This window comes from Nicotiana tomentosiformis, chromosome 7, assembly GCF_000390325.3.
Source record: "Nicotiana tomentosiformis chromosome 7, ASM39032v3, whole genome shotgun sequence".
Lineage (NCBI taxonomy): Eukaryota > Viridiplantae > Streptophyta > Magnoliopsida > Solanales > Solanaceae > Nicotiana > Nicotiana tomentosiformis.
In genome coordinates, this window is record NC_090818.1 from 119,211,137 (window position 1) to 119,283,225 (window position 72,089).

General features: G+C 38.7%; 4 protein-coding genes and 1 non-coding gene across 16 annotated transcripts; 2 read left to right on the plus strand and 3 right to left on the minus strand.

Annotated features, from left to right (window-relative positions):
• Window positions 1-982: 982 nt before the first annotated feature.
• On the minus strand, window positions 983-22,047 carry LOC104109367 (phosphoglycerate kinase, cytosolic-like). 10 transcript variants are annotated; one of them, XM_009618641.4, is made up of 14 exons: window positions 21,939-22,047; window positions 19,949-20,151; window positions 19,799-19,851; window positions 6,717-6,984; window positions 6,197-6,540; window positions 5,796-6,081; window positions 5,465-5,532; window positions 4,854-4,973; window positions 4,246-4,321; window positions 2,950-3,026; window positions 2,824-2,873; window positions 2,142-2,226; window positions 1,914-2,012; window positions 983-1,315 (listed from the first exon to the last, which is right to left on the minus strand). In XM_009618641.4, the coding sequence occupies exons 2-14, from the start codon at window positions 20,112-20,114 to the stop codon at window positions 1,082-1,084; spliced, it is 1,926 nt and encodes a 641-aa protein (XP_009616936.1). In that variant the 5' UTR covers window positions 20,115-20,151; window positions 21,939-22,047; the 3' UTR covers window positions 983-1,081. The 10 variants fall into 10 exon arrangements, with proteins under 10 accessions (XP_009616936.1, XP_009616934.1, XP_009616935.1 ...); XM_009618639.4 differs by having other exon boundaries at window positions 4,854-5,102; XM_009618640.4 differs by having other exon boundaries at window positions 5,790-6,081.
• Window positions 22,048-27,535: 5,488 nt separating this feature from the next.
• Window positions 27,536-33,509, plus strand: LOC104109368 (membrane magnesium transporter). 3 transcript variants are annotated; one of them, XM_070179708.1, is made up of 5 exons: window positions 27,551-27,789; window positions 27,868-27,920; window positions 28,027-28,127; window positions 28,211-28,285; window positions 33,062-33,509. In XM_070179708.1, exons 1-5 carry the CDS (start codon window positions 27,717-27,719, stop codon window positions 33,150-33,152), a joined length of 393 nt encoding a protein of 130 aa, XP_070035809.1. In that variant the 5' UTR covers window positions 27,551-27,716; the 3' UTR covers window positions 33,153-33,509. The 3 variants fall into 3 exon arrangements, with proteins under 3 accessions (XP_009616943.1, XP_070035809.1, XP_033515377.1); XM_033659486.2 differs by having other exon boundaries at window positions 27,572-27,789; window positions 28,211-28,384; XM_009618648.4 differs by lacking the exon at window positions 28,211-28,285 and having other exon boundaries at window positions 27,536-27,789.
• A 2,507-nt stretch (window positions 33,510-36,016) lies between these two features.
• Window positions 36,017-38,035, minus strand: LOC104109371 (transcription initiation factor TFIID subunit 8). The gene is made up of 2 exons (XM_009618649.4): window positions 37,930-38,035; window positions 36,017-37,553 (listed from the first exon to the last, which is right to left on the minus strand). Exon 2 carries the CDS (start codon window positions 37,362-37,364, stop codon window positions 36,240-36,242), a length of 1,125 nt encoding a protein of 374 aa, XP_009616944.1. The 5' UTR covers window positions 37,365-37,553; window positions 37,930-38,035; the 3' UTR covers window positions 36,017-36,239.
• Window positions 38,036-39,028: 993 nt separating this feature from the next.
• On the plus strand, window positions 39,029-49,080 carry LOC104109372 (uncharacterized). The gene is given in 4 exon segments (XM_018775301.3): window positions 39,029-39,221; window positions 48,745-48,805; window positions 48,807-48,824; window positions 48,980-49,080. Coding segments are annotated over 4 exon segments (300 nt in total). The 5' UTR covers window positions 39,029-39,069; the 3' UTR covers window positions 49,049-49,080.
• Window positions 49,081-58,851: 9,771 nt separating this feature from the next.
• On the minus strand, window positions 58,852-58,958 carry LOC117279863 (small nucleolar RNA R71). The gene has a single exon (XR_004510295.1). It is a non-coding gene; the product is annotated as a small nucleolar RNA R71 (small nucleolar RNA).
• Window positions 58,959-72,089: the final 13,131 nt, after the last annotated feature.

Consider the following 72,089-nt stretch of genomic DNA (forward strand, 5'->3'; position numbering starts at 1 on the left):
AGAGATAGGCATCTTCATCAAGGTATTGAATGAAAATTAAGAGCATAAGATTATCTTTCAATGCTAATTTAAGTACCTTATCTTTACTTCAGATGTTATTTTTACCTTGCTTGAGTATCACATTCACTCAAAAGGTAGGCATCTTTCAAAAGGGTCTATAGCTATGATCCTTCCATCCCAATTTAAGCACCTTATCCTGAGGTTATTTTTTCTTTCTTGAGTATCCCATTTATTTTAAATTATTCAGAGTCTGTTACAGTTATATAAGTTGTATAGCCCGTGTTACTACTATCTGGTATAAAAATCATCAGATATACCAAAAAACTACAGTACAACTGTACAAGTGAGTTAATTGCAACCTTAAAAGAACATTTTCATCACAAACAAAACTTAGGAGATATTAAATAGAGAAAAAGAGACATTGTCTACAAACACACGCATACACAAAATATCGACCAGATAGTTGTATATTTCTATTTGTAAAAGTACTAGAGGGTAAAGTATTTAGACAAGCTGAAAGAACGCAGAAAATAATAATGCTTCCAGTAGTCATTTGTACCCAGAAAAGAAATAGATAGTATAACATGACAACCAAAAGCACAAGGAAAACTACAATTTCTAAAAGACAAATGTGTTTTCAACAAATGTAGCTTAAATTGCATGATAGAAGAGATGTAAAGTAAGAAAATAATTACTGTCGCTGATAAACTGCAACTCTGCAAGATGGAATATGAGAAAATCAAAGATAGAATTCAGAGATAACACTTCTTGGCTCGAGATTGCATTTGGCAACGAGGAAAAGAATTAGATAGCTACAGTTTGGAGTCCAAAGAATAGTTTTCACGCAACATTATATCTCATGACTTAACCTTTACCAATCCAAAGTAATAATCTCATGACTTAATAGTTCCCCCGATTGCACAAGTATATTTGTTTCGGAGGATAATATACCAAGATATGAAAAAGTTGGCATGAAATATACCTCGGAGAGAGAAGAATAGCCACTCAACCACAGTTTGATCTGTAGACATCCTTTTAAGTATGATTTTGTTCATGAATGATCCACTGTGTTGCAACTATTTCAACCAGAAGGAGAAGATTTCAATAGCAGTAATCTGTACATAGGAGCTCCACGGTCTATAACATGTTGCTCCCAATCCGATCGAATGCCAAAGGGATTTTCCTTCAACCACCTATCTTGATGACTGGTGCTATCTTCCAAATCATGCACTACTGTGAGCTTACCCTTACCATATTTCATAAATTCTTCTTTCATTCTCACTGCAACTTCTTTTACATCGGATTGGAGAAATACCTGTGCTTAAGAGAACAGATCTGGATTAGCACCCTTGGCTCATGAAATAATTTGTGCCTGTCTCACTCAAAACATATTAGCTATCCAAGCCACACTTTGTGTATCTAATGATGAATATGAATATTTGCACCATAGATTAAACCATTAAAGGACAAAAAAGGGAGAAAAAAAAAAGGTGAATTCAGGGAGTCGTTATTGATCGATTGCACCACCCTTCAAGTTCATATTTGTTAAGAAATGTAAGAGAACTTCTCGTTGACTTGATTCCTTTTTAACAATGCATAACCGGAGATTGTTATATGGGAGTCTTAGACTATGTATAATATGGTAGGTAATCACCACCGGCAAATGTGGTGGAGTGGATGAGATCACTCCACCCTTAACCAGAAGTCTCTTATATAATCTTGAGCAATCTTCACCATATGAGCTAACTTTTGGAGTTGAGTAAACCATGGTCCATCTTCTTAAGAATATCTATCATTTCTGTTACTACTTGAACATGTCAAAATTTGTTGCTTTTTCAATCACAGTTAATCACAATTCAATTAGAGACCCAATTGCATATCAGAGACACAGCACTGGAGAGCTGCAGTTTTACCTTTCCATCAGAAGCCAGTAAGTCTGCTATTGCTTCAACTAATGATCTTCGCACCATCCTCCATCGGTATTCTGTTTTATTGAAATCTGGATTTGGACACTGCAGTTGCGAGGAAATTTGATTGTTCCTTGTTATTAACATACAACTGATTACATGGCCAGCCTTGACCATGGAATTTTAATATGTATCTTAGATTCTATTCAAAAGAAGCAACAAAACGCCACCTACCTGTATTGACACAAGAACCAGATCACCAGGGTAACTGGAAACAATGGACTGAAATGTTGATGTGGCATTTGTCGCTATGAAGTATCTAAAAAGAAAACATGAAAGAAGAAAAGAAAAAATCAGAGCACATATAATAGATGATTATCTGCTGCTATATACAAGGGCAATGGTTAGTGCACACTTTCGAGGCAGATACTGATAACACTACTGCACGATGAAGTGTGAGATCATTCTAAAGCAATTAGAATTTAAAAGAAATAAGGAATATTGGTTGCTAACTCAGTTTTTAAACACAACACCGAGCTGAAGATATTGGAGAATGCCACTCCCTTTAAAAACATAACAATTTCAAAAAATGTTTATGCAGTTTTAAGCCAGAAATCAGCAAACTTATTCCAACCTTTGGCACCGCTAAATCATACCTATCTCTTGTTTACATCCTTATAAGTCATGATAACATGTTTTACTGACAAACTTCAAAGTTATTTGTGGCCTTTATAGTTCACATGCTTATCACCAATTAATTGAGGTAGTATAGTTCACATGCTTATCCCAAATGTATATATTTTTTACCCTAGCCTTAAACTGGGAAGAATTAGTGACACAAATTTCAGCTCCTTGACAAAATTCTATTTATGTGCATATCTTATAAAGCAATTACAAAGGGGAGGAGAATACATACCCATTTGTCATGCCAGATTGAGAAACATGATCAAGACAACGGCTCACCAACTGGAAACAGGGCAAAGCCAAATTATTAAGCTTAGAACAGAAAGCAGCAGAATAAACATTCTGCAGAAGACTAAACCTTTTCATTATTTTCCATGCCAAGAAAATTCCAATCCTTCCTCATCTTTGCCATTCTGAACAGAAATAAGCCGTTGCCTGTAATTTGGTTTCAACTGTGAGAACTAAGAACTAATAATGTCCTTTGGTGCTGCACAACAACATGGGTAATTTTGATATGCAGGCTAAAGCTAAGGAAATGGAAATATAAAAACTAAAAGTTTATCTTAGTAACACAGGTAGCAGTCTCCCTCTTACTATAAGTTGGATTTTTTTACCATACAAAATTCAATCAACCAAGAAAGGACTATATCTCTTTAAGGGCTATATGTCTATAACAAGTTTCAACATATACTCTCTACATTTCTCAAATCTCTTGTATGGGGACACACTGCAAGACGAGTGTTGTAGAAATGCAGATTTAAAATAAGCGCGGTCATACAAGATCATAAATGATCCCATCCGACAGAAAGTTCAAGTAGCAAGCATAGAGGAGAACATGAGATAAGGTCGTTTGAGATAGTTCAGTCATGTCCTACATAGACCTCCAACTTCACCAACCCGTAGTTGTGAAACCATGATGATTGAATGTGTTAAAAAGGAACAAATCAGACCTAAAATCATAAGGAAAAAAAGTTTCCTCTAAGGACCTACAATTTCTCGAAATAAGGAGATTATGAAAAATAAAACAAAGGAAGAATAAGATCCATATAAGCGATATCAACTAGTTATGATTAAGGCTTTGTCATATTAGTACGCTTACATTAAGTGCAATATTTGTTAAGAGTCTTCTTAGAGTGCTTAGAGGTTTGTATGTCAGTAGAAAATGTTAAACTTCTAGTGACAGAGAAACTCAAATTAATCAGAAGTAGAATGAAACAGTTCCAAACGGAGTGAAATGACCATTGAGGATTCACATAGCCAACACCACCTAGCTTAGCGTAGTTGTTTTTATTGTTGAAAGTGTAGCAAAAGCATTGACATATATATATATATATATATATATATATATATATATGTACAACAGAGAAACTAGAGGCTCTAAGCTTCCTTCAAGAGTAAGAACTCTTTAACGGTATTATTCCAGGGATACAACCAATGTACGGGGAAACCTGTGGATTCATTGCTCACAAATATGAGGCTATAATAGTATTTGAAAGACTAAATTAGAGTCCCTCTAGACACTCCCTCAGTAAAAAATTTATGTTTCATTGTAAATATGGAGCTGTTACTGGTGTAATCAATGACTGCACACATTCAAACCCAAATAATACGATGGAATTAGAGAAAGATTGAGTCAGGGTAAAGAGAGATTTACCACTTCCTACGTCAACAACAAGAGGTAGTGTCGTATTGGCATATATAGCATCCCAGTTCAACTCAAATGGGTATGCCTGCACAGACGCCAAACACTCATTAGTTCTGAAGCTAATACACATCTATTTTTGTAAGCATACGTCATATATTAGTGGGCATGTTCAAAGTCAAGTTCCATGAGGAAAGGAGTCGGGGTGGGCGGCAAGTAGGTCTATAGTTCCTTCATGAGGAATTAAGGCTCTGATACCTTGCATTTACTACTCTAATAAATATTTCCGAACATATATGGTTCTGCGGCCCCAGCTAATATGCTCCACTTCACAGAAGAATAGTCATATTTTTTCAGTACATAACAATCATGTGGTCAGTGTTGCAAACGTTGGGCAAGAAGTGAATGGAAGGGGCTTTTGATGAGCTTGTTTATTCTTGTTTCATTTCCTATTGAGTGAAATCTTTGTCCTTATCCATGTATCTACCTTCTTTTCCCTATTAACACAATTTCAAAACCCTAAGACAAGAGGGATAGTTGTCAACAGATGAGATACACTAATGTGTTTCAGCTTTTTGCAATTTGTGTAACACAGCATGTTGAGTTAGAAAAAAGCATACTCTATCTAGTGCCAAGAGGCCGTGAAGCTTTCTCCCTTTCAGAAACTCCCAGACAATGGAAGCGTTTTCAATCAAATCGGCCATTACATAGCTTGATTTCCCAACAAATGTCTCACATGCCTGTTTGCCAACCACAATAAGATCACAGTTCTTTTGACTAAGATTATAAAGTATTGCAGCCAATTTGGACGTTCCAGCAGATTCTTGATTTGATGCGCCGAACTTTATAGCTCCAATCCACAAAATTTTCTGAAAAACAATGAAAGCATGCTTCTCTGGGCATATATTGTTTTCACAAATAGATTGTACAAAAATAAAATTATATTCTCATTGAGCAAGAGCAACCCTGAATAAATGCTCGAGTTATATCATCATAAGATCACAGAAATTCTGTTACAGCTCCAAGTACTGCTGCCGAAGCGGTTAGTTTAATTAGTTTTGATACCATTTTCGTAGATGCAAATCTAAGGTCAGACCTACCAATGCGATCATGCACAAGAGATATCCTATGAACTCTCATAGAACTAGTCAAAGAACACCAAATGGTGACCTCAAAATTGAGCAAGTACATTTACTTTTTGGCCTTCAGCAGAAGGAACTTCAGGGATTACCTTGCATCTTGAAAGCACGGAAATCATTTCCTCCAACGTGTTGGGTCCAACATCAACAGGTTTCCAGCCTAAGGAACATATTTGAAAGCCAAAAATATCTTAAAAACTATCATTCCCAGTGGAAAATACTAGAGGGACATATTCTCAAAATTTCAGAAACGAAATTAGCTTGAGCTCGAACAAATTGAGTTTCCAAAATAAATGAAGTTCATTTATACTATTTTCACTTTTTTAAAATTGTTCAGTTCTTTTGTCCATTAGGTCCTTAATCTAGCATATAAATCAGTGCAGACCAGGGGCTCGGTTATAGATTAAGAAACTCAACTTTTACCATCCATGATATGATTAGCAGGAAAGGTCTTCATCTGCAGTGGATAATGATCATTGACGCACCAAAAATCTTTTGGTAATACAATTTTTACTCCTCTTGCCTTTGCAGCCTCAAGTAGCATATCGGCTGCTTCTAGTGATTCTTGTTCCACCAATTCCATAGGCACAGGTAATCCAAAAGCATGCATGATTTGAAATGCAGCATCTCCAACAAAGATGAAACCATCACATCTAGATGCCAAAAATTGCAAGGCTGCTGCTTTCCCAGCGAGATTAGCTCCACCAATCTGCATTGCATCTCAAATTATCACTTGCATTTTGTGAACAAAAAGTTGTTTTTTCATTTGAAGCAAGAGCCTGAAAATGACTTCACGTTTAGGCAAAAGATTCTCAGATGCATACTATTGCATAATAGGGCCATTTGTTCATCTTGATTATCTTCTTCAGTTGAGACATTCCCTCGTCAAAGTGAAATCCGGCAATGGAGGAATAGCAGAAGCTGGTAATACCAACATTTGATGCAAGAATCTTATGTGATTGGAAAAATGCATCATTAACAAAGATATCGACCCCAGATGATAGGCGTCGTGCAAACTCTGAACAATTGGCTTGCTCCTGCTTAAACTGAGAAAGGTTCTCAAGCAGAAGGATGTCAGAATTATGTCCATCTTCCATCAGAGACTGCTCAAGTCCAGAACCAAGCTCCACTGGTATGACTTTTAGTTCAAGTTCTGACGATAGAAATTCTGAAGAACACATTATTCGGATCAATTGAACTCCATTTAAAACATGTTTAGTGAACATCAAATAAACACAGTTACTGTGTCCTGCATACAGTTTTTGATACTCTGGGAAGCTAAGCCTAAGTTCTCATATGGGGAGAAGCAGCATAAACAAAGTGAAAAGTAAGAAATTTGTAGACCTGCAACACGTTCCAATTTCAGAAGCTGTGAATCAGCTTTCGGACTCCAGCTACTTATTAGAACTAATTTTGCCCCAGCATTGTGTAGATACTTGATGGTTGAAATTACACGAGCTGCTGACGAATGCTTTTTCTTCTGCTCCCTTAGCAGGATGGTCAAATCCAATCTGACCATGACAACTTTTCCCATTAGTTCCTCCTCTGGGAAATTTCTAAGGGTTTGCACATGAGGTAAGATATCTGAATCTCTCCCGTCACAAGCTTCAGCCTAAAAGTGGATTCTTGTCTGGGTAAGAAGAACAAACAGCAGACTGAATAGCACATGAAAGAAACAATGTTGACTAGCTTGATTGTAGGAAACTTAATTTTAGGAGATTTGATTATGTTGACTAGCTTGATTGTACGAAACTTAATTTTAGGAGATTTGATTCTATTCTAGGAGATTTTATTCTAATTGATTTGTAAAATAACTTTAATTGATTTCCTTTCCTAAATTAGCCATAGGAACCTCTGTATAAATACTAGTGCTCATTGGATGTAAAAACATACTGAAATACAAGAAGTTTCATTCTTCTTCTTGAAATCTATATGGTATTAGAGTCAGGCCCATCTCAATTATTGTTACCGATGTTGGGCCCCCATTTATGTTGTCCACGCTTCAGTTTGCAGGCCTGGGCGTGAGGGGGGTGTTGAGTTGTCCCACATCGGTGGGATTTGAGGTCTTTGGTCTCCTTATATGGTCTTGGCTCACCTCATAAGCTAGCTTTTGGGGTTGAGTTAGGTACAAGGTCCATTATCATGGTATCAGAGCTATTGCTGCCTTTTTGAGGTGAGTTATCTCCTTCGCAACACTAGAGTTCCGTTTTATCAAAGAGGGTTGAGTTTTCTCTCTCTTGGTGGTTGTCTGCAACACAAACTCCTTATGAGTTCCCGTGTGGCAGCTACTTTTCCAACGAGATCTGCAGCTTTCCGGTGAGTTTTTCCGGCAAGATCAGGCAGATTCTATCTCTAAAAGGTTATTTTTGTATTTCTGATTATCCCTATTTGATTTTTGACATTAAGAATTATTACTTGTTCAAACTATGGGTGATACAAAAACAGATAATAATTCTATGTCTCAAATTAGTGCTGTTAAATTGGATGGGACTAGTACATGTCTTGCTTGGTCAAGATCTTGTCTACTTTTTATTAAGTCTAGAAAGTTGCTTGGTTATATTACTAGAGAAAAGAAAGCACTTGCGGTGACTGACCCTAAACTATAGTCAATGGGATTCTGATAATTCCCTTGTTATGAGATGGCTTTTGAACATTATGCACCCTCGAATCTCTAAGCAATATTTATTGCTTGATATTGCGGAAAAGATCTGGAATTCGGCTAGGCGCACTTACTATCATGGGCGGCTTTCCAGTCATGCCCCATTACCCTTTGGACGCGCCCCGAGGCGTCCTGGCAAGCTTCCCAACGCTCGTCGCCACGGTCGGCCTCGTGGTCTCGGCAGCTCCAAGTGACAAGCGCGCATGTGCCTCTGTCGCCCCACTAATAGCCATTGCCAGCACCCAGTCACAGGCAGATGCCAACAGCGCCCGCGCGCGCAGACCCCGATGCTAAAGACAAAGTTGCTGCCAACGGACTTGTTTCTGCTTTGTAGAAGACTAAGTCCTTTTCATTGTAAATATAGAGTAGTTTTACTGCATTTTCTTTAAGTGTGATTTTCCAGCTTTCATAGGTCTAGTCATGTAACTTTGGTTTTTTTTTTAAGCATTATTAAGGGGGACCAAGCAATCAAAACTTTCAAGCAAGCAAACAATTCTCTGTACTGGTGTCTCTCCCCCCCGACACCGTATTGTTTTTCTGTAATAGCTTTCATTCAATGCAATCAAGCTTTCTTTCATTCTCAGTTCTCTTTTCTGCTCTCTCTTTCAATTGATCACGATATTGGTTTTCCCGTACGGCACTGACAATTTAGTCTAGCGTACGGAGGGGACCTCAGTTGGCGGACAGCAATCGCACTGACATCGGTTGCTTAGTCTTACGTTACCCTTCCAAGGAACTTCAGGAAGGCGCCGCGTAACAGTTGGTATCAGCGCCTAGGCTCGACATCGGACGAGGGATTCCATTGCAATTACCACCATTTCTGACCATGGTGAATTATGGGGATCGCATCGCGATCCTTGAGGGAACGGTTGACGCATTACGGCCCATCGTGGAAATGGTGCCCGATCTAAAGACCAGCCTAGTGCAAAGGTTGGACGACCTGGACCGTAGACTGATCCAGACCGAAGTTGACATAGAAAACATCAGTCGCGACTCTGAAGGAGACCGGCAAACGGCAGCCACAGAGGCAGCCGAAATATTTGGTAAATTCGAGGTCCTCCAACAGGAGCGCGCCGAGGATTTAGCCAACAGGGCACAAGAGGCAGACAGGGTGACTGCCATACAACAAACTATAGACAACTTGACAGGCCAGCTCAATGTTGTCAATGCTGCTTTACAAGGCCTGCTTCGAGGAGGTGGAAACCAAATCGGGGGTATTGTCAACCTCACCCCTGTGGCCCAAAAACTGAAAATTCCTGAGCCAAAGCCATATAGTGGAGCTCGAAATGCCAAAGAAGTGAAAAACTTCATCTTCGACATCGAACAATACTTCGATGCCGTGGGGGGCCTAGAAGAAGCTAAGAAGGTAGCAATTGTTGCCATGTATCTTCAGGGTGATGCCAAACTCTGGTGGCGGGTGAAATACGAAGCCATCAAGGCTGGTGAAGATGCCCTCGAGACATGGGCAAAACTGAAGGCAGCCATACGCCTTCAGTTCTTCCCCGAAAATGTTGAGTACAATGCTAGGAGAAAGCTACGGGAGCTCCGCCAGACCAAATCAGTGTGGGATTACGTGCGGGAATTCTCTGCGCTCATGCTGAACATCCGCGACATGGGGGACAAAGACAAACTCTTCACCTTCCTGGAAGGGTTGAAACCTTATGCCCGCATGGAGTTGCAAAGACAAAGGGTAGATACGTTACCTAAGGCAATCCAAGCAGCAGAGTGCCTTGGGGATTATCAAGTGGAAGCCCGGAAGGACATGCCTCAACAGCCTGTCCGAGGAGGATACAAAGGAGGCCAGCCGAACACTGGTGGCCCTAGCAGAAGTGGAGGAGACCGGAGTGCAACCAAATCTAAGGCTCCCTCCTCAGGCAGTACTAGCGTTGCATCTAACAACAATGATCGGGGGAGGAAACCCCCCTCAGGATGTCGTCATTGCGGCGGACCACATTGGAATAATGAATGCCCACATGCACAGATGAACGCCCATCAAGCTTTTGAGGATGGGACGGATGACGATGCCGATGATGCGGACCAGACCGAACCAGTTGGTGCATTCAATGCCATTGTTAGCTCTATTTCTGAGCCCCTAACGGGAACCAGTGCTGGTATCCGTAAGAAGGACCCTTGTCTAATCGCCAAGAAAGGGAAAAAGAAGGCGAACGAGAGGACTCATCCTCATCAAGAGAGGACCTTAATGTTCGTTGACATGAAGGTAAATTGCAAGCCCATTCGGGCGATGATAGACACGGGTGCTACCCACAACTACTTAGCCTCGACTCAGGTGGAGTGCCTTGGCCTAGTTGTAGGAAAGGACAAAGGTCGTGTCAAGGCTATCAACTCACCACCTCAGCCAGTGGGTGGAATAGCCAAAGAAGTACCGGTGAAACTTGTCCCTTATGAAGGAAAGTTCAACTTACGCATGGTGATCATAGATGACTTTGAGTTGATAGTGGGGTTGGAATTCCTGAGACAGACCAATACCATGCCCGCACCGTATGCAGACTTGCTACTGATGATGGGAGAAAATGGAGCTAAGCCCTGCATTATTCCGTGCATTCCCATGAAGATGGCCGCCGAGAACATCTCGGCCTTGCAGTTGAAGAAGGGGGTAAAAAGATATGAACCCACGTTCCTGGCTACCCTCTGCATGGAAGATATAGAACGCTCATCGGGTCCCATTCCTGCACCCGTGAAGGAGTTGCTTCTGGAATTTGAAGACATCATGCCACAAGACATGCCAAAGCGTCTTCCGCCTAGGCGAACTGTGGACCACGAGATTGAGTTGGTGCCGGGTGCGAAGCCACCTGCCCGGGCGCCGTACAGAATGTCACAACCCGAACTCACCGAGCTTCGGAGACAATTGACGGAAATGCTAGACACAGGGATCATCGTGCCCTCCAAGTCCCCATACGGGTCCCCTGTGCTATTCCAAAAAAACATGATGGTAGTTTACGACTCTGCGTGGATTACCGGGCTCTAAACAAAATCACCGTGAAAAATATGTACCCTATTCCGCTAATGGCAAACTTGTTTGATAGACTGGGTGGTGCGACGGTATTCACCAAAATAGACCTGAGGACGGGTTATTGGCAAGTTCGGATTGCAGAGGGTGATGAGCACAAGACGACCTGTGTGACAAGATATGGGTCGTACGACTTCCTGGTTATGCCCTTTGGCTTGACTAACGCGCCAGCCACATTTTGCACCTTGATGAACCAAGTCTTCCGAGAATACATTGATGAATTCGTCGTAGTTTATTTGGATGACATTATGGTATATAGCCAGACACTGGAAGAACATCTGGAGCATTTGCGGAAGGTCCTAGCCCGATTGCGGGAGAACGAATATGCGAAGCTATCCAAGTGCTCCTTTGCTCAGAAACAAATTGACTTCCTCGGACATGTCATCGAGGAAGGGCGGATCAAGATGGACCAGCAGAAGATTCAGGCCATCACAGAATGGCCGCCTCCTAAGGATATCCACGCCTTGAGGTCGTTCCTTGGCCTATGCAACTTCTATCGGCGTTTTGTGAAAAGTTACTCCCTCATTGCAGTGTCGCTGACAGAACTTCTCAAGAAGGTCACACCGTGGGATTGGGGCCCCAAACGGGCAAAGGCCTTCGACGCATTGAAAATGGCTATGTCTAGTAACCCAGTCTTGCCCCTCCCTGACTTGGCCAAGCCATTCGAAGTGCAAACGGATGCCTCCGACTATGCACTTGGTGGAGTATTGCTACAGGAAGGGCATCCCGTAGCGTACGAGAGCCGGAAACTGAAGGATGCAGAGCGGCGCTATGCCGCCCATGAGAAAGAATTATTGGTTGTCGTTCATTGCTTACGCCTTTGGAGGCATTATCTACTGGGAGCCCCATTCGTGGTCAAGACAGGCAACACAGCCGTTAGCCATTTCATGACCCAGCCAAAGCTGAATGGTCGACAGGCTAGGTGGCAGGAACTCCTAGCAGAATTTCACTTCAATCTGGAGTACCGAAGTGGGAAGACCAATCATGTTGTTGATGCACTCAGTCGGAGAGTTGATCTAGCATCGGTGTGTGTACTCGCCGCCCTAAAGGGAAGCGAAGTAACCACCACCATAAAAGACCAGATACATGATCTACTCATCAAGGATCCTGCTGCACAGTATTTGGTTGATTTGGCAGGACAGGGCAAGACTCGCCAGTTCTACACCGAAGATGGTTTCCTGAAACTGAAAGGGAACCGACTTTATGTTCCTAAAGGAGGAGATCTGCGACGGACTCTTCTTGCAGAATGCCACGATACTTTGTGAGTCGGTCATCCCGGTGAGGAACGCACCATGGCATTGCTTCGCCGTGCATATTATTGGCCTCAAATGGTCGATGACGTCGCTCAATATGTGAAGACTTGTCTAGTATGCCATAAGGATAAGTCAGACCGCTTGACGCAGGCAGGGCTCTTGGAACCACTAGCTGTCCCAAAAGACCTTGGGAAAGCGTTTTCCTGGACTTCATCACCGGATTGCCCAAGGTCGGAGATCTCACAACTATCTTGGTTGTGGTGGATCGGTTTTCCAAGTATGCTACCTTTATAACAGCCCCACAATATATATCAGCAGAAGATACAGCTCGACTATTCTTCTCTCATGTCGTCAAATATTTGGGCCAACCTAAAGACATTGTTAGTGATCGCGACTCACGCTTCACTAGCAATTTTTGGACCCAACTCTTTAAGTGTCTCGGGTCAAAATTGAGTCATAGCTCAAGTTTTCATCCGCAATCTGATGGCCAGACGGAGCGATTCAATGGCATGCTAGAGGAATATCTCCGGCACTTTGTGACCGGATCGCAGAAGAACTGGGTGAAACTTCTGGATGCTGCTCAACTGTGTTTCAATTCACAAAAGAGCTCAAGTACCAACAAAAGCGCTTTTGAAATTGTTACCGGACAGCAACCGCTACTCCCACACACAGTGAACGCACGAAACATGTCAAAATCTCCTCGGGCTGCTAGCTTCTCAAAAGAATGGAAGCAAAATTTGAAGATAGTGAGGAGCTATCTTGTCAAAGCCCAAAAGCGAATGAAGAGGCATGCTGATCAGAATCGCCGCTTTGTTGAATACCAAGTGGGAGACAAAGTGATGGTCAAAATCCCAAAGCAGTACTTGTTTGCAGGGGTCTATGACCCTCGCCTATTGAAAAAATATATTGGACCCTTGTCCATTGAAAGGCGCATTGGGAAAGTTGCATACCGGATGGATACCCCAGCCTGGTGGAAAATCCATCATGTTTTCCATGTCAGTCTCCTGAAACCTTTTCGGGAAGATATGGAGGATCCTTCACGAAGCCAACTCACAATACCAAGTATTCGAGGTCCCATTTCAACCGGGAAAAGGCGTGCTGAAGCTATTCTTGATGATCGAGCGATTCACGCCTCAAGAAAAGATCAGTAGGAGTTCTTGGTGAAATGGCAGGGATGTGATGCGGAGGAGAATACTTGGGAGAGGGGAACAAACCTCAAAGCCTACAAGAGCTTGATTGATGATTACCTTGCAAGGAAGGCGCCGAGGACGTCGCCAACTCAGTTGGGGGAGAATGTCATGGGCGGCTTTCCAGCCAAGCCCCATGACCCCTTGGACGCGCCCCGTGGCGTCCTGACAAGCTTCCCAACGTCCGTCGCCACGGTCGGCCCCGTGGTCTCGGCAGCTCCAAGTGACAAGCGCGCGCATGTGCCTCTGTCGCCCCACCGATAGCCATCGCCAGCGCCCAGCCACAGGCAGATGCCAACAGCGCCTCGCGCGCAGACCCCGATGCTAAAGACAAAGTTGTTGCCAACGGACTTGTTTCTGCTTTGAAGAAGACTGAGTCCTTTTCATTGTAAATATAGAATAGTTTTACTGCATTTTCTTTAAGTGTGATTTTCCAGCTTTCATAGGTCTAGTCATGTAACTTTGGTTTTTTTTTTTTAGGACTATTAAGGGGGACCAAGCAATCAAACTTTCTAGCAAGCAAACAATTCTCTGTTCCGGTGTCTCTCCCCCCCGACACTGTGTTGTTTTTCTGTAATAGCTTTCATTCAATGCAATCAAGCTTTCTTTCATTCTCAATTCTCTTTTCTGCTCTCTCTTTCAATTGATCACGACATTGGTTTTCCCGTACGGCACAGACAATGTAGTCTAGCGTACGGAGGGGACCTCAGTTGGCGGACAACAATCGCACTGACATCGGTTGCTTAGCCTTACGTCGCCCTTCCAAGGAACTTCAGGAAGGCGTAACATTACTCACGCAAGGGAAATGATGCCCAGATCTTTGAGATTCGAAATAAATCCATGCGACTAAGCAAGGTGAGTTGACTGTCATTAATTATTATTCCTAGTTAAGTGGATTATGGAAGAAAATTGACTACTATTAGGATCTCTAAGCAAAGTGTACTGATGATGCAGTTCTCTTTCAACAATTGGTTGAAAATGACAGGGTCTATGATTTTCTGGCCGGTTTGAACCAAGAATATGATCAAATCAGGGTTCAAAATCTCGGTAAAGTTCCTCTTCCTTCTCTTGAAGATGCATACTCTTATGTTCAACAAGAAGAGAGTCGGCGTGGGGTCATGCTTTATTCAGCACCAACGGAGAAATCCGGGTTAACTGTGTCTCATGAGCAACCAAGGGCAATCATTTCTGATAAAGATCATATGCATTATGATTTTTGTGGAAAGCCAAGGCACACAAAAGAGACATGCTGGAAACTACATGGTAGACCAACTAGAGGTAGTGAAGGAAAGCGTGCAAGTCCATCAAAGGGTCATGTTAATATTGCAGAAAATGTTTTCTAATATTGCTAGTTCCAACTATGTGCAGTTAGGTATTGCCTTTAATGCTCACCTTAATTCTTGGATTATTGATTCGGGTGCGAATAGACACATGACAGGCTCCTCTAAAGGCTTACAAAATTACTCTCCTAGTCCCAAAGGGGATTATGTCAAAATAGCCAATGATTCTCTACCTCCTGTCCTTGGAACAGGTTCTGTTGTCCGTATTCCTGATATTACATTATCATCGGTTCTCCATGTACCTGAGTTTCCTGTTAACATGTTATCTATTAGCGCCATCACCAAAAAGCTAAATTGTAGTGTTTTATTCTTCCCTGATCATTGTGTTTTCCAGGATCTTCAAATAAGGAAGAGGATTGGCAATGATAGATTGCATGATGACTTATATTGGATTGATGGAACTCAAAACTTTTGTCAGGCCTTTTTTGGAGGAAATAAAGATGTCAACCAAGAAATAATACAGTGCATAGACGGTTGGGACATCCATCATTTTTTGCTTTGAATAAGCTATATCCTAGTTTGTTTTCTAAAACCGAGTTTGAATCTCTGTTTTGTGACGCTTGTGAATTTGCCAAACATACTAGAAACTCTTCTCCTTTAAGCGATAATAAAAGTACAACTCCTTTTTCTACTATTCATTCTGATGTATGGGGTCCTACTCAAACAGTTTCTTTGTCTGGTAGTCAATGGTTTGTTACTTTTATTGATTGTTGTACTAGGATAACTTAGGTATATTTGTTAAAGGCCAAAAGTGAAGTTCTCTCCTGTTTTCCGTTGTTTCATAAGATGATTTGTATCAATTTGAGACTAAGATAAAAATCTTATGAACCGACAATGGCACGAAATACATGGATAGAAAATTTGGTGCTTATTGGAGTCTTATAGGATTATCCACCAAACAAGTTGTCCTTATACTAGTGCACAAAATGGGGTTGCTGAAAGGAAGAATAGGCATTTGTTAAAAGTAGCAAGATCTCTTATGTTTACCATGAATCTACCAAAATCTTACTAGAGGGATGCCATTCTAGTAGTTGACTATCTCATCAACAGAATGCCGCTTAAAACTCTCAATTTTCATAGTCCTCTGGAAGCTTTAAAAGGTAAAAATTACTATGTTGTTCCTCCGAAGGTGTTTGGGTGTCTCTGCTTTGTTCACACTAGAAAATCTGGGAAACTTGATCCTAAAGCTTTTAAATGTATCTTTATCGTGTATTCTCCAACACATAAAGGGTACAAATGCTATCATGCTCCCTCTAGGAGATCCCGTGTCAGCATGAATGTTACTTTTTGAGAGTCTGAGCCCTATTTCAGTATTACACCATTGAATCTTCAGGGGGGAGCTATAATGGGGAAGAGGTTATTCTCCCTAGCGCCACAATTGATACCACTACCACTACCACAAAGGAAAGTGAAATTGGAGAAAGAATTCAGGGGGAGACTATTGGGCATTTGGACAGACCTGATTTGATAACTTACTCGGGGAGAAATAGAGCAGAAGAAGTCATCATGCAATCTACTAAAGTTGAATCCTCTTCTGCCGAACCCTCTTCTATGGTGAATTATCTACATTTTCTAATAAGTTAAATTTGCATGTTGCTCACAGAAAAGCAGTCAGATCTTGCACCACTAAACACCCTTTATCCAATTTTGTCTCCTATAATTCTTTGTCTCCGTCCTATAGAGTCTTTGCCTTGTCTATTTCTTCTATGTCTATTCCCCAGAATTGGAGGGAAGCTTTTGCAGATCCTAAATGGAAGCAAGCTATGATTGAAGAAATGAAGGCCTTGTCAAAAAATGGCACTTGGGAGCACATCAACCCCAGACAAGAATTTGGTTGGCTACAAATAGGTCTTCATTGTGAAACACAAAGTTGATGGCTCAGTTGAAAGATTCAAAGCAAGATTGGTGGCCAAGGAATTCACTCAAACTTATGAAGTGGACTATCAAGAAGCATTTGCCCCTGTTGCTAAAATGAACACTATGAGAATTCTTTTATCTTGTGCAGCTAATCTTGATAAGGACTTACAACAGTTTGATGTGAAGAATGATTTTCTTCGTGGAGACTTGGAAAAAGAAGTGTATATGGAGATTCCTCCTAGATTTGATACTGAACATAGTCAAGGGAAGGTGTGCAGATTGAAGAAAGCCCTGTACGGATTGAAACAATCCCCTAGAGCTTGGTTTGACAGATTTTGTAAAGTAATGATCTCTTTTGGTTACCATACCAACATAGCAATGCCGATCATACTCTCTTCATAAGACATCAAGCGGTAAAATCACTCTTCTCATAGTTTATATTGATGATATAGTAATGACAAGAGATGACAAAGAGGAAATTGTTCGGTTGAAGAACTTGTTGGCACAGGAATTCGAGATCAATGATCTTGGAAAATTACAGTACTTCTTGGGAATTGAGGTTGCCAGATTGAAAAAGGGAATCTTTATTTCTCAAAAAAGTATATTTTGGATCTCTTGAAAGAAACTGATATGACAGGATGCAAACCAGCAAAATCGCCTATTGAAAGCAATCACAAGTTACAAACAGGAGTTGGAGAGTCTGTTGATAAGGAGAGATATCAGAGCTTGGTTGGAAGACTCATTTATCACTCCCACACTAGACCAGGTATAGCTTACTCAATCAGCCTGGTAAGTCAGTTCATACATGATCCTAGGGATTCTCATATGCAAGTTGTCTTCCACATTTTGCGGTATTTAAAGTCTGCTCCAGGCAAAGGTCTCCTTTTCTCCAAACACGGTCACCTCCGTGGAGAAGCTTATACAGATGCAGATTGGGCTGGTTCTCTAGATGACAAAAGGTCCACATCCGGTTATTGTACACTCGTAGGAGGGAACTTGGTTACTTGGAGAAGCAAGAAGCAAAGTGTAGCTGCCAGATCAAGTGCCGAGGCAGAATATAGAGCTATGGCCTAGGGTGTTTGTGAACTTTTGTGGTTGCAAAAGCTACTAGAGGAATTGAAATTGTCTGAAAAAGGGAAACTTTCCTTGTATTGTGATAACAAGGCTGCAATCAGCATAGCTCATAATCCTGTTCAGTATGACCGAACGAAACATGTTGAAATTGATCGACATTTCATCAACGAAAAGATCACAGATGGTGTCTTGACTATACTTCATGTATCATCAGAGAAACAACTAGTTGATGTGCATAAAAAAGGTCTCAACAGACGAACCTTCCACACTTTGGTTTGCAAGTTTGGCATGTGTGACATCTTTGCACCAACTTGAGGGGGAGTGTTGACTAGCTTGATTGTAGGAAACTTAATTTTAGGAGATTTGATTATGTTGACTAGCTTGATTGTAAGAAACTTAATTTTAGGAGATTTGATTCAATTCTAGGAGATTTTATTCTAATTGATTTGTGTAATAACTGTAATTGATTTCCTTTCCTAAATTAGCCATAGGAACCTCTGTATAAATACTAGTGCTCATTGGATGTAAAAACATACTGAAATACAAGAAGTTTCATTCTTCTTCTTGAAATCTACAATTATCACGTTATTTTTTTATGTGTTTCTTATGTTTTTTACATTCCCAATCAATTTTTCAAATAAGCTGGTAGAATTAAAGCTATCAGATTAAATTCTACATCAATTTCAAGTCTAAGGAGCTTTCAGAAAGAGCATTATATACATAAGAGATCTTAGACGTATGAATATCCTCTTGCTTCTATGATTCAATTGCTCAAAATCTATTTTGAAGTTTCGAAGATTCATCTTCTTTAGATAATGATAGTATGTATCACAACATGAAACCAGTAAAACTAGTAAGGAACGATCAAGCTTTTTCAGTTGATGATCACATAAGCCATCTAACCAAACATGCATGTAATGATGTAAACACCTAATCTTCATGCCCATTCAAAAGTGCATCAGGTAAAGTAAAGGAGCACTTTGATATATTAATACTTCCCTAATTTATTGCTGAGCTAACAACACTCAAACTAGAAAGTCAAGTTTTAATCATTGCAGAAAATTATAACATGTGGCGTACAAAACATGACTTTTTTTATGACTGAGAAATTCATTGTTGTTTAGCTTCGAAAGTCAGTGCGTACTAGGCCCACCACTCTACCCTTCTCCACTTAATACCTGTCTTGGTTCAAAAGCTAGGCTTCCAATTCGTGACATGCGAGCGCTGCACTACCTTAGCTGTTGAACCAAAACTTTGCGGCTGCTGAATATAAGTGAGTTAATAATACTATCGGATAAACAACCACAACAAACCCGGTACTTAAAGTAAAACCAAATTTTCCAGAGACTTCAACTCTTTTAACATACGTAACAAAATCGATGTAAGCATCTGAAATGCAACCTAAAGTCAGAGCACATATTCACTTACCGACATATCTCCTTGACGAATGCAAGACTTTTAAATGGGCGCTGAGTACTAATTTCAGCCAACACCAGTTGTTATATACATTACTCCACAATTATTGATTAGGAGATACAAAGGCACTTACTAATGATTAATACACAGCCCCACAATTTCCATTGGCTTGATTCTAATCTCAGATTCTTTAACAATAGCAAATACGGCAATCTGCCTATACCTCATTCATGAAAGGCAATTATATCGTTAGTTTACATCAAGAGCAGAAATGTCATCTCATTCAATTGAATATGATGCATAGAAATACAGTTAACATGTATAGAATAGAATAACCGAAGCCAAAACATTAAAACGGGGAGAGAGAAAAAGATGATGCTAATTCAGATTTATGGTTAGCAAGAAAATATGTGGATTATATGTATGTTCATTGGATAAGGCGAATTCTTTAACATCGGGGATTAGGAAATAGAAGTTATATATTGTACATGTTAGCATAAAACATCATTTTGTAGGCAATGCACTTGTTGGGGCATGTACCTATAACTTAGATAGACAAACAACTGTCGAATATTTTCCTAAATGTAAGGAGAGTAAAATTATTGAAATTACCTCGTCTGGAAGTGAATGCAAATCAGCATGATCAGCTACCTCCAGATTTAAAGCTGGAAAAAAAAACAAATTGAGAACACCGCTTGTAACAGGATAACAAGATTTTGGACTTTTTTTTCTATCGCTTGGGACAGCAATTTTAGTAATAACCTTCTAGTGAAAATTGAACCCTTTTACAACTTTGGACTGCAGAAGGCTTCCCATAAGACGAACGTGAACTAATTTGTTGCAAATCTTGAAACCTTGTACAGCCATTGTGGAAATCTGATATTCTCGGTAAAGAGTATTCTAAGAAGAAATCCAGAACCCGACTCATAATTCTTATTTACTGTCGATCAATTTAGAACTACAGGCTGCAAAACATACGAGATAAATAATTAATAAACCAATAAATAACACAACGTTATGTTACAGATATTCTGTTACACGGTTCAACACTGCTTCAGAATGAACTGCAAAGAATGTGTTACACCTAATTCAAGAACTAGTGACAATTCGAGAATTGGTTATTCAACTCGTGGAAGCTGAAGGAAACTTCCGAGAGACTTGAACAAGAATTGCAAAAGAGAAGATGAAAGAGAGCAGGGGATAGAAGAGTTTTTGCTAAAATCTAATTTGTTGATAAGTCGATTTTACATCAAATTACAAATGCTTATTTACTAAAATTACTGCATGTTTGTTAGCAAGCAATTTAGATGTTATCTGATGAAAAACATCATTTTTTGCAGTCCCAGAAGAATTTAGCCAAGGAGTGGAAAGAAAGATAAACAAAGGAAGAAAAATGGAATGAAGGTTGCAATGATTCATGCGGATACACAACTTGGCATATGGTCGCATCAGCGGTAGAACTTCGAGAGGATTCAAGGCCAAGTGATGTATGTGGTGTGGTTTACTGCTAGTCACAACTTGGTGTCTGGTTGCATAAGCTCTTATATCCGGACTCGAACACTGAGGACAAGATTTGTTTTGAGGAAGGGGGAATTTTATGAATGATATTGGTTCTGATCCTTCTCATCACCTTCTCTGGCTTCCTCTCCCTCCACCCCTTCTCTGTGTTTCTCTGTTCTCATCCCCATTTTCTTAATGTTCTATTTCTACTGTTATTTCTAGCATTATATTCACCTTCACAGTTAATTCCAACCAACTTGAACCTCACAAATAAAGGTGAAGTGCTGACGGGCAGTTCAACAACTAGGAAGGTGACCGCACTTCCCAAAGAACAATGATCATGTGTATGCAGTTCAGTGGCATGGTTGTCAACTGCACGCTCAACAGAAGAAAACTGCAGAGGTTATACATTAAAGATGCCGTGCGACTGCACAACCTCCGGTAAAGTTAATCTACAAAGGGCAATCTGGAAATTTCATGTGCACTGTGCCAAAGCGTATAAATACAATCTTTGAGCACATTTTAGTAACTTTTGGCCTGGAGTCGAAGCTTTTGGAGCAGATTCATCACAAAACCATCATCCAAGTGAAGAATCGAAGAATTGTATTCATTATTCCTTCTACAAGTACATGTACTTATACTAAAAGACAAGTAGCTATGAGAAATACAACTGCTCTTAACCAATAGGAAGTTATCTAAGCTAGCTAACTAACTAACTAACAATGTCTACTTAAGCTACCCAATGCATAAATAACTTACTCCTAATTAAATTTCAAACTAACTAAACTGCAAGCCAAATTTGTGGCTCGAACTTATGACAGTGGCGGAGCCACCCTTAACACCGGAAAATTACACTGTGTAGATAAATAAATAAATAAAAACTCTAAGTATATATACTAATGTTGAATCCCATTGACTTCTACGTTTACTTACTTATTTATATTATAACTTCCTTTAGTGAAAATTCGAGCTCTGCCCACTGCTGACACCATTTATTTGTGCATCACAAGGTAGCTAAACAATCTAAAATGACTTGTCTATAAAATCCTATGTATCCATTATTTTTATTTGGACATGCCTCATTCCAATACTCTGATAATTTCTCTTTCGAGATAATTTGTCTACACAAATTAAAAACACAATATTAATTCCGAGACTCTAGTGACAAACACCGGACCTAATATTAATTGTAATAAACACAACTAAACAGTGATGCAAAAATGCGTATACTTTACTAAGTTTCTGGGATTACCTGAAATGGATGAAATAAACAGTGGTCTGTTCCTTTAACTTCTGCTTTTCTTTTGTTTGTTTGAGAGGGAGGGAAGGAAGATAATATGTTGGGGGAATTAAAAGAAAGAAAAAAAAAAGGAAACCCAAAAATAAGAAAAGGCCAATTGCAATAACGTCCCTCTCTATTCTAGGATAATACATATACATCCTTCTAGAATTATGAACTACACTCTCCTCCCTCAATATAAGAAAGAAAAAAAAAAAGGAAACCCAAAAATAAGAAAAGGCCAATTGCAATAACGTCCCTCTCTATTCTAGGATAATACATATACATCCTTCTAGAATTATGAACTACACTCTCCTCCCTCAATATAAGCTTTAATATATAACGTTTCATCCACACTCTTTTTTTCTTCTTCTAAGATTTTACATCTTTATGAGACGATTTAATGTTATTTTTCTGTTAATTTTAAATTTAAAGATATTTTGTTACCCCTAATTTAATTCAAATTGCATTGATCTAATTATTTGTTTAAAATTTACTATGATTTTATCCAATTCTAATTCGAAAAATAAGACTTATACTCTCCAAATAAGTGCAAATAGTGACGAGAAATAAGGGGGTGACTAAGAACGACACTAAAGAAGTAAATGCATGTGTATATTGTTGTTATTATTTTATGGGCAAACTAATAAGCATTAATTATTTTTCTTGTTACACCTCATGTTTTTGTACGTGAAAGTACGTCATAAGTGAATTGATATAAGCTTGAAATGAGATCCTCTTTGAAAGTATATAAAGTGATTTAATGATGTTACGTCCCATTTTTGCAAGCCTTTAAGAGTTATCATTCGGAAAAAAATATTTATAAGGGGACACGTTATTACACCCCGTACTTCATACGTCGCTGTCATTATAGGATTATCTTATGTAAGCTCAAAAAGGACGAAATCCTTCTATAAGGATAAAAAAGGTTTACCGAAGTCTAAAGTAAGTTGAGATTAAAATGAGACTTGATAATCATGATTTAAATAAGTTTAAAGTCATGATGTTACTATATATGATGTTTGGATATAAAATATAAAGTTTGGGAAAAATCGGATTTAAGTTGCGGAAAAATCGAGCTAAAATTTGCCTTGTAACGAGCCGTTTTAAGAAATTAATTCGTAAGCTTTATGATGTCATTTTGGGACATATATCATACCAAAATGAAGGTATTTGAACCTAGTTTCCAACGGTCTACACCATTTATTCATACAATATCGAGGTAGAGAAATATGGATTTTTAAAGTAGGGTCGCCAAGTCACATCGACGCACTTCGGAGAAACTGGCAGGTTTATATGCCAGGTTGCGAGGCAGTTTCCTCCCAATGTATTGAGAGTTACAAGGATATCTTTATATCGAATTAAAGCTCCATGTATCTAGTTTCTAACGCTGTAAACCGTTCGTCGATATGATATCGGAGTAGAAAGATATCCATATTTTTTGCGCGATTGCGCAAGCAGCTCGGTTGGGACCCACTTGAGACGACCTCCGACCTTACTTTCTTTTTTAAAGGTGTTTCAAACTCATTTCGGGTCATTTCTCACCCAAATTTCATCTAACAGCTCTCCAAAACCCTCCCTAACATATTCCAAGATCCCAAAAACCAAACTGAAGGGAAATCAACTCAAATCATCATCAAAAGTTAGCCTAAGTGAATAAGAGAGTCTCTATGGTATCGTGATGTGATTAAGGGTGGTTGTAAAATAAGAAAAGTTTTGGTTCATGTTTTTACAGATTCTTTAAGGTATGTATAACACCCTATTTCTTGGGATTAATATTATCTATGTGTTAGTTAAGTTATTGGATGAAGATTATAAGATAACACTTGAAAGGGAAAGAGTTATTGTTATCTTTTGTTGGGTTATTTTAAGGCTATATATATATATATATTGTTATGGCTGAAATTTTAAGCCTAAGGTATGTAAATCATGTTCTTGGTTGTGCTTAAATTTAATCATGTATTGTTTGAGTTGTTTGAGTTAAAATCTTCAAGATAGTAATTGACATGGCATAAAGAATCTTTTTTTTTTTTGGAGGGGGGGGGAAGGGCTGTGTTGAGGCTATATATAGGGTTGGTTGTGGCTGAAAATTGTTATAAATAGTTTGATTATGTTGTGGCTGCTGTTGTTAAGCTTATCTATATGCTAATTCGGTGGATTAAAGAAGACAACATGAAAACAAGAGGTTGGCGATAAAGGTTAAAGTGCTAGGCATGTGGACTATTTTTGAAGATTATTCGTGTGATGTTTTGGGATGAAAATGATATGGTAAGCATAAGTATGATGTTATGCAAGTTGTAGGTCGATTCATGGAAAATGAATTGGATTAAAGTATATTTTTTGTTAATTGTAAATCGAGTTTGCCGCTCAAAATGGTTGTTGAAGTAATCAGAGAGCTTATTATGAATTATATTATTGTTGTTTGGGCTGTTTAGTGACTTTTAGTAACTTATGGGATGTAGTAAAAACAGGGGAGGTAGCTCGGTTGGGACCCACTTGAGACGACCTCCGACCTTACTTTCTTTTTTAAAGGTGTTTCAAACTCATTTCGGGTCATTTCTCACCCAAATTTCATCTAACAGCTCTCCAAAACCCTCCCTAACATATTCCAAGATCCCAAAAACCAAACTGAAGGGAAATCAACTCAAATCATCATCAAAAGTTAGCCTAAGTGAAGAAGAGAGTCTCTATGGTGTCATGATGTGATTAAGGGTGGTTGTAAAATAAGAAAAGTTTTGGTTCATGTTTTTACAGATTCTTTAAGGTATATATAATACCCTATTTCTTGGGATTAATATTATCTATGTGTTAGTTAAGTTATTGGATGAAGATTATAAGATAACACTTGAAAGGGAAAGAGTTATTGTTATCTTTTGTTGGGTTGTTTTAAGGCTATATATATATATATATATATATATATATATATATATATATATATTGTTATGGCTGAAATTTTAAGCCTAAGGTATGTAAATCATGTTCTTGGTTGTGCTTAAAGTTAATCATGTATTGTTTGAGTTGTTTGAGTTAAAATCTTCAAGATAGTAATTGACATGGCATAAGGAATCTTTTTTTGGGGGGGGTTTGGGGGCTGTGTTGAGGCTATATATAGGGTTGGTTGTGGCTGAAAATTGTTATAAATAGTTTGATTATGTTGTGGCTGCTGTTGTTAAGCTTATCTATATGCTAATTCGGTGGATTAAAGAAGACAACGTGAAAACAAGAGGTTGGCGATAAAGGTTAAAGTGCTAGGCATGTGGACTATTTTTGAAGATTATTCTTGTGATGTTTTGGGATGAAAATGATATGGTAAGCATAAGTATGATGTTATGCAAGTTGTAGTCGATTCATGGAAAATGAATTGGATTAAAGTATATTTTTTGTTAATTGTAAATCGAGTTTGCCGCTCAAAATGGTTGTTGAAGTAATCAGAGAGCTTATTATGAATTATATTATTGTTGTTTGGGCTGTTTGGTGACTTTTAGTAACTTATGGGATGTAGTAAAAACAGGGGAGGTGCTTTCCGTTTTCTTGTAGAATATTAGTTTTGAAATATGAGAATTACAATGCTTGTATGATGACGACGAAGTCGAGGTACTCATTGTAGACGTAAGAAGATCGTATTGAGCTGGGTTGACGATTGGAGAGAAGATTGCAAAAGTATGTTAAGGCTATCCCTTCTTTCCTTTTGGCATGATCCATATGATGCAACGAAACGAGCAAGTACACAACTTTCACAAATGATTCTATTCTTAGAAGTACTATGGGTGCCTATGTTCTTGATTCCCCATGTGTCATATTATTCTATCGTCTGTTCACGGGTCTCAGAAAATACGTAAGTTGATAAAGTTTATTTCATGATATTAACCGAAGGCATATTGATCTTATGACATTCCGAGAAATCTTATTGACTTACTTCATTATGCCTTGCATTCATTTATACATGTGCATTGACCCATGACCAGATGGCGTTATATACGCGTATGTTATATGTATATGGGATATGAAAAAAGGTTATGGCATTATATACGCACCACCAACTGATCAGCTGGTATACGTTGATGATTCCGCTCATAGTGGCTGAGATGATATGATTGGATGCCCTTAGAGGCTTGATGATATTATGTACACATATACCTATGCATGGTATGACATTTATACGCACATGCATGACATTATAAATTTTAATGATTCACAGAGCTATTCAGAATTACAGGTTGAGTTCTTTACTCCATGTTTCTTTCATGTCTTTTACATACTACTGTCACGCCTTACATACTCGGTACTTTATTTGTATTGACGTCCCTTTTGCCTGGGGACGTTGCGTTTCATGCCCGCAGGTAGACAGGTTGAGTGTCCTCCTAGTAGGCTATCAACTCAGCGGAAGGTGTTAGTGCACTCCACTTGATCTAGAGTTGCCTATCTGGTCAGTATGATTTGGACATGTATTAATTGGTATGGCGGGGCAATATCTCGAACATTATGATATTTATGTACTCGTAGAGGCTTGTAGACAGATATCATGTATGTGGATACTTGTATGATCTTCTTGGCCTATGTTTTGAGTATACAAATGATCACGTCGGCCTTATAGGGCCGTATGTCGCATGCATAAACTTCTATATCATGTTAGGTCATCCTATGTGGAGTATTCTCTTATGTTTAATTCTAGTTATCTCATGACGACCTTTCCGGTTCGCTTACCCATGATAGTATGATAAGAAGGATACATTACGTTGGTACTCGATTGAGTTATGCACTGGGTGCCCGTCACGGCCCTACAGTTTGGGTCGTGACATTTCTCTAAGCCTAATTAGAGTGAAGATGCTTAAGATATGCGCCCTTATTCTATTTCTCCTTAAAAATTAAATTAAACTGATCAAACAAGTATACTTCGTAACTTTAGTGAATTAAAGTTAGTAAGTAAGGTCGAACTAATTTAGCTTTAGATTATATGAGCACCAAAATAGCGAACATTGTTGAAAAGCATGAATTCCAAAAGTGTACATCTAGATATGATTTGGATATGTTCAAGTAAAAAAATTTGTTATCAAAATTTATATTCGGCCATGTTATAATGTCGTTAATACTCACTTAAAACTTAATGCTTACCCATTTAAGTTGATATCGAAGAATTATAACTATTGTATTGTACTTAAAGTGAAAAAAATCCCCTAAGACATGTGCTGAGGGACAGTTTCTTTTTTTCTTACTTCTAAATCATAATCTTAACATGACTTGAATGAAGAAGAAAAAAAGAACATGACTTGACTGATGAGTCATTGAAAAACAAGAAATAAAAAAAATAAAAAAAAAAAAGAGAAAAAGAGATTTTTACTTGGCCAAATTTATTTACTTAATTTAATCGGTGTACATAGATTATATATTTATTACATAATGTTAGACTTGTATAATAAACGAATTATTCATATATTATATATCTGTCGACTCTTTTTAGTTTAATTGATTTGACGGATGGTTATTTAGGTTTATTCTGTTGGTAATAAATAGTGAAAATACAGGGACTAATGCTGCAATAAACTTAGTACTGTGCCTTTTATCTGACTAATAATTACGTCGGGTGTAACTGTGTAAGTATAGGATCCAATTAGAATACGGATCCACTCTAGCTGCTAAATCTTCGAAGTACAACCAGCTAAGCCAAACAAACACCACCAATCAAGCTCTCTCTCTTGATCTCCGCCGTCCGAATTTCTCCCTCGCCGGCCGCCGATCTATTCTCCGACCAAGATGGGTGCCGGTTTCCTCGTTGGCGTCATCGGCGTTCTAATTCTTTCTCACGCTGCCTATTCCACTGTCCAATGTAATAATCCCCTTTGCCTTTATTTTTTCTCCTCTTTTTATTTGTTTATCTAAAGATTCAATTTTTATTGAATTTCAGATAGAGCTTTGCTCAAGATTACCGAGGAAGAGTTTTCTGGTCCCCCCATCAACGTAATTTTTTCATTTATTAGTCTTTGTTTGAATTTGCGGAATTGCCACTGTTGATAAAAATTGAATCTTTAGATTGATCTACTATGTATTGGGTAATGATGTGCAGGTTGTGATGGAATTGATAGTTAGTTTAGTATTATGCTTGTGGGCTGCACTTGCTGCTCCTGGAAAATTCAAGTCAATCCATCCTCAATCTGAGGAAAACAGGTACTTCAATCCATTCTTTTAAATTGGGGCTTATGTATTTTCCAGTAATTTTTATTTGCATTTATAAAATATTTGCCCGACAGGAGTTTTGGATGGAATAGCATAGTCAAGGAGAATTCATATAGCCGGCCCCAACTTGTTTGGACTGAAGCACAGTGGTTGTTGTTGTTGGGGCTTGTTTATTTTTATCATTTTCATTGTTTCTTGGTAATGGAATTTTTTGGTGTCCTAGAGACCTGAGGGGATATAGATCATTGGTAAAAGCACTGGACCCACAGTTATGGAAATACCTATTGCCACTATCTCACAGATGTGAATGCTTGCCTGTACATATCCTCTATGCATTTATATTTTGATACAAATTCCATTCTTGTTTTTTATGACATGGTGTACGGCCAACTTGCGTGCAAATCAGGTGCCGTGTAACTCTAGCCACCAAGGGTTGGACGGGAAAATCACCTAGTGTGTTTTGCATTTGCAGGGTTTTGAACCTGAGACCTCATGGTTCTTTTTCCTCTTCATTGACCACTAGGCCACACCCTTGGGTGCTAAATTCCGTTATTCTCAAGCACTCACTAGCACTATATCATTTTTCTTTCTCTAAGTCGATGACCAACTAGGACTTTACATCATTCATGAAGTGCTCCTCAGCCTTCAATGAATATCATGTATAAATCCTCCTTCCTCTCCTAATAAAATTTCATCTATTTCTTAGCAAAAATATAGCCTCTCTATTCTTACTGTCTCACAGTTGTGAATGCTCACTTGTACATATCCTCTATGCATTTATATTTTGACACAAATTCCATTTTTCTCAAGCACTCACAAGCAAGGCCGGATCCAGCCTTATAGATGTGGGTTCATTTGAACTCATAACTTTTACACTAGACCTCGATTTATCTATGTAAAATTCAATGGAATTGTTGAAAATATTGAACTATGAAGTATGAACCTATAACTTAAACAAGGTGATGGGTTCAGTTGTTGGAACCTGAGTCATGAACTTTAGATGTGGGTTCATTTGAACTCATAACTTTTACGCTAGACCTCGATTTATATATATAAAATTCAATGGAATTGTTGAAAATATTGAACTATGAAGTATGATCCTATAACTTAAACAAGGTGATGGGTTCAGTTGTTGGAACCTGAGTCATGAACCGATAGAAGTAAAACCATGGATCTGTCTCTGGTCACAAGACTTCTAGTGGCACTATATCATTTTCTTTCTCTAAGTCAATGAATAACTAGGGCTTACCTCGTGCATGAAGTGCTCCTCGGCTAGTTTGGAGGTAGGGCTAGGCCAATGAATATCATGCGGAAATCCTCCTTTTCCCTATAAATTTCATAGCAAAAATATAGTCTCTCTATAAATTTCCATAATTTTTTTTGCATGTAGCGTTTGTTGTAATCTAACATGCATTAATCCAAACTAGTTCTCTGTCACTCTTGTAATATCCCTAAATGTTTGCTTTATCTTCTTTTCTCGAAGTTTGAACAACTTTAAATATATCTTTCGGATTTATTTATCAGAAGTAAGGTACACTCTTTCGCTACTCGTTTGGTATGTTCTTTTGTTGTTGTTTCACTCCTTAAAACAAAATTCGTAGCTTGGTGAGTCATACTACAACTTCTTTAAGGCACTTCAGAACCTCCACAAGGATACCATTTGAACCACTCAACCACATGCTTTTCTGACTCTCATATTTCATGGCATCCTTTACTTTAGGGGACACAATGCTTCGAGTGAGCTAACTTTTTTTTTTGTCATGGATGTATAAATCTTTAAAGTTATCCCTGTGATTTCTGTTGAACAAGTGATCGAACTACTATCTCCATCTTTCTTTGATTTCACTACCTCCTATTATAACTTGTTGAGAATCGTCTTTAATACAACTTTGTTCAAATATTTACCCCTCATCAGTCTCAGCCATGCTAGCTTATACATTTCTTTATATCTAGCTTTTAGTACAAGTCGTCTAAGGATTTTTCACGGGCTTTGTCAGTAGCCTTCTTGTCTTCTCTCTTCACTCTCTTATGTTTTTCAAAGGGTTTTCCATCTACTGCTGTTGATAACTTCCTATACCACTCTTTTTTTTTTCCTTTGTTAGCCTTGCATCTTATCATTCCAATGTCACAATTACTGTGGTCGAGATCTTATACTTTTAGATATAGCTATACACTTGCTACATTTTAATGCAACTATTCATTTTCTTCCACTGGATAACTGTGTTAGCTTCTAACTCCGATGATGCCTCCTTCAATAACTTGTCCTTAAATGCAATTTGGTGTGTACCATTTAGTATCCCCCATAGAATCCTCGGTGCTTGCAGCTGTCCTTCTGTTTTGCCCCACACTTTCGCTTCACATCTAGAGCCGCCCGTCTATTTTGGGTGTTTAGAGTTACGCCTGGTTCGGACAATTGTTTTGGCAAGGATGAAGTCTAATTGACTGTGATACCTACTTTTAAATGTTATCAAGTGTGATTCCCTCTTTAAAGTAGGTTTTGGTCAATTTTGATACTTGGACACACCTATATTTTTCCGAAATTTAGTATTGGTTTCCTTATAATGCAGTTTGCGCCTTTGCGAAGTATAGAGTAGAGACAATTTGCTTTCAGTTTTCTCATTTAATCCTACTTGAAGAATATAGACACTAATGAGGTTGATTGTATTCTTTTGCCGCACTGGTTTTAATTAGGAATGGCAATGGGGCAGGGCAAGGGCAGGGCGGGGCAGGGCAGGGGAATTTTAAAATGGGGCGGGGCGGGGCAGGGCAGGGTAAAACTTAAATTTTGAAGAACTTTAATGGGGCAGGGCAGGTTTGGGTTTGATTTGCCGGCTAAAAACTGGGCCATTAACGAGATGCCTGTGATATATGGGCTATTACCATTTGATTTAGTTGCTTAAATTTTCCTACCCTTATGTATGGTTATGACTTGGTTAATGTTTCATTACTTTAAAATTAATTCAAACACTTTTTAATATATCTTCATATTTTTAGACTAATAATTTTAGAAATTAAACCAAAATCAAATCAAAATGCAAGAGTTTCAATCATCACAACCCAATTGTATATATCTAGAACAAGATGCCAGTGTAGCTAAAAAGTTGTGAGGGATTAAGTTTTTATTTCTAGTTTATCATGCTATTCATAAGTAAGATGAAGAAATAAGAATGGCAGGGATGATTTAACTACAAATTTGTTCCAGTTTCTTACTTCTAGAAATGACGATGACACTCTTCTAAAAAAGACCCTATTCACTGCAAGAAGAAAATTCAGAGAAGCTGTTATTTTTAAGGATTAAGGGGTTGTTACTGTGGATAGTGGGATAAAAAAAGAAAAAAGGGATAGGATAAAAAAAAACTTAAATGGGGCAGGGCGGGGCAGGGCAAAATTTTGAAAATGCTAAATGGGGCAGGGCAGGGCGGGTCAAAATCTTAGCGGGTCAAGGCTTGCCCTGCCCCGCCCTGCCTTACCCCATTTTCCATCCCTACTTTTAATAAGACAATATCATTAATTCTCTCTATATCTGTAACTTTATCCATAAGTCATAATTTTGTGATGACTCCTTCCTACTTATATCTACCGCAGGATACCTCAAATTATGACTTGTGTTGTTGATCCCTTGACCTTTTTCCATATCCATTCAGTCTCTTGTGGATAAAGACATGCAATATTAACCTTCCCTCTTTTTAAAGGTATTCACTAGTTCTAGGTCTTTCCTGTGAACAAGTCTAAGATGTCTCTCTCTTGGTCTAGCTTTTTTATCCTCATTTTCAAAAAATTCCCAGAATCCTTTCTATCACTACCATGTTGATGTGGTAGGACTAACTTCTTTATCCACACCCGTGCATGGCGTATAAACCCTTGTTTATACTCCCTAACACCCAAGTACAGATGAGCAGATGGTTGTCTTTCTCTTTTTTTATTTTTTATAATTGAGAAATCCCAAGGGTGGCGCCAGATTGAAACCCGATGGGTAATGAGCCTGCCCCTCTACCCTTCTCCACCTAAATACCAGGCTCAAACCCATGACGTGCATATGATGCACTCTTACCACTAGACCAAGTCCTGGGTGGCAGATGGTTGTTTTTCTTAAAGTCAAATCCAATTTGCATAGGTTTATTTTCAGTGATTTTGGGTAAGCAATGTAAAGAAAAATATGATGCAGAGAGAGATCACGGGAAGCATATTTGATATTTAGAAAATATAGTTGGATATTGACTTGTTAGAAAATTTGGGTACTGGAATTGTGAGGGCTCTTTTGGACTTATACATGCAGCAGCCTGTTATCTTTTTGCATAGACCCTTTGCAATGCAAAGGCAATGTGAGGGAGGGCGAGAGAAGGAGAGCACGTATGGGTGGTATGGAATCCATAAGCGGATGGATGGGTCTTTGTTACGAATATGTGAAGCCTAGAGATGAGTTTATTCCAAATTGACTGAAAAATCCGGGGTAGGAGGTTTGATGACAGGTGATAAGTTGAGGAAAAGTGAAGTCAAGCCTGACCTAAGAAAAGACTGTTTCTCAACTCTCTTGGTGATGGTTACCATGTGTTTGATGTCTTTGTGGCTGTAGGGCATCTATAATAGAAAACAACTGGAGCGCTGAACAACAAGTCAGCGAAAGCTTTTATGTACTTTTCCTGGTTTCTCCAGATTTGGATTACATGACCCTCCTTTAAATTCTAGGAAATAGTTCATATTTTCAGGGCATTTAATGAAGTGGAAAAGCTACTGCACTACTGCTCTGTTGTTTCTTTAGTTGCTAAAGCTCTTTTTTATTTTTTGGACAACATTTCATTACCTTTCTGGTGTTTAACTTCATGTATAGCTCAGTGAGAATTGGTAGCAAAAGTCAATTCATTTGCCCTTATGGTGTTCAAGATATGTCTATATTATTAGATATCTCATGTATCTCTATTTTGCAGGGTGGTCGCTTTGCCTGCCAATCTGGATTTCATGATCTTTAATCACCGCGGAAAGATATTTCCTCTGGAAGCTGACTTGAAATTGAAGTGATGGGATGGACAGTTTCGGCATTCATGAAGTCAACAAATTGTCACCCTCCAAACCAGCCCCATCTTTCTCTATTATCTCAAGGATTGCTTTAGATAGTTTTGATATTGAACTGATTCCATTACTTGAGCAGCATTAGTTGAATGTACTTGTCAGAGGGCAGAGGGAAAGACGTTTTTCTCAGTTACATATTTCCATTTTTGTTTGCTTAGATTTTATTTGTATGTTAGTTTTCAGAATAGTTCAGCACTGGAACTATATAATTACCCTGTTTTTCATAATTTCAGGAGTTATGTTCTTTACCCTCTTTAAGAAGGACATTATTGTTGTTGAATGAAGAAAATGATCTATATCTCCTTATTTTCTGCTAGCTCTCATTTTCTAAAACGACATAGGTCTCCAGATGTCTATATTCTTGTCAAGCTAATATATGTAATCACGCAACTACGATAAGATGATGCATATTTTTTGCAAATTTTGTAAGTGATTAAACAAAGATCAATCATACTATTTGTCGTACGAAGCTACCAATTGATTATCGTTTTGATATATACAATGTTTTGAATAGATTGTATTATTTGCCGTCGTTTTATGATGTTATGCACCAACAATATGAAAAATGAACTTGCATTATTATAAAGAAAAAGTAAGGTACGAGGTAAAATTACTATATAAAAAGGTAAGGTATAGAAAAAAATAAGATTATTTAATAATAAGGAAGGGCAAGATGAGAGGAAAAAAAAAAAGATAACGACGCGACCACAACATACCAGTTGTTTCATAATGTCACTTTTCGTCGTTACGTAATGATAGATTTAACGATATGATACAATAAAATTTAAATAACAATCAAAACAAGCATTGTATTTAAAGTAACAATACTATATGTATACAAACTAAACTTTGCATCTGGCCACGTAAATGAACTTGACCCCTGTTGAAGACCATATAACTTTTCAAAAAGGCGTTATATTTTCTACTTCTGAACCTTGAAGAACTGAAAGGGTCAAAGTGCAAAACTTAAAGAAAGGTACTTTTCTGTTTTCAGCACTCACTTTGAAGGAAAATGGGGAGCAAAGAAGGTCTTGGGTGGATTTGGATTATATTTCTTATTATCCACCTTTCAGTTTATTGCATCAAAATCATAATATGACTCTCTTGTAACGGAAAATAACTCAACTATGCCTATAAATCACAAGTTGCACCTTCCCCTCTCTCAACCATCCTAGCTGTTGGAATGAAATATCACCCCCTATTTTAGTAAAATCACAATAAATTCCAGTAAGGGATAGAGGGGCCACAGTAGAAAGAAATCTATTCAGTTCCCATCCATTGGCTTTATACCCAATTGGTGATAACATTGACCCTTCTTGTTCTTATCATACAGCTTAGTTCGGCCAGTCCAACAAACTTGCATGCCCGGATCACATGAATAAAATAAACGACTCTAGTTGCCTTGAGTTTCATGAATAACTGAGAACATCTACTCAAAATTCTATAACAATAGCTGGATAATGATGCAAGATTATGCAAGTAGACCGGGAATGCAATTTACGGGAGTATACAGTTAAAAGAAAAAAATCCCTTACACAAATCTTCTAGCATGAAAATATAATCCTACAGAACATTTAATAAACAAAGGGAATAATACATAAACCCCTCTAAACTTAGCTCCATTTGCAAAACTTGCATAGCTGAGCTATGATGTGTTACCTCACAACTTGATCTTCTAAAACAGCAGAAGTAACTGAGAGCACACGGGAGAGAACGTTACAACCGAGAAACTATACAAAAAGAGAGATGCTTAACTGAAACAGTAAAAAAGCCAAAAGGGTAGCTCTCTCCTACTTGGAGCAATTACTGTTTAGCTATTTGTCTTTCTGAAACAATAAAGAAAAACTGCCTTCAGCATACCTATGAACGCAACAAAAGTTACTACTCCACAAGGTTTTAAGAGAGCATCAAAAACTGTTAGTCTGGACTATAAACAGCAAGAAATTGATGATGAGCAGACAAGATTTTTAAGGAAAACCACAGGTATGCTATCTATCACGAGTACTAACTAAATGATACTAAATGCCAATGGCAAAGCGCATGTAAGAACATCTTTTAATGGAATTCAACAAACTACACTACCACCTTTCCTTGACCAACTAACAAAGTAATTTCCCTCGTAGATCATTATACTTTAATTTTGGGAATTTTAATCAATGTAACAGAATCACAAAACTTCCCGTCTCTGTTTAAACAATCAAATCATCAAACCTTTTCAAATTTGGTTCCTTGGCTATGGTACAAGCAATGTTGTAGGCAGGGTATTGCAAGTACTTGAATTATAGTTTGGTACTTGTTTATTAGATGAGACAGATATAATAGTTAAAACTTGGCTTTGTGGGTAGCTTACTACTTACATTATATAGACAGGGCCAGGCAAGACACTGGAATATAGCTCGAGTCTACCGTTAGTCCCTGAGTTACCAGACTTGCAATAATAAAAACCAATTTGTATGAAATGAAGAAAAAGAATGTAAAAGGGACCAGTTCAATCATTTTCCTAATTAAGAGAGCAACAACAAATATAATTTTCTCATCAACTTTCATGCTACATCCATCAACCCCACATTCAAACTTCTGCATTAAAAATCTGAATAATGAAAATTTCACAGCCATCAAAAGCAAATAGATACAAAGATCAACACCACCGTTCATAAAAATCTTGCGTTCCTACTCTTTTCCCTCCTTTTCATTTGCTTTCCTTTTCTCTGTTTGTGCGCGAGTGAGTGTGCATGTGTGTTTGTGTTTTTCTTTCATTTTTTATAGAGGGAGGGGGAGTGGGTGGGTGGAGTAAATAGAAGGAGAAACTTACATTTGCAAAAGTAAAAGATTCTCACTGAGATAAATTCATTAGAGAACGAACAATGACTAACCTTGAAAAAATGCTCTACACTACATCTCAACATCCAGATAGACTCTGTGACATTCACAGAAGAATTACAGTATGGCTGACTTTTACCTAACCCTAATCACTTGCTGCTGTTTTGAACAGGGAACGGAAGTACCCCAATCAAGCTAACCAATCCATGAACTAATTTACAACTGGGTTAACTCCTGCTGATTTTCCCTAGATTGCCTCAGTATTAACTCGGCTCTCCTCTTCTTATCATCTCTTTCTTCATCTCGCCTGAAAAAGGAAGCTTTTCTCTCAGAACCCTTTTTCAAAAGCCTCAGATCCAAAGAATCACCAAAGACTTTCTTTCCAGTTCTAAAATCTAAACAGACAGCAGGCCTCTTGTCTGGAAGATTTTTCTCCACGCCATCTACTGTTTCGGAAAGCCCATCCTTCATTGCCTCAATTGCAGGAGAGAACGTCTCCAGCAAAGAAATGTGATTTTTATCGTCTACCTCAGTGGAAAGTTTAGCCGGAAGAGCAATTGCGTCCACATCTTTCTCACCAGGTTGAAAAGGTTTTGCAAGAAATGGATTTTCGCTTTTACTAACACTTGATGCAATATCGGCATCATCTGCCTGTTTAGAAGTTGATGCTACTGCTGAACCATTGCACACCAATCGCTGTTGCAAATTTAACAAAGATCTTTCCGCCTTCCTTCGCTGCCTTGCTAATTCAATTTTATCAGCTCGAGGATCTGATGCCCTCTCATTCCACGTAGCAGTCCGTATATAAGTATGGGGATCAGGAAATGCAGGTAACCACAGCGGTACGTGCTTAAATGTCGGTGTTTCACCAATTTGTGAAAAACTGGGTATCATCCTCGGATGTTTTACCACAGGAAAATGAGGAAGAGATTGAGAAAAGGGAACCTCTTCAGCAGATTCCACATACTCAACCATCTCCCTAACAACACCAGAATTTAACCCACAATGGTTTGCCTCTGATGCGCGCAGAAAACCAGTGGAGGCACACATATCCTCTAATCCTTGAATTACATCAAACACATTGCATTGTGTTCTCCCAGCTAAATTAGCACCACTACTAGCAGTCTTGCCTAGGTCAATTATATACTTAATCGCAACGTCTGCAAGTGATTCAAGGGCAGATTCATTGAAGCTCTCAAACCCAATGCTTTTACATATTTGAGCCACAGCAATCCTCGATATTGCTCTTCCAAAATCGTCGAAACCAGCTCTTTCTTCCCCGGTATTATCCACATTACTCTCTTTCTCCCTTTTACCCTCCGCATTACCTCCATCGGTCATATTCAAATTCTTGAATCATTTAGGGTTTCTTTTACTCAAAAACCTCACCACTCAGCTCAAACTCGTGTCTTTAACAGAAAAGGTTCACAACTTGGCGACGTTATAGAAATCCAACAATCAAAAGTGCACGCTTAATCAAAGAATCTGAATTCTCAAGAAACTCAATATGCAGTTCAGGATCTCTACACCCTACATTGCAATACATAAAACCCTAGGAATTAGGCTGCATTAAGGAGCAAAAGAACAACCCCAATTGCCCAAAGTACAAGTAGACATGAATGTTGGAACAACCCCAGTTGCCCAAAGTACAAGTAGACATGAATATTAAACTACTGGCTTTTCCCAGAAAATAAAAATCACTACTTTGAGATAATGAGAACTCCAGATCAAAGAATCAGTGAATTCTTCAAGAAAATCCAATACACAGCTCAACGATTCATGTACGCCACTTGGTAATTAATAAAAACCCTAGGTATTAGGCAGCATTAAACGAGAAAAAGTACAACCCCAAATGCCCAATGTGCAAGTATACATGTACAGGGAATGTATGAAAGTGAATACTTACAGCTGCTTCAGAGAGTAATTGAACTTGAGAAGGGTTTAATGGAGAAATCTGATAAACCCTAACGTTACACAGAAATGAAGTTTTGGATCGAGAAAGTGGAGGGTCGAGTAGAGGGGCGGGACCTTTTTTATAGAAAAATTTACATTCTAATAATAGCACATGAGTCCATCTAGTTTAGTAAAATCACAGTTGAGCCCTGTACGATTGTGAGAAGAAATCCTCAAAAGTCAAAACCCACAACTAAGGCTTAAACTATGATTTTGTTTTTACATTTTTTATTACATTTGGGGTTTGGGTGGGGGGGTGTGTGTGTGGGGGGGCGGGGGGAGGAAAATGGAAAAGAGATATTATGCTACTGATTAAACTATGATTAACCTATTAATATAGGTATTTTTTTAAAAGATTTGAGCATCTATCAGAATGATCTTCTACTGCTCTACAACTCCAGAAGTCATTGACGTTTTTAGTCCCATGGCCATGCCTCATCAACCTGACTTAGATTTTAGTTTCCTTAAAACTCAAGGATACAATGATACGAGCCTATAAAATAGATCATATTCAAGTAAGATCTTTATTAACATAAGTTAAACTATAGCGATTCATATAACTTATATTTTTTCTTAAAAATATTATCGAAAGATTTAAGTTATATATACTATCAATATAATCAAATATATAACAACAAATCAATTAGTATATTTTTTAAAATTGATTATCAATTAATACTATTATAAATATTTTACTTATAATTAAGGGGCAATCCGGTACACAAAATATTCCGCATTTACGCAGGGTGCGAGAAGGGCCGCACTCTAAGGGAGTGTGATGTAGACAACCTACCTTGATACAAGTATCAACGGCTGATTTCACGGCTCGAACTCGTGATGTATAGGTCAAACAGAGACAAATATTTTACTTATGATTACCTTATGTAAATGATTTAGTTACGTAAATATTTTTTCCACTATGATGTTTCTGAAAAGTATGAGAAGTTCAAGGGGGAAAGTGTGAAACTCCAAAAGTTATCAATACCACAATTGCAAAAGAGCTATATAATTTGTTCATTGGAACACAAGATGGATATATTGGGATAAGCCCAGAAACCTCCTAACGCTTGATAAGTAGAAGAAGAAGAAGAAAATGGAGAAGTACTTTGGGAACGCGTATCGGGGCGACCCGGGAGTGCCACAGGCCGACCCGGAATGGTTCGTGAACATATGGATAGGGTCCGCTGCTTTCTCCGCCCTCACTTTTATCAATCCCTACATGTGGACTCTCTCCAATCAATACAAGTACTCACTTTGAATAGCCCCAAATGTCTCTTTTTCATATTTTCACTTTGAATAGCCCCAAATGTCTCTTTTTCATATTTTTGTTAATTTGATAAAGGGTTAATCTTTATGCCACTAATTTGTTGTTCTATTTAGTATGCTTACAATATTTTTGGAGTAGCATAAACTTGTGGTTATAAGAGAGCTAAGTAAGAAGCATATGGGATTAGCAAAGCCCTATGTAAAAGCATTAGATGACTTGTACTAAAAGTTAGGAAACGAAAAAGGGAGAAAAGTTAGGAAGACGTGTAAGTTAGCACGACTGAGAAAAAAGAAGGTTAAAATTTGAATCAAGTTAAGCGTATTAGGAAATGATCCCCAACAAGTTTTGACAAGAGATAGTACAGTCAAATAGAGATGCAAATGATATTTGGATCAATTGCTCGATGCAAATAATGAGACTAGCGTCACAAAACCTTTGCTTCACTTGTAAAATTAGGTTTGAAAGATGCAATGAAAAATATGAAGTCTAGAAACGCCTGTTGTCCAGGTGATTCTCTAAGGTTTAGAAGTGTCGTGGAAAGTTTCGAGTAGTGTGGCTAACCAAGTATTCAAGGATATGTTAAGGAGTAGAAAGATGCCAAAGCAGTGGACAAAGAGTGTGTGTGTGTATATATATATATATATATATATATATATATATATATATATATATATATATATATATATATATATATATATATATATATATATATATGTGTGTGTGTGTGTGTGTGTGTGTGTGTGTGTACAAAGGAGATACTCAAATTTGTGCTAACTATGATGGTATCAAATTTTATAGGTTATATGATGAGACTTTGGGAAAGAGTGATGAAGCATAGACGTAAGGACATTGTAAGGGTAATTGATAACTAGTTTGAATTTGTACGTCTAGATATGCAACAGTCGCTATTTTGGTTAGGAAAGTTGATGAAATTCATAGAAAAATAAGTATTTGCATACTCTATTCATTGGCTTATAGAAAACATATGATACAACGCCAATAAAAGTCAATTGATAAGTGGTTGAGAAGAAATAATATTATATGAAATATATTGATACTATATAATTTATGTATGAGAGAGCAGTCACAAGTTTGAGATAGTAAAAGAGAGTAAGAGGAGTTTCCATAACCATGGGTTACCAGGGATTCACATTATCCCATATTCGTTTACCTAGTTATCGGTGAGCTAACCGATAGTATTCAAGATGAGGTCTTGAAGAGATATTATTTGCAGATAATATTGTGTTAATTACTGAAACAAACAAGGAAATCAAACAATAACTAGAAATATGGAGAAACCCTCTAGAGAGTAATGTTTTAGGATAAGTAGAAGTATGTACCTATAAGAAGAAGGCAGGTGAGGTGAAATTAGGTGGGGCTATGGTGTCTAAATGCAAACTACTTATTATTTAGGTAGTTTTTCAATAGAATGGCTTGATAGATAAAAATATTACTTGTATAATTAAAATATAGGAGGATTGAAATGGGAGCTTTATGAAAAAAAATGCGAGAAAAGTTTCGTATAACGGTTGTAAGAACAAAAATGTATAGAGGAGTGCATGTTGGGATTTTATAGTCCAACATATCCAACAAGAACAATAACATATCTAGTGTGATCCCACAAGTGGGGTCTGCGAAGGGTGGTGTCTAGGTAGACCTTACCTCTGCCTTTGTGGGGTAGAGAGACTGTTTCTAATAAACTCTTCGCTCAAGAAAAGCATTTTTCAAAATAGGTTTGAAAAATACAAGAGTAAAAAGCCTATGATAAAAATATTGTACAACAAAAAAGTAATGACAACAAAATATAGTACAACTAACCAAAGTAAAAGAAATATTAGTAGTTATAAAATTGAAGAGTAAGATAAAGATAGTATAATAACAATAATACTGGTGAGGAGAAGAGGGAGCAACTAAGGTGCTCTAAACTAGAATCATGTTTCCCACATAAAGGAGAGGAATCGCTCGGCTACCTACTAACCTTCCATCTTATTCGCTCGTCTACCTACTAACTTTCTATCCTAATCCTCGGCCTCTATGCTTTCCTTTGTAAGGTCATGTTCTCGGTGAGCTGAAGATGTGCCATGTCTTGTAATCACCTCTAACCAATTCTTCCTCGGTCTATCTCTACCTCTCTTTATACCTATCAATGTCAACCTCTCGCACCTCCTCACTGGGGCACTGTGTTCCTCCTCTTCACATGTTCAAAGTATCTAAGCCTCACTTCTCCTATCTTGTCCACCACTGAGGCCACTCCCAAAAGTCCAACATATCCATAAGGTGAAAATCATATTACATTCAAATATTATGGTGAATGTACCTTACCTTATCAAATAAGTATTAAGATGGATGTGCGCCCACTTAAGATTGGATAAAAAAAGAAATGCTCATATCTTAAAAGGATACAAGACTACAAGTAGCGTATATAGAGGATGAATGAGAGAGGTCATGCAAGATACTTTTGTAAGATCGTGAAAAAATCTCCAAATTAGCTAGTCTATAGATAAGCAGTGAAGGGACATGTTAGAATTAGAAGGCGCTCTGGTAAGATCTTCACGGATAGAAAAAGATTACAGGCAGTTTGATAATGATCGAACAACACTGCGATGAAACGTATAACTTGAACAAATCTAAGTGGATCCCTCTTATTCTTGTTTAGTCCCCTTATCCGAGTCAATCGCTAGAACTACTATTTTTGGTCTATGATGCAAAAATGGGGGAAAATCTGGATCAACCTCAGATTTATCTTACTTAACCATTCGTAGATCCATTTATTCTTTTTTTCTCTGATAGATGAGCTGTACTTCTGCTTGTTTTGACTCCTTTGCATGCATGGGGGCAATCTGAAAAGCCAACATTTCTTGGAACACTGCAGTATGAAGTGAAAATCTCATGTATGATTCTGTAGAGTGGAAGAGGGTGACTTATCAGTCATCCCAAGTCAAACACAGTGGGCGCTTGAGCACACATCAACTCTATGTGAATCCACCCCTGAATCTATACAGGTGATGCCAACTAGTTGAGAATTAAGGTTTAGTTATTGTTACACTTACATACCTTTCTCGAGCTTTTGAAGCGTTGTTAGACTTACATTAGGTTTAGTGTGTCACTAATCTTTATAATTTGGTCAGGAAGTTATGTCCGTCTAAGGATAACGAGTTTATCTAGAGAACCTCTAGTCTTTAGACTTCTAATTTGCTTTTAACAAGTTATTTATAGCCTGTTTGGCCAAGTTTATTTTTAGGCCAAAAGTGCTTTTTTTTTGGCCAAAAGCACTTTTGGCCAAAAATTGAGGCGTTTGGCCAAGCTTTTGGAAGGAAAAAGTACTTTTGAGGAGAAGCATAAGCCGTTTTTGAGAAGTAGAAAAAAGTAGCTTATCTCCAAAAGCACTTTTGAGAAAAATACACTTAGAAGCAGTTTTCAAAAGCTTGGCCAAACACTAATTACTGCTCAAAAGTACTTTTTAAATTAATTAGCCAAACACAAACTGTTTCTCACCAAAAGCACTTTTTTAAAAAGTACTTTTGAGAAAAGCACTTCTTAAAATAAGCTGATTTTAGAAGTTTGGCCAAACATGCTATTAGTATTGAAATAAAATAGGTCCTAGTACAGCATAATTGATATAGGAATTCATATAGCAGAATGCAACTGATTTAGGATCAGGCATGGTATTGATGGTTGAGTGATATATCAACTTATGATGTAACAATTGAAGTATACTAGAGGTCCATTTGGTGTTGTAAAAACTACAGGCGAGATATGTTTTTTACCTTGTAAGTTCCTTATTTTTTTTAATGGAGTTGTTACTAATATCATTATGATAAATAAAGGGCTTGACTTTACCCTACGGGTTTCTCTTTGAAGGTTAGAGTAAAAGATATTGAGTCAGTCTATATTGCAAAATAGATATGAGTAAATCTGTTCTTGATCAGAGTTTTTTTTGTTGAGAAGGTAACATATTTGTATATTAATAACAAACAACACAAAGGGTGTGTAGTCCCCCATATTTACAAGAAACAAAGCAACTCCTAGTCCTTAGTCTTCTCATAAGGATTCTAATACATCAAAAATAGATTCAGGTTCTTCTAAGACTTCTTGTTTACACAAAAAATAGGACATGGCAAAACATTTCATTTTCAATTTTTGGATGCTACTCGTCTTGTCCTCAAAACATCTCTGATTTATTTCTTTCCAAATTATCCACCAAACGCAAGCAGGGACAATCCTCCACCTCTCTTTCTCTCCAGAAGAGATACCCTCACTGTTCCAGCATGCTAGTACCTCAAATATTCTTCTTGCCATAGTCCACCTGATGCTCCTCAAACTAATGAATATCCTCCATAACTGAGTTGTCCATTTACAATGTAAAAAGAGATGATTTATTATCTCTGCCTCTTGTCCACATAAGTAACACTTGGAACAAAGTTGATAACCTCTCTTAATAAGGTTATCCTGAGTCAACACTACTTCTTTTGTCAATAACCATGTAAAGCAGGCAACTTTGTATGGAATCTTAACTTTTCATATCATCTTCCATGGCCAACACCCAATCTGATTATTTAAAAATTTGAACTCCTTATAGGCAGATTTAATTGAAAACTTGCCTTGCCTATGCCCTTGCCATATCATGCAGTCTTTTCTAGTTGAAGTCCATTTAAACTAATCTAGAGTATTATAGAACTGCGTTACTCTGCCAATCTCCCAATCATTTAGAAGTCTTCTGAAGGTTAGATTCCAATCTTGGTTTGCCCATACCTTTTCAAGTGTTGCTGCTTGCTGTTGATTTAGGGAGTGAATGTCTGGAAAAAGTTGTTTCAAAGCTCCTTGACCTAGGCAATTGTCTTCCCAGAAGGATTCATTCCATCCCCAACTCTGACTCTAGGCTTGATCATCATTTTAGGCCACAAATTTCTAATAGATCTCTAGAGACTGATTCCATATGGACTATTAACTACTTTGGTTGTCCATTCTCCTTCCATCTCATATTTTTCTTTAGTCACAAGTTTTCATAGTGGCTGATCTTCTGCTGCAAATCTCCATAGCCATTTCATCATCAAGCTTTGGTTCTGGACTTTCAAACTCTTGATCCCAAGACCCCCTTCCTTTTTGCTAGCTAAAAGAGACACCCATTTAACTAAATGGATTTTTTTAAATTCACTGTTACCTTGCCAAAGGAAGTTTCTTCGTAATGCATCTATCCTTTTCAATATATTTGCTGGAATGGAAAAAAGAGACATCATATAAGTAGGCATTGCATCAAGCACATAATTAATTATAATCAATCTAACCCCCAAGGACAAATACCAATTTTTCCAATTTGTCAGCTTCTTCTCACATTTTTCTAACACCCTATTCTATATCCCCTTTAAATTACTCTTGGCCCCTAAAGGCATCCCCAAATAAACTGTTGGCAACTCCCCGATCCTTCCTCCAAGAATTCCAACTAAACTATGAATTTCTTCCACCTCATTAACGGGATATATAAAACTTTTGTTCCAGTTAATGTGTAATTCAGATGTGGCTTCAAAAAGAATGAAGATCACCCTCAACATCATCAGTTGGATCTTATCAGCTTCACAAAAGACCAATGTATCATCTGCATATTGAAGATAAGATATCACCAAATTGCTACCAATCCTGGAATTCACTTTGAAACCCCTAATCTAGTTGTTGATTTGAGCTATCTGTAACATATGATTTAGACCTTCCATGGAAATGATAAAGAGGAAGGGGGACAAGGGACCCCCTTGTCTCGAACCTCTTTGAGAAGGAAAGAATCCAGCTAGAGAACCATAAACTAGTGTTGAGAATTTGACCTTGCTGATACAAAATTTGACCCAATTAATCCATCTCTCTCCAAAGCCCATTTTCATGAGAGTTCCCAGTAGGAAATTCCAATTTAAATGATCATATGCCTTCTCAATATCCAATTAGTATATTATCGCAGGTTCTTTGCTTTTGGTTCTTGTATCCTAAGTTGCTCGGATACGGGTGCGGGTGTGGGTGTCCGACACGGGTGCAGATTTAAAGGTCGAATCTTTTGAAATGTAAATTTTAAGATTTGGGGATAAAGATCCTAGTACGGACCCGAGTGCGGAGATCCGGCTAAAAATAATTTAAAATAAAATAAAAATATAAAAATATCTCTAAATTATGAGAAATTTTATGGAATACTTACGTATAGCTTGTAAAGTGTGAATTATTTTTTATTCTCAAGTTTTAGATAAGTAAACAATTAATTTTCTAAATAAGGTATGCTATTTTCTTCAAATTTACGCTTGTTTTGGTTCTGATTTGGGGAATCAAATTGTATCTTGTCTTGAATTTTTCCGTCCATCATGGTCAAAGTACCCAAAATTATTTGACCAGATCCGGTACGGATCTCATGCCCACAACCATATTAGTGTCGTATCGATACGGGTGCGGCACCTAAACTGCCGTGTCAGAGCAACTTAGCTTGTATCTACACATTCATTTGCTATTAAAATAGCATCCATATTTTGCCTGCCCCTTATGAAGGCTATTTGTTGCGTATCCACCCGTTTATTCACCACTTTCTTAAGTCTCTCTGTTAACAACTTTGAGATGATTTTGTAGATGCTACCAATTAGACTGATAGGCCTGAAGTCTCTCAGCTCCTTAGCTCCAACCTTCTTAGGTATCAATGCTACAAAAGTAGCAACAAAGCTTTTTTCAAATATTCCTTGAGCATGGAAATTTTGAACAACAACTACCACGTCATTGTGAATTACTTCCCAGCAATGGCTAAAGAAATCCATAGAATAACCATCCGGTCCAGGAGCATTATCCCCTGCACATGCCTTAACACTTTTCCATATCTCATGTTCACCAAAAGGACTTTGCAGCATTTGATTCTCCTCCGGGGTAATCATAGGGCAATCCCTAAGATTACCTTGTGGTCTCCACACCTCTGATTCTGTATATAACGTCTGGTAGAGTGTGATTATTTCTCTTGTGATGGCTACAGTGTTCTCCACAGCTACTCCTTTAACTATCAGCTGGTCAATATTATTATATCTTCTATGAGCATTTGTAGTTATATGAAAGAATTTTGTGTTCCTGTCACCTTGTTTCAACCAAAGAGCTCTGGATCTTTGTCTCCAAGCCACCTCCTCTTGTTTAGCAATCTCCTCAAATTCCATTGACAAGACAATTTTTGTGTAGATTTCTTCTATATTCAAGTTCCTTTGATCCTGTAACTCTTCCAATTATGCAATTTGATTGAGAATATTTGCTTTTTGTAATTCCAGGTTTCCTTGAATGGTTTTGCTCCATTCTTTAAGATTCTCCTTTAAAGCTTTCAATTTAAAAGATAAAATACAATCAGGCCTCCTTTCGCAGATAAAAGACTCCCACCATCCTTTCATTCTATCTTTGAAACCATCAGTTTGCAGCCACCAAATTTCAAACTTAAAATAAGACCTAACATGTTCCCAATTTCCACACTGAAGCATCAGGGGTGTATTGTATGATCGGATGTGATTCTATGAAGTGTAGTTTGTTTGATGTTTATGAAACCTTCATTCCAGTCCACTGAGATATAAAACCTATCTAATCTTACTATATCATGCCTATCACCTTTCCTCCATGTGTATGTACCTCCTGTCAGTTGAAGATCCACCAATTCCATGTCCTCAATGAACTCTGAAAACTCAGTCATAGCTCTATTAATTATGTTGCAGTTCTTCTTCTCTGATGAGATATCCCCACAAACCACCCAAGACCCAGAAAAAGGCCTCTGGCACCAGCTCACTCCCATCAAACCTTTTCTCTTTTTTTTTTCCTATCGTTTGGAGCATATACACTAGATAAATGCCAAGTAAAATCTTGAGTTTTTCCAAAGAATTTACAAGTAATTGAATAAGAACCTAAACTACTGACCTCCCCTTCCCAAATTCTGCTATCCCAAAGTACTACAATTCCCCCTCTAGTCCCACTAGCTTCCAATTGTGCAAACCTTCTCCATCTATTTGCCCAAAGTTCTTTAATAATTTTCCTAATATCCCCTTCTACCTTGGATTCTTGGAAGCAATAAACATCTGCTTTCCAACTGTGAATCAAACTCTTGATCAGCAATCTTTTCCTGTAGCGATTTAGCCCCCTCACATTCCATAAGACAATATTCACCTTCAATGATCATGAATAATAATACTTTCCCCCTACTTCTAGTACCATTGCTCTTGAATTTGCTCCCAATATATAGGTTCTTTACTTCTTTAGAAACTTTTCTTTTTGGAGTTTCTGTCATCTGCATATCTGAAGGTTCTTTGTTTGCTTGCCTCTTCTCATCAATCTTCGTGAATAACTCTAATGCTTCTTTCTCACATCCTTGGAATTCCACTCCAAATTCTTTACTGAGCCTGGTCATATTCTGATGAACCCATAATGACGCTTCGAACTCTGGATCCTTTTCTATCTCTGCATCTTGTAAGTTTAGAGGTTGTGCATCTTCAATTATCCACCCTACTTCTTTGCTTCCTTCACTTGTCTGCATGTTCTCTCCTTCTGGAGTTTCGAGATAATTACCACATTCTTCAAAAATTGTCATGGAATTTTCTTCATTGGACTTGATATTTTGTTCTTCTTCATCCCCTTCTTTTTCTGTAGCTTTTTCACAAAGAAAAATCACTCTCGTGCAAACTTAGTTTAGTGAGAGGTGTAAGACCTGGAAAATTTCTTGTTATAGCATATTAGACGCCTATATTATAACATAAAATTCATCTTTGAATAAACATTTCATATTCACTAGACCAAAGCTATACATGAGAATAGTAGAGTGCTTTTGTTAATCAACTTGTTGGAGATCAATTGTTTTATCTTTCATGTATTGCTTACTAGTAGGATAGGAGAAATGCAGATGGCAGAGGTCTATATTTTGCAAAAAGGCAGTGCAAAAAGGGTGGTTTGCTAGGAGACTGAGTGAATCGAAGGGGTAGTAAGAGTAATATGAGGCTCCCTCGTCTTTCCCAAGTTCATTTTTCAAGAAAATTCTTGGGTCATCGTTCTCTTCTCCTTAGCTCATCTGTTTATTACTTTATACTAACAATTGTAAAGTCTTCATCTCTCGAGGTCTAATACAAGGTAAGAGGGAATAATTGATTAAGCACAAAGGCTAAGGCATAATCCCTATGTTTTAACTATCGTTTTCTCATTTCTCTTAAACAACATCGTTCGAAGCTTTCTGCATGATGGTGCTTGTATAACGTTCATAATTTGTGATGGGGACTCACTTATCCTTCTTGATCTCTTTAGAACTATGCTTCTGAGTTGTGGATGCCAGTATAACTTAGAAACTTTAGTTTGACCTAGGTGCTCTCCACTATGGCTAAATCTGTGCCCCGGTAGGTCATTACATTTTGTCATGTTGGCTATCGCTAGTGTCAAGTGGTGGCTTAACGACATCCATATTACTGCATGACTGAGATTTCTAAAAACTTCCTTTTTGCTGCGTATCTGAGATTTTGAATATGTTGTTATGTGCAGCTGGCATGACAAAGCCATGCTCTTTGAGCAACATCACTGGAAGAAAGCTCTAAAAGAAAAATAAGGATTACGAATTTAAGGTACTCGATGCTTCTTAAGTTTCTTATGTAATGATGTTCTCCCTTATACGCTATAGATTTGTATAAAAAAAAGATTTTTGTTTCAATGTTTTTAGTTTATAACTAGGACGGAATTACTCGCTTCTTTCTCTCATTTGAGTTTTCATTAATTGCAGTGGAACCAGTACATGGATAAAGAAGCACGAGACTCGTACTACTTCAATTGGCCTGTTTACTTTCCATAGGTTTCTCCAATGTATCAGCATGTTGGTTTTCATGACCCAAAACCCTAACCTGTCGTGATGGCGCCTGTCGTAGTACTAGGCAAGCCGACTCATTTCAAAATAAACTGGGAGTTCAAATCAAAAAATAAGTGCGGAAAAGAAAAGTCTGACATCGGGGTGTCACTAGTCATGAGCATCTACTACAAACTGTCTAACAATATCAAGACTAACTCAGTCTGGAAAATAGCTAAATACAACTAAAGTAAGATAAGAGGGAGAAGAGCAGGGCTGTGATCGCCAGACAGCTACCTTGCTATTTCCGGTAAATTCTACAACCAGAATAATCAACAACTGCTATCGTGTTCAGCTACACCTGGATCTGCACACAAGGTGCATGGAGTAACGTGAGTATGCCAACTCAGTAAGTAACAACAATAAATAAAGACTGAGCAGTAGTGACGAGCAATAAAACATATAACGTTCAGATCAGGAAATCTCAGTAAAATACCACATGCTTTTAAAATCAGGATTTGAATCAAAACATCTCGTTTAAACCCAGTTTCAGTAAAATCATTTAAAGATATTTTTCAACAGTTTTCAAACAGAGAAAAAATGCAAAAGTGAGCAAAAATGATGAAATCATAAACAGCTCCTCGGGCAAACCTCACAGTCACTCGTGCCACTCGTGCATACCTCAGAATCACTCTTTTCATTCGGGCATACCTCACAATCACTCTTGCCACTCGGACATACCTCACAATCACTCTTGCCACTCGGGCATACCTCAAAGTCCCATAACATAATACGGATCTACTCAAGGCCTCAAAATACACATAACAACATCGAAACGACGAATCACACCTCAATTCGAAATAGTTCAACTTTGAAACTTCAAATTCTATAACTTGTGCCGAAACACATCAAATCACGTCCGACCGACCTCAAACTTTGCACACAAGTCACATTTCACATTACGAACCTATCCCATTCCGGGGTTGTTTACACATAAGTCGACATCCAGTCACTATTTTAACTTAAGTTTTAAACCTTGGAACTAAGTGTTCCAATTCATTCCAAAACCTCAACGGACCCGAACCAATTGTCTCAGTAAGTCACACAACAACTCTAAAGTACAATTTGAGCAGTAAATGGGAAAACGGGGTTGTAATACTCAAAACGACCGGCCGGGTCATTACATTCTCTCCACTTAAACATACGTTCATCCTCGAACGTGCCTAGAGTTGTTCCAAAAGCCATCAAATCGCTATGTAACTTTCCCATGCACATACCCGGGGGTGATCCCACGTCACCCTATCCCATACAGGTCTGATAGCACAGCATAATTGAAATTTCTCAATTCAACCTAGCCCACAAGCCTTCGAATCAAATTTCCAACATCCGAAATTTCATATAAGATCTGAAGTTCGCATCTACATACCGTAAAAGTCTGAACAAGTTGTACCAAAAGCGATAACCATAAATCAAATACTCAAATTCAAATACCGCATAGCTCGAATGCTCGAAGCAATGATTTCTAATCATAGTATCGGCTCAAATCAACCTAGTGCTGGTAGTAAACCTCATATCAGATAAAACCCCGTTCTAAAACCTTCGTACACTGCCTATGATGAAAGAGACATACCGAATTCATAACCATTCATTAGACCAATAGGTCATGGAGCTCTCGTTCCTTCTACACGAACTATAGCCAATCTCAAAGCCGACTTCCGATATTATCCTCCCAATTATACCACAATCAAATCCGATAGCATCCATACTAGGCCCAATGACCTCGTCTCATCCAACACGACCACTCTAGTGACATGACACATCAATACAATCTAAAGCCACAACCCGTGCAATCTGTGCACCAGGTAGCAACATTTCAAATGTACCCAATCGTAACAATGACCCAAACAGGAGAATCGTTCCGTAAGCTCGACGGGTACCACCCCGACGTAATGCTAAGAACCAATCACACACAGCAGAACCACAACACACGAATCTTACACAAATAATCATATTTCCACATAACTCTGTTGCAATATGCGACCCTATCCAAATACTAGTCCATATGAAATACCTCAAGCCACCATGCTAAAATCAATAACTATGCGCAATTCGACATCAAGTACCCAAAGTGCATTACCATAACCACGGAGAAGTAAATGACACCATACCACACAAAACCCGAAAGAACATGACCAATACGCCATCAACCAAGCAATATCCAATACTATTCCCGCTCAAATGCCGTTATAAGGCCACAATAGAATCGCACCATATGTGCATGTAACCAACGAATCACAACTCCTCGTAGCATAGAAGAGTAACTCACAGATCATTTCAGAACACGAATAAGCTTCACATCAACCGAATGATACATCCTTCAACAATAGCAGTATGGAGCCAACCAATCCGGCTCAGTGTAGAATACACATCCTAATTGGGCCTACCAATGGGTCCCAAATCAACTATGGTCATCCACCAATAGATAAATAACCTCCGAAAGTCCACAATGATTGAATCATAACACGTTCTATCATCTGGCTAGCTCCAGCCACAACTTCACAGTCCACAACCATGAAACAATCTGCTCCTGAGAACTCCCAATCTCCAATTCCATAGAACACATGAATCACCATATTTGATTCCACCTCCAACGCCCGAATGACTAACACCTCTCTCATACACAATCATCCCACGAGAAATACTTTAAAAATTCTGCCGTGCCACTTGGCAAAAATTTGAATATCAACAGTCGATCAACCGGGAGAGTGCCGCAATACCAGCGAAGTACCCATAAATCAAAACACACTGTCCCTTCTGAAATGTATACTCTCATCAAGCCATACCAAATAGTAATATCATTTACCTAGTCCAAACTCATTGACAGACATGAGACTTTAATTTGTCCCAAAATTTAACAACGTGAAAGATACTTCAAAACGTTCACACTTGAGGCCGTACGTCACATCAAAACGAAAAATCAAGTACCCAATGACCTTCCTTTACATTTCAAGAAAACACTTCTCGTCACATTCACATCGTCTTAACACTTTCCGCAGTTACGTCATACTCACCACACAGTCATTCCACCGCTCATCGAGCCATAAATTCCACTCGTAGGGACATTATCGGACATATGAGTCCAAATGTATAGGTTACAACTGAAGCTACCGAGCCTAAGATGCGGTCTAACCATGGCCTCAAGTCCTCCAGACTGGCCCACCACCACAAACACAGAACACACATCTCAACTTTATTCGTAGAATCACAAACAGATAATGCACAACCGATACCGAGCGCTCATGTGCACATACGAATGCGTGGAAGGAATTCAAGGAGTTATGTTCCAAGCTGAATCAATTCCGCACGATAGAATACAAGAAAGTAAAATTTTCCTAAGGGTTCTACAACCTCTCGAAGATAAGTACAGACGTCTCCGTACCGATCCGCAAGACTCTACTAAACCCGCTCATGACTCGTGAGACCTATGTAACCTAGGCTCTGATACCAATATGTCACGACCTAAAAACCTAACCTGTCGTGATGGCGCCTATCGTGGTACTAGGCAAGCCGACTCATTCCAAAACAAACCGGGAGTTCAAATCAAAGCAAAAGTGCAGAAAAGAAAAGCCCGACATCGAGGTGTCACTATTAATGAGCATCTACTACAATCTGTCTAACAATATCAAGACTAACTCAGTCTAGAAAATGGCTAAATATAACTAAAGGAAGATAAGAGAGAGAAGAGCAAGGCTGCGATCGCCAGGCAGCTACCTTGCTATCCCCGGAAAAATCTGCAACCGGAATAATCAACAATCGCTACCGTGTCCAGCTACACCTGGATATGCACACAAGGTGCAGGGAGTAACCTGAGTACGCCAACTCAGTAAGTAACAATAATAAATAAAGCCTGAGCAGTAGTGACGAGCAATAAAGCATATAACGTTCAGATCGGGAAATCTCAGTAAAATACCATATGCTTTTAAAATCAGGATTTGAATCAAAACATCTCGTTTAAATCGAGTTCCAGTAAAATCATTTAAAGATATTTTTCAACAGTTTTCAAACAGAGAAAAAATGCAAAGGTGAGCAAAAATGATGAAATCATAAACAGCCCCTCGGGCAAACCTCAGAGTCACTCGTGCCACTAGGGCATACCTCACAATCACTCTTGCCACTCGGGCATACCTCACAATCACTCTTGCCACTTGGGCATACCTCACAATCACTCTGGCCACTCGGGCATACCTCACAATCACTCTTGCCACTCGGGCATACCTCACAATCACTCTTGCCACTTGGGCATACCTCACAATCACTCTGGCCACTCGGGCATACCTCACAATCACTCTTGCCACTCGGGCATACCTCACAATCACTCATGCCTCCCAGTCAATCGGCACTCAGCACTCGCACTCAGTAGGTACCTGTGCTCACTGGAGGTATGTACAAACTCTGAAGGGGCTCCTTCAGCCCAAGCGCTATATCAAGCTAAATCATGGCATAAATCACTCAGGCCCTCGACCTATATAAAACATGCTGCGGCAAACTCACTAATCAGGCCCCCGGCCTCACTCAGTCATAAACCTCTCAAGCCACTCGGGCATTTCAGTAAAAACAGGGTGCTCAGCCCAAAATAACATTTATGTGCATCAAAATCGAGTAATAAAAATAGAGTTATGCAGTAAACAGGTATAACCACGACTGAGTATAGATTTTTTTATAGGAAATAGTGAGAGAAAAGTCTCCTAAGAGTCCAAACAGCATTAACACAAGGCCCAAACATGACATTCAACCCAATTTACAAAATCTCTTTCTAAAACACATAAGTATCATATAGTTTCAACAAAATATACAACTTTACAGTTGCTACGGGACGGACCAAGTCACAATCCCCAACAGTGCACGCCTACACGCCTATCATCTAGCATGTGTGTCACTTAAAAATAGTAGAATGATACAAAATCCGGGGTTTCATACCCTCAGGACTAGATTTACAATCATTACTTATCTCGAACAAGCCAAATCCAATGTCGAGCAAGCTAAACAATGCTCCAGAAATTCCATTTTGCGCGTATCAACTTCCAAACGGCTCCAATATAGTCACAATAATTTGATTCAGTCCACACAATTTATAGGAATTAATTCCATATCAAAATACTAATATTTTTCACAAAAATTTGAAATTACGCCCCAAAAATTACCTGTGGGGCCCACATCTCGAAATCCGACGAAACTCACAAAATACGACAACCCATCCAATTATAAGCTCAACCATATTAATTTCACTCAAATCCGACTCCAAATCGGTATTCAAACTTGAAAAATTCGTTTTGTGACATTATAGAAATTTTCTTCCATTTCTCTTGAAGATTCAATAATATTACATCAAAAATGAAGATTAATTCATGGAATAAAATCACAAGGGAGTTAAGAACGCTTATCCCAAGTTGTGTAGAAATATTCCTCTCCAAAATCGCCCAAACCGAGCTCCAAAATATCCAAAATGAGAAAAAATCTCGGAACCCTCGTTTTAAACACTGCCCAGGCATTTTCGCACCTGCTGTTCCTGGGCTCGCACCTGCGCATCCGCATTTGCGGAACAAATTGCGCGCCTGCGGACAATGCCAACCTTCTAAAACCTCGCATTTGCGGCGCCCTTCTCGCATCTGCGGGATCGAAAATGCGCAAACCTTTCGCGCCTGCGTTCGTCCAGGCCAGCCCCAGTCCGCATCTGCGCCAACACCTTCGCACCTGCGGCCTCGCAGATGCGGCAAATTCCTCGCACCTACGAGAACTGCCCACTCCCACTCTTGGTCGCTTCTGCGACATATTTCACGCACATGCGGCTTCGTACCTGCGATCAAAAGCTTCGCAGGTGGGATCACACCAGTAGGCAGCAACCCCAGCATTTCCTTACGTCCAAATTTGATCCGTTAATCACCCGAAACTCACCCGAGCCCCTCGAGACCCCGTACGAACATACCAACAAGTCCCATAACATAACACGGACCTACTCGAGGCCTCAAAATACACATAACAATATCGAAATGACGAATCACTTCTCAATTCGAAATCATTGAACTTTGAAACTTCAAATTCTATAACTTATGCCGAAACACATCAAATCACGTTCGATTGACCTCAAATTTTGCACACAAGTCACATTTCTCATTATGGACCTATCCCAATTTCCAGAATTGGATTCCGACCCCGATATCAAAAAGTCAACCCCCCGGTCAAACTTCCCAATTCAACTTTCGACATTTCAAACCAAATTTCACTATGTACGTCCAAATAATTTTTTGGACATGCTCCTAAGTCGAAAATCACAATACGGAGCTATCAAAATTATCAAAACTCCATTCCGGGGTCGTTTACATATAAGTTGACATCCGATCACTATTTTAACTTAAGCTTTAAACCTTGAAACTAAGTGTTCCAACTCATTCCAAAACCTCACCGGACCCGAACCAATTATTTCGGCAAGTCACACAATAACTGTAAAGTATAATTTGAGCAGTAAATGATAAAACGGGATTGTAATACTCAAAATGACCGGCCGGGTCGTTACATTGGTGCTTTGTTTTTTCCGAAATCTCCGGAAAGGAAAACTATTGTAGCTTGAAATTTCTGTTGATACTATGAATTCAAGCATTTTGGTGATATTGCCATGTGCTGCATGGTTACTTCCCTTAGTTTTCTCTAGTTAAAGGAAGTGCTGGTCTTCTATTTGAACTTGAGATGACAAAAGCAGGGTCATAGAATTCAGAGTAAGACATGTAAAATGCTTCAAACATGTAAGAAAGGAATATCACTCTCGCGCAAAGTTGGTCTAATGATAGGTGTAAGACATGTTCAAACATTTTGATCACCTTAAAAAATGAATTGAAATATCATTATGCATGATAAATGGACGTACATATTCGTTTTTATTTGGAATGAAGATGGATGAACATGCACTTGAACCTAAAGTTGATGAAATTCTGAAAAACATGGAAGATGCTTAGGATTGGGTCTATTGCATGTGCCTCCTACTTTTGAGTCATTTATTGCAAACATACAATCCATCTTTTCGAAGGGAGTCTTGGAGTAACGGTAAAGTTGTCTCTGTATGACTTATAGGTCATAGGTTCGAGTCGTGGAAGCAACACTAATGTTAGTAGGGTTAGGTGACGCAACCATTTCTCGGACCCTACATAAACGTGTGATATCTTATGCATCAGGCTGCGCTCTTTATATGATTGATCTTTTCTGTATTCACTTTTAGCTGATTTTCCCTCTTTTTCATTATTTTATTAAAATTCTCCTTTAGTATTTATGCATTTTTGTTTTCTAATGAAAACGTGGTACAAATAGTATGATTGAGGTATCTATTACCTATTTAAGAAAAAAGGACATCCGTAAGTGTACCTTGTTCTGTGGAATACGGACTAGCGACACGACAAATTAGAGAATCCAACAGGTTATAATTAACTTATAAAACATCATTTGAAGAAACACAAAGCATGTTTATCCAAGTGCTTAGATAATTTAATGGTGATTTTCCTGCCTTTGTAGAGAAAAAAAAAAACATAAACTACACATGATATAATTAAGTACTGCATAAATAAAAATGTACATTTTCTATCAATTTAGTAAAAACAAATATATATATACGTAAACTTTTCGTCAGCTGCAAAAGATAACTCCAAAACCTAAACTATATGATTTAAAATAACTCCAAAACCAAAACTATGTGATTTGAAACCTTATACTAATAATGAAAATTTACATTTTCCTTTTCTCCTCAAACCCCCTAATAGTAGGCTATATTTATGCAATTTAGACACTACTTACACGCTAATTTAGCCGCACTTTATTGATATTTGAATGCTAAAAGATAACAAAATGCTTTAATTAAGAATTTGATGCTTTGCAGGAGCTACTCCGAGTTAGGAGGGAGCTAACGAGTGTTTTGAAGTCAACATGGAGTGTGAAAGGCCAATCGAAGGTTAGCCCGGTCGAAAAGGAGCGAGAAAAGCAAGAGAGACGACCCCTCCAGGTGCGCGGCCGCGAATTGGTCCGCGAACTCAAGGCAGTGAGGCAGTGAAAATCCGCGGCCGGATCCGCTGTCGGATCCGCGGCCGCGGACGGGCGGACGAAAGCCAAACACGCAGGGTTAATTATGTAATTTCTTAGGTGACTAACCTAAACCTATATGAAGCCTAAACTCGCCCAGAAGTCAGATATAGCTGGTTTTAGAAGATTTTAGAGGCAAGAACAAGAGAGAGAAGACGAATAATTTCCTAAGAGTTTTCATCTTCTTCTTCATACTTTTATTTGTTAATTATGAATTATTTCAGTAATTTATTTTCCATTAGTATGAGTAGCTAAATCTATTATCTAGGGTTGATGGAACCAATTGTTGGATGAAATCTTGACTTTATTTTCTTATAATCGACCTGTGTTTGTTCTATGATTGTTCAACTACGTATTGTATTGTGGTTAATTGAAAGGGCCCTTGATTAATCGTGTCTAGTTACCTTGTGTTGCTTGAGAAAGAACACTTGGTTAGATTGTTGTTGAACAATACCACTTTTGGGTAAGTTAAGAGATTAATTACTTGAATTTAAAAGTGGGGGTTAGAAATAACGAAGCTTTGGTGGGATAATTCTGAGTTGCATAAATTGTTAACTAGAGTAGTTAAGAATGCTTCTAGTAAATTATCGTAATTGATCGAGAGATAATTACGGTAGCCCGAAACTCATAATCCTCATAGAGTATGACAGCGAGATTATAGCCAAAGAGTTAAGAATTAATCCGGCAATTGGGGAAATCAATAGCCCTAGATCCTTTTACCCTTGAATTCAATTTTAGTCTTGATTAGTGCTAATTTTATTATCATTTTTCCTTAGCTAATAAATTCCACTGATTATTCATAAAACTCTTGCATCCGAAAGTTGTCTGAGCTTATCATTAGCATTATTTAAAGTTGTAGTAAATAAGTTAGTTCCCTGTGGGATTCGACTCCGGACTTGAACCGGGTTATATTTGCAGCGATCGCTTAGTCCTTTTTACAAGGCATAGTTGGGCGTGATCAAATTTTGGCGCCGTTGCCGGGGAACTAATAGTGTTATTTATTACAACTTAGAAGAATTGCTAGGATTCTTAGTTTAGATCAATTTCTTATGGTATTTAAATATTTCCATTGAAATTCTCATGTTTGAATTCTCCTGTGACTCAGGTGTATGCCTAGAAGCTCTTCGAGGACTGGTGAACTTTTTGAAGGACTCTCAGACCCTGAGAAAGCATTCAGGGCATTAAATCGAGCCAACAAGAAGAACAAACAGTTACAACAAAAACACGCACTCGAAATTAAAATGGACAACATGGATGATATCAACGAAAACAATCAAAATAATCGGGTTGACCCAAACAATGGAGTGGTGGCACCTCTTGTGCCAGAAGCTGCTCTTTATGATTGGTAACAACCAACTACTGATAACCTAGTCACCGCCATTGCTGTACCTCAGATACAAGCGGAGACATTCCAGATCACCAACAATATGCTGCATCTGTTGCAAAATAAGGGACTGTTCTCCGGGTCATACATGGAAGACCCACAACAACATCTGAAGAATTTTCTATCAATATGTGTGACCCAAAGACAGCCGAATGTGACTCCTGAAGCCATCAAGCTATTACTGTTTCCATTCTCTGTGACTGGAGAGGCTCAAACTTGGCTGAATTCGCTCCCAATAAACTCCATTGCCACCTGGGAAGAATTAGTCAAACAGATCTTAAACAAGTTTTATCCTCCCAACAAGACTGCAAGGCAGATTAATGAGATATTACAGTTCAGGCAGAAACCAACTGAGACCTTGCAAGAAACCTGGGAGAGGTTCAAGGGTATGCTAGTGAAGTGTCCACACCATGACATTCCAGATCAGATACTGGGACAGAGATTCTACATGGGTTTAGCAGACAGTTTGAAGGACAATGTAGATGCTTCAGCTGGGGGTACATTTTTAAGCAAGACATTCACAGAGTGCAAGATTCTTCTTGACAAGATGGATCAAAATTCAGGCTGAATGGCTAGAGGTACGACACTTACACCAATAGTGCATTCTGTTGCTCTTGACCCAAAAAATTCCCATGCAGAGAACATAGCCACTCTCATGACTCAGATGAGCATACTGACAAAGAAAATTGATGAGATGGGTACAAAGCAAGTGCACATTATTGATACAACAAATGAAGGATTGTGCACTCCTTGCATAAAACAGTCATATGTGTGCTAGTGGAGTGGAGAGAATGACAACCAGGGCTTCAGAGAAGACATGAATTATGTCAATAATTTTAGAGGTCAGAGGCAAGGTGGGAAACAATGGGGACCGGCACCAAACCATCAATACAGACCCAACTTGCCACAACACTACCCCAATTCTGTAGGCGCACGACCACAAGGTCAAGTTGTGCCTTATCAAAGGCAGCAGGGCTATAATCAACAGCACCAGCAACAATTGGCCTACCAACCACCTCATCAACAACATGACAACAACATGGTAAAAATGAGGGGTATGCTGCAACAACTCATTGGAACAAATGGTAAAATACAAGAAAAGTTAGCAGCACATGATTCAGCAATCAAAGGCGTTGAAACTCAATTGGGACAACTGTCTATGGCCTTGAACAACCGCCCACAAGGAACATTGCCTACAGATACAAATATTAACCCAAGGAAACAGAACCCAAATAAGCTAATGGCAGTGGGTCTCAGGAATGGAAGAGATTTAGACAGAGAGCAAGAAGTTGCTTAATTTGGGAGAGAGACTACGCCAACTACTCCTGTTACATTAGAGGCAAATGAGTCAGTAGATCTCACCGAGGTTGTAATTGAACAAGCACAAGTTGACAAGGGTAAGGAGAAGTACGGTGAACAAGTCTCAGAACAGGTGGCACCTCTTGTGCCAGAAGCTTCCAACAAAGAAAAGACATCAAGTAGTGGATAGAGGTTGACTCCTGCACCATTCCCTCAGAGTTTGGAAAAACAAAAGAAAGATGATCAATACAGGAAATTCATGGAAATGCTTTGACAGATTCAATTGAATATTCCACTGATGGATGCTTTGAGGGAAATGCCAGGGTATGCAAAAATGATGAAGGACCTGATGTCGCGGAAATTTGACTTTCAGGACCTGTCCACTGTAACTCTGACACAGGCCTGTAGTGTGGTAGTGACAAGACCTATGGCCCAAAAGGTGTCTGATCCAGGTAGCTTCACTATCCCATGCACTATTGGGAGTTATGATTTTGCTAAAGCATTGTGTGACTTGGGAGCCAGTATAAACTTGATGCCCTTGGTAATCTATGCAAAACTGGGCATTGGCAGAGCTAGACCGACCTCAATGTTGCTGCAACTGGCTGATCGTACATCCAAAAGACCGACATGAATTCTTGATGATATGCTTGTGCAAGTGGGGAAATTTGTATTTCCTGCAGACTTTGTTATTCTTGACTGTCAGGTAGATGAAGAGATACCCATCATTCTGGGAAGGCCATTCTTAGTCACTGGGAGAGCATTAATTGATTGTGAGACTGGAGAGTTGAAAATGAGGTTGAACAATGAAGAAATAATATTCAACATTCAACAATCCATGAGGAGACCCAGTGAATTTGCAAACTGCTCACTAGTGGAGGCCGTGGATGTGATACTGCAAGAAGAGGATAAGACCCTTAATGTCAAGGATCCACTAGAAGCCTCCTTGATGAATTTGGAAGAGATGGACGGTGAAGGGTTGGCAGAGTGGGTCATGGCTCTTGAAGGTCAAAGATTCTGGAAAAGGGAACCTCAGTTCGAGCCCCTACGCTTAGAAGAGAGAGCAACACCACCTGCAAAACCATCAATAGAGGAGCCACCACAACTGGACTTGAAACTGCTTCCAGCCCACCTCAGGTACGCTTTCTTGGGGCCTAATTCTACTTTTCCTGTTATTATATCATCTGGTTTGCTAGCTGTGCAGATAGAGCAACTATTGCAGGTATTGCAAGAATGTAAGACTGCCATTAGTTGGACCATGTCAGACATAAAGGGTATCAACCCAGCCTTTTGCATGCACAAGATTCTTCTGGAAGAGGGGCACAAACCATCCAGGGAACATCAATGACGGCTGAACCCGAATATGAAGAAAGTAGTAAAGAAGGAAGTGATCAAGTGGCTGGATGCGGGTATCATCTTCCCCATCTCTGAAAGCAATTGGGTCAGTCCTGTCCAATGTGTGCCGAAAAAGGGAGGAATGATGGTCGTACAAAATGAGAATAACGAATTGATCTCGACTCGTACAGTCACGGGATGGCGGATTTGCACGGACTATCGAAAACTGAACATAGCCACTCGAAAGGACCATTTCCCATTGCCTTTCATTAACCAAATGTTGGATAGGTTAGCTGGGCGGTCCCACTTCTATTTCTTGGATGGATACTCGGGGTATAACCAGATCTCAATAGCCTCGGAAGACAGAGAGAAAACATCCTTCACTTGTCTTTATGGTATCTTTGCCTTTCGGAGAAAGCCCTTTGGACTTTGCAATGCACCAGCCACATTCCAGCTGTGCATGTTAGCCATTTTCACTGACATGGTGGAGGATATTATGGAGGTGTTTATGGATGATTTATCCGTGGTGGGGGATTCATTCGAAGATTGTCTTCACAATTTAAAAAGAGTGCTCAAAAGATGCGTGGAGACAAATTTGGTGCTGAATTGGGAAAAGTGCCATTTTATGGTATAAGAAGGAATAGTTTTAGGGCATCGAGTGTCCAGTAAGGGAATTGAGGTCGACCATGCTAAGGTTGATGTGATTGAGAAATTGCCAACGCCCACTTCGGTCAAGGCAGTGAGAAGTTTCCTTGGGCACGCCGGGTTCTACAGGCGATCCATAAAAGATTTTTCCAAGATTGCTAACCCTTTATGTAAACTTCTTGAAAAGGATCAGCCCTTTCTGTTTTCTAATGATTGCAGGTTGGCATTTGAGGAGTTGAAGAAGAGACTGATAACTGCACCCATCATTGTTGCACCCATCATTGTTACACCCAACTGGGAGCAACCATTCGAGCTCATGTGCGACGCCAGTGATTATGCTATAGGAGCAGTCTAGGAGCAGCGAAAAGACAAGATGATGCACCCGATTTACTATGCAAGCAGGACGCTCAGCGGTGCACAACTCAATTACACTGTAATGGAAAAGGAAATGCTGGTTGTAGTGTTTGCCTTCGACAAGTTCAGGTCGTACTTAATTTGTTCAAAAGTTATTATTTATACTGACTATGCAGCAATTAGGTATTTGATAGCAAAGAAGGAGTCAAAGCAAAGCTTGATTCGCTGGGTTCTTTTGCTACAAGAATTCGATCTGGAAATCCGTGATAGAAAGAGGACGGACAATCAAGTGGCAGACCACCTCTCAAGATTGGAAGGATCTGAAAAGAGAATAGAGGTTGAAGACATAACAGAGACATTTTGGATGAACAGTTACTTGCTGTGACAATGGAGGAGACGCCATGGTATGCTGATATTGCTAACTATCTTATGAACTCTCCTCAATTCAAAAAAAAAGGTTCTTCCGCGATTATCGAGCCTATTATTGGGACGAACCTCTATTGTTTAAAATATGTGTAGATAACATGATTCGGAGGTGTATCCCCGAGAAAGATCCACCCTCTGTTTTGTAGGCATGCCATGCTTCACCATATGGTGGACACTTTGGAGGAATCCGGACAGCAGCAAAAGTGTTGGAATCGGGATTGTATTGGCCTACCTTGTTCAAGGATGCCCATACTTGGGTTAAAAGTTGCGATGAATGCCAAAGGACATGCAACATATCTCGCCGTCACGAGATACTGATGACCACAATTCAAGAGGTGGAGGTTTTTGACATGTAGGGGATCGACTTTATGGGGCCGTTCGTCAGCTCGTATGGTAACAAATATATATTGGTAGCGGTTGACTATGTCTCCAAGTGGGTCGAAGCGGTAGCTCTCCCAACCAATAATGCAAAAGGGGTAACAAGTTTCCTAAAGAAAAACATCTTCACACGTTTTGGCACCCCGAGAGCCATAATCAGTGATGGTGGAACCCCTTTTTGCAATAGAGCATTCGCACGTCTGTTGGAAAAGTATGGAGTTCTCCATAAAGTAGCCACACCGTACCACCCACAGACGAGCGGGCAAGTTAAAGTGTCCAATAGAGAAATTAAAAGTGTCCTGACAAAGACAGTGAATGCAACAAGGACTGATTGGGTGAAGAAGCTGGATGATACATTATGAGCGTACCACACAACATTCAAAACTCCAATTGGTATGTCACCATACAAGTTGGTGTTTGGAAAGGCATGCCACCTTCCGGTAGAGCTCGAACATAAAGCACTTTGGGCACTGCGGTAGTTGAATCTGGATATAGAGACCGCAGGCACCAGCAGAGTCACTGAGTTACATGAGCTCGAGGAATTCAGGTTCCATGCATTTGAGAATGCTAGATTATACAAAGAAAAGATGAAATTGATCCATGATAAGCACATCTTAGATCAAAACTTCAAGCCCCGAGATCTAGTGTTGTTATACAACTCGAGATTGAGATTATTTTCGGGTAAGTTGAAGTCCCGATGGTCAGGACCCTTCAGAGTGGTGCAAGTGTTCTCAAGTGGAGTTGTAGAGATTGAATCCGAAGATGGGACAAACAAGTTCACGGTAAATGGGCAAAGGTTAAAACATTACCTTGGAATGGTGGAAGAGAAAGGGGATAGAGTGGTGATAACTTTGGAAGAGCCCCAGTATGTGAACGAGGAGTGATAATGAAAGCTTGCATCATGCCGCGACGTTAAATCAGGCGTTTCCTGGGAGGCAACCCATGGTTTGTTGTAAATCGTCGTGCCGCGATGTTAGCTTAGGCGTTTTTTGGGAGGCAACCCATTATTTTCTTACTTTGGTTGTTGTAATTGATTTTGAACGAATTTGACCGATCTACTAGTGTGCAGGGCAAAAATAATGCGCATCGGAAGGATTCGGGGTTGAAATTAACCCGAGAATAGGTAAAAATGCGTCAAAGACAAAAATTGGCTGGAGACGGACATCCGCGGCCTCGAATTGGGCTGCAGATATGGCCGCGGATTTTGACCTGTGTTCTGTCCCCCGTCCGCGGATTGGACCGCGGATTGGGGCATGGTTGTTTGGCCCCCCTCTGCCCAGAATCTGCGACCATGGATTGGACCACAGATTGGGGAGCAGATTTGGGGCGTTGTCCAGGTAAGTTTCTTCTTATTTTTAGTCAAAATTATTTTTTTATCCCCCCTTATTTTCCCTAACTTAAATGCCCACAACCCCACTTCCCTTCCCACTTCCCCCACTTCTTTTCTTTCCTCCCTTACTTCAAGTACCCAAACCCCTCCCTCCCCCCATATTTTCCTTTCAACACAAGACTCTTCTCCTTCCTTTTCTTCTCTACTCAACCAATCTCCAACCTCCGTTCTTCTCAAGATCTCCAAGTAAGTACATGATTTTATTCCTCTTTTTAGTATTTTTCTTTTTTTTTCTTTTTTTTCTATATAGGGTAGTAAAATCATAGGTACTTTTGTCTGGGATTTGGATTGTGGTTTATATGTGGTATATGGAGGCTATTTGAATTGGTTGATTTGGAGGAAGCCATTGTTGGGTTTGTGAGGAATGGTAGTCTAATTGGGTCTTTGGGTGACTTGGGGGAACATATGCACACTACCTGTTTGTTGATTTGCCTTATTGAGTGTTGAATATAAATTGTGACCAATTGTGCGAGTGAAGTTTGAGTAACCGCTATTGGGTCACATATTCCACTCTCCACTGATAGTAGTATTTATTATGTAGGTAACATGCAACCTTCAAGGAAGAGACGCGCTACCGGAGCCTCATCAAGTGGTCATGGAGGCTCATCTCGGGGATGGGCACTGGCCAGTGCAGCTCTGTTTGATCGTACCAGGTTTGTCTCCAGAGCTACCCAAGACCATTTCAGTTTGAAGGCCACTAAAACACCTGTACCGGAAAGGGGTATTTACAGGGCGTCCCTCCAGGATGAGTGCCCTAATATGTATCGGGAGTTGATCAGGCGCAGATTGGATAACTTTTTCGAAGAGCCGGAGGAGGGTAACTTGATGCTTGTCCGGGAGTTCTATGCCAACTGCCCCAAACACGAGGATAGAATATGCACTGTGCGACACACGAGGGTGGATGCCTCGATAGAAGCCATCAGGAGAGTGTATCGATTGCCTGAATTCAATGGGGGGAGGATTTTTATGATACTTACAGGAGAGAACCCATCACGTGGAACAGGTTTTTCAGAACTATCTGTGCACCAGACAAAGAGGTAGTGTGGGTTGTGCCGGGATCGAAGCTACACTCTTCCTCACTCACTTTTGAAGGAAAGTGCTGGTTGTACATCATCAATAGTCGCTTACTGTCGTCCCACAATACCACGGAGGTAAATGGTCCAAGAGCTGCCTTGATCTGGTGCTTCGTGAATGGCCACGACTTTGATGTGGATAAGGTTATTCAGTCTGAGATGTTCGTCCGTTCACCACAGAAGAGGTATGGGTTCTTTTTCCCCCCTCTGATCACTAGATCGTGCCGGGCAGCAAGGGTGCCTGAGAACCCAAATACGGATGTCATGGTAAAGAAAGAAGCAAAGTTCCGGGCAGATAAAGTGATCATTGGGAAAGACCCGGTGGCACCATGGGCAACTTATAGTGATGATTCTAATACGTCGGAAGAGGGTGATGAAGAGCAAGAGGAGGTTGAACCTGTCTCACCCCTATAGGAACAAGCTGTAGTGGCTGAAGGACCATCCCAGTCAGACGGAGCACGCGAATGACAGCCCTAGAACAAGACATGGCAGGACTGCGCACTTCCGTCACAGAATTAGGGACTAGAGTTGATGCTTTGGCCACCCATAATGCGAAGTCAAAAAAGAAAATCATGGGCTGGCTGCGTGCGCTGGGGAGAGAATGTCATCTCGACCCTGGAACTGTCTCCGATCAAGACTGATCCACCAGGGAAGTTCCTTTACCTCACATTACTTTACTTTGCATGACATGGGGACATGCCATCTTTTTAAGTATGGGGTGGGGGATACTTTGTTGTATGTTGTATGTAGATAGTTTCATAGTTTATTTGTATAAATCAATTTCAACTTGGCACGACGATGGATATCATTCGACGGGTTTCTTGAGGGACTAAAGTCGAAAAGAAAAAAAGAAAAAAAAATTATACCAAAAAGATTTTCTTTTGTAGTAGTTTATCAATTCCCCCTTGGTTTTTCTTTAAACCACGGTTCTTTTCCAAGGGTTTTGTTTGAACCGGGTGTAGTTGGCTTTTTATTTTTAGTTAGGAACTTATGGGCTATGGGAAGAATTAGAATAGGACCCCGTAATTTCATAATGCCTTGAATATAGCGGTTACTTTAGTGTAACACTTAGGCTCATTTGTTGACTCTTGTAAGAAGGCCTTAAAATGTATGTTCTTAATTTGGCTTAAGTACCCTGATATGAGTGTTTGATGATCTAATCTGGAATGAGTCATGTGCCATGTGTGTATGAGGCTTGTTATATTCTGTGCACGATATTTAACGCCTAGAACTTGCCCCGTGTGTCTGCAAAGCGAAATGGTAGTCTTGTTTAGTCTGGGAAGTGATATAGGTATTTTTTTGTTGAACCATATATATACATACTCCCCCCACCTATTTGCTATGTACCATAGTTAACCCCGTTGAGCCTGTAATCCTGTTTCCTTGGCAACCACATTACAAGCCTTATCCCTTGTTTGAATTGACCATCTTTTTGAACCCTTTACCTCTCGTAAACTCTTGAAATACTATGAATTTACAAAGGATAAAGTTTGGGGTAGTTAGTGGAGCTTTTGAGTGGAACTAGGGAAATAAGGAGAAAGGTATATCTTGTTGGAAAGGCCACTTGTGAAAAAAAGAGAAGAGAAGAACATTGTTAATAGTGTATCATGTTGATTGGTAATAATTCTTTGGTGGCTTTTAAGGTGATTGTGCTCAAAGAAGAAGTGTGGGGTGGTATATGTGATGTTAAAGATGAAAATATTGGTTTAACTTAGGTGTGGACTTGATTGTAAAATAAATGTATTAAAGTGCTTAGGGAGATGTAGTCACTATTATATCCAAATATATCCTACCCAACCTGCAACCTAAATTACATCCAAATAAAGTCCTACTTGATCCTAGACTGAGTGAGCTCAATTAGTAGAGTCGTACACTACGGGCAAGCCTATGGTGCATTTTCTATGGCACAAGAATGTCATTTCTGAGGGTGAGTGAATTCTGCTCCTTTTAAAGTTCCTCAGTGTGTGTGAATTTTACTGATTGTAAAATGAGTCTCTTTTGTTGTGAGCAGGCACTTGATTCATGAAGGAGAGGTAAGTCTGGACCTATGAATTAGAGTAAGTAAGCCGGTTAGGAACATTGCGTGGCTAGAAGGAGTCAACTCTTGAGGTGTAGATGTTGCACTAATGTCCTCAATTTGTGTGAAATATTCTTGGTGTGATGAGTAGGGAAGTCGCTCAATGAAGTTAGGCCTCTTAGAGTGTGGTTTGATTGCTCGGGGACGAGCAATGGTTTAAGGGTGGGGTATTGATAGTAGGCTATATTTATGCAATTTAGACACTACTTACACTCTAATTTAGCCGCATTTTATTAATATTTGAATACTAAAAGATAACAAAATGCTCTAATTAAGAATTTGATGCTTTGAAGGAGCTACTCCGAGCTAGGAGGGAGCTAACGAGTGTTTTGAAGTCAACATGGAGTGTGAAAGGCCAATTGAAGGTTAGCCCGGTCGAAAAGGAGCGAAAAAAGCAAGCGAGACGACCCCTCCAGGTGCGCGGCCGCGAAGTGGGCCGCGAATTGGTCCGTGAACTCAAAGCAGTGAGGCAGTGGAAATCCGCGGCCGGATCCGCGGCCGCGGACGGGCGGACGAAAGCCAAACACGCAGGGTTAATTATGTAATTTCCTAGGTGACTAACCTAAACCTATATGAAGCCTAAACTCGCCCAGAAGTCAGATATAGTTGGTTTTAGAAGATTTTAGAGGCAAGAACAAGGGAGAGAAGACGGATAATTTCCTAAAAGTTTTCATCTTCTTCTTCATACTTCTATTTGTTAATATGAATTATTTCAGTGATTTGTTTTCCATTAATATGAGTAGCTAAATCTATTATCTAGGGTTGATGGAACCAATTGTTGGATGAAGTCTTGACTCTATTTTGTTATAATCGAACCATGTTTGTTATATGATTATTCAACTACGTATTGTATTGTGGTTAATTGAAAGGGCCCTTGATTAATCGTGTCTAGTTACCTTGTATTGTTTGAGAAAGAACACTTGGTTAGATTGTTGTTGAACAACACCACTTTTGGGTAAGTTAAGAGATTAATTACTTGAATTTGAAAGTGAGGGTTAGAAATAACGAAGCTTTGGTGGGATAATTCTGAGTTGCATAAATTGTTAACTAGAGTAGTTCGAGAGAATGCTTCTAGTAAATTATCGTAATTGACCGAGAGATAATTACGGTAGCTCGGAACTCATAATCCTCATAGAATATTACAGCGAGATTATAGCTAAAGAGTTAAGAATTAATCCGGCAATTGGGAAAATCAATAGCCCTAGATCCTTTTACTCTTGAATTCAATTTTAGTCTTGATTATTGCTAATTTTATTGTCATTTTTCCTTAGCTAATAAATTCCACTGATTATTCATAAAACTCTTGCATCCGAAAGTTGTCTGAGCTTATCATTAGTATTATTTAAAGTTGTAGTAAATATGTTAGTTCCCTGTGAGATTCGACTCCGGACTTTAATCGGGTTATATTTGCAGCGACCGCTTAGTCCTTTTTACAAGGCATAGTTGGGCGTGATCACCCCTGCAACACTAGGAGGCAAGGCAAGCTCATAAGCAACCTCCAAAGGGGGATTTAAACCATATATAAAGATCTTTACACAATTATATTAATAGAGGTGAATCGAGAATTTCAAGATGATGGGTGCACTATTGTGAAGATGTGGATCTAGAATTTATATTTAACGGGTTTAACTTTAATCTCTTACCATGAATACACTGCACTTTTGAAATTTTATTGATTTTCTTGCCAAAAATAAGACCGTTCCAAGTGGGATATAAACCGTCAATTTCACTTCTAGAGGTACACCCAATAATTGTTACACAATAGGAGTCTTTAAGCATGGGTGCACACATGTATATTTAAGTAATTTCAAAGAAATATAACATTGTTATACATAATTTAAGAAAAAGGAGTATGGGTTCACGTGAACCCATACTACTTAAGCTAGATACGCCCCTGATTAAACAACTTTAACTCGTGATAATAGGTTAGTTATTATTTTATTCGATTACTAATTACTCCCTTTATCCAATTTATGTGATAATTTTTGATTGAGTACAGATTTAAAAAATAAAGAAAGACTTTTGAAACTTGAGGTCTAAAATAAGCTATAAATATTAGCGTGACTATAGATCAGCTCATTAAGAGTAAAATGAGTATTTTAAAGCTCGTTACTAAAGATAGAAATTAAATATGTCATTCTTTTTTAGACGGACTAAAATGAAAAGAGAGTTACATAAACTAGGACATCAAAATTAATATGTGTTAAGAGATTTACTTGTAATTACTTAATACGTAACCTAATTGTATAAATATCTTTTACACTCGCATAGAACTTAAACTCTCTAAACATATAGAGTAATAGTTTTTCATACATAAAGCTAGGGGTTGCATACAAGTGGGTCGAATCGGATATGAGTGAGTAAAAAATGGGTCATGTAAAAATAGATAATTTATCCGGCCCGACCCACATTTAATACTAATAAAAAAGGGGGTTAACCGACGGATAATATGAATATCCATATTATCTATAACTTCTTGAATACGGTCATTTTTGGGAGAATTTTTAGTCTCCCAAATTTGAGGAACCCCCAATTTGAATCTTTACAAATGTAAAAGTTAAACCATTGGTTATCCATTTTTAAGTGGATAATATGAATATGATCCATATTTGACCCACGGGTCTGAAGTTAAAAAAAATTAGTCTGAAGTAAAAAAATTACATTTTAGGTGCACTTAAGGCCAAATAACTCTGAAGTGAAAAAATTATATTTTAGGTGCACTTAAGGCCAAATAACTCTGAAGTGCAACCAATGGTTTCATGCACTTAAGGCCAATAAGTCTGAAGTAAAAAATTACATTTCAGATGCACTTAAGGCCAAAAGGTCTGAAGTGCAACAGATATTTTCCAACACTTAATGCTAATAAGTTTGAAGTGAAAAATTACACTTTAGATGCACTTAAGGTCAAATAGGTCTGAAGTGCAACCAATGGTTTCATGTACGTGAGACCAATAAGTCTGAAGTGAAAAATTGCATTTTAGATGCACTTAAGGCCAAAAGGTCTGAAGTGCCACAAACATTTTCCTACACTTAAGATCAATAAGTCTGAAGTGAAAAATTTCATTTCAGATGCACTTAAGGCCAAAAGGTCTAAAGTGCAACCAACGTTTTCACGCACTTAAGGCCAAATAGGCCTGAAGTGCAAATTGCCCAGAAACAAAAATTTGTTCTTCGAATTTTAACAATCCAATATATAATTTAATACTTAAATCTACTCCAAATGAGCTCAAATTTGAAACATAACCTCCAAATATCATCAAGAACAAACTCCAATCATCAATTTGTCAAAACAATAATAAATCTAACGAACCCATTTTACAATTAAGAAGAAAAAAACCCTAAGCAATAATAAAAAATAAAGCGTTACAACAACTCACCACTGTAAAATATCATAAACTACCTTAAAATATATTCACAAACACCATATAAAATTATTGTTACCCGAAGAAGAAGAAGAAGAAGGAGGAGGAGGAGGAGGAGCAGAAGAAGAAGTAGGAGAAAGAGAAGCAGAAGAAGAAGGATAATGAGAAGAAGGAGGAGGAGGAGGAGAAGAAGAAGAAGTAGGAGAAGGAGAAAAAGAAGGAGAAGGAGGAGAAGGAGGAGGAGGAGGAGGAGAAGGAGAGGTGGAGGAGAAGAAGAAGGAGAAGGAGAAGGAGCAGAAGGAGGAGAAAAAGATGTGAAATTGTTTAAACTTTAGGTACAAGTTAAAAAAAATTAAAAAGTGGGTACAAGTTAAATTGGGGCGACCAAAAAGGAACACAGTGCAATTTTTACAATCCAAATTCAGGCTCTCCCACATGCCACAAAGCTGTATAAAAAAAAATAAAAAAAGAAATAGGAAACAGATGAAATGACTTTCCTCAAATCTTGATGGCTAGCTCACATGATACTGTTCACAGGAAGTCATGAGCACAAGTAGATGAAGAAGACAAAGATATGAGGAAGGACCTTTCTCTTTAAGCTACGTTTTCACTTCTCTTGTATTGCTGTGCTGATATTGATGCTACTTAGTTGATATTTCCCTTTCTTTCACGACCATTCCTTTGAATGGGGTCCTTTTTGTTTTCCCACTGTTTCTCATATGTAAATATAACGGAACAACTGATGAATGAATCTCTTTGAATTCAGCTTTAACTCTATATAGTAGTGGATTCAGGATTTTAAGATTGTGTATGCTCGATCATATTCTTTTAACATAAAGTTGCTGCAAATCATATAATATACATGTACAACTATTCGAACGCGATAGTGTTGAAAACTTCTAGTTACAAGTCACAATAAACTACTAGTAATATTATTATTATGAAAAAAAAGAGAGCTGGTCACAAGTCACAACGCTCAACATCACAAACTAAACAACCATTTAAAAATTCATCATCGATGCTGTTACGAAGTGCATTTTTTATGTAGTTCCTGTATCTTTGGTTGCTCGACGGATGAACGCCAGTGTTGAAAAACAACAAAATAACTTTTAATAATCGGTTAAAATACACCAACGATATCAGATACTTTTTTGTGCTAGTTGTCGGTATGTATAAGTTAAAATCTATTACTAAAAGAGGGTCACCCCAAAG

Excerpts from the sequence above, each read along its gene's own strand:
- LOC104109367 (XM_009618638.4), bottom strand. The coding sequence starts at position 20,114 with ATGAGTCGGGTTCTGGATTTCTTCTTAGAATACTCTTTACCGAGAATA. Across the intron at positions 6,541-6,716 it reads GAAATTGGAACGTGTTGCAG|AATTTCTATCGTCAGAACTT; the intron begins GTCTACAAATTT and ends TGTGTTCTTCAG. Across the intron at positions 2,227-2,823 it reads CAATCTGGCATGACAAATGG|ATACTTCATAGCGACAAATG; the intron begins GTATGTATTCTC and ends TTTTCTTTTTAG.
- LOC104109368 (XM_070179708.1), top strand. The coding sequence starts at position 27,717 with ATGGGTGCCGGTTTCCTCGTTGGCGTCATCGGCGTTCTAATTCTTTCT. Across the intron at positions 27,921-28,026 it reads TTTCTGGTCCCCCCATCAAC|GTTGTGATGGAATTGATAGT; the intron begins GTAATTTTTTCA and ends AATGATGTGCAG. Across the intron at positions 28,128-28,210 it reads CCTCAATCTGAGGAAAACAG|GAGTTTTGGATGGAATAGCA; the intron begins GTACTTCAATCC and ends TTTGCCCGACAG.
- LOC104109371 (XM_009618649.4), bottom strand. The coding sequence starts at position 37,364 with ATGACCGATGGAGGTAATGCGGAGGGTAAAAGGGAGAAAGAGAGTAAT.